The sequence below is a fragment of the Coturnix japonica genome, chromosome 1 (assembly GCF_001577835.2).
Source record: "Coturnix japonica isolate 7356 chromosome 1, Coturnix japonica 2.1, whole genome shotgun sequence".
NCBI lineage: Eukaryota > Metazoa > Chordata > Aves > Galliformes > Phasianidae > Coturnix > Coturnix japonica.
Window position 1 is genome coordinate 121647805 of NC_029516.1, and position 64848 is coordinate 121712652.

At 41.4% G+C, this 64848-nt stretch overlaps 3 long non-coding RNA genes across 5 annotated transcripts in view; 1 reads left to right on the plus strand and 2 right to left on the minus strand.

The window, feature by feature from the left end:
• LOC107306672 overlaps window positions 1–4390 on the plus strand; it is a 154477-nt gene extending 150087 nt beyond the window's left edge. The window contains exons 5-6 of one of the 2 annotated variants that reach the window (XR_004305856.1): window positions 1–2261; window positions 2743–4390. The exon at window positions 1–2261 is cut by the window's left edge and continues 431 nt beyond it. This is a non-coding gene — a long non-coding RNA (uncharacterized LOC107306672). Of the gene's footprint in view, window positions 2570–2742 lie in introns of those variants that run through there. The other variant, XR_001552233.2, reaches the window with a different exon arrangement.
• LOC116652712 lies at window positions 2299–7464 on the minus strand. Its single transcript, XR_004305858.1, has 2 exons — window positions 5374–7464; window positions 2299–4914 (listed from the first exon to the last, which is right to left on the minus strand). It is a non-coding gene; the product is annotated as an uncharacterized LOC116652712 (long non-coding RNA).
• Window positions 7465–27745: 20281 nt separating this feature from the next.
• Window positions 27746–58696, minus strand: LOC107306657. 2 transcript variants are annotated; one of them, XR_001552226.2, is made up of 4 exons: window positions 58388–58696; window positions 41621–41696; window positions 32986–33108; window positions 27746–32906 (listed from the first exon to the last, which is right to left on the minus strand). It is a non-coding gene; the product is annotated as an uncharacterized LOC107306657 (long non-coding RNA). The 2 variants fall into 2 exon arrangements; XR_001552225.2 differs by lacking the exon at window positions 58388–58696 and having other exon boundaries at window positions 41621–43612.
• Window positions 58697–64848: the final 6152 nt, after the last annotated feature.

Here is a 64848-nt window from a genome sequence, read left to right on the forward strand (position 1 = left end):
AGATATAAGAAAGTATGGCAATCAGTTCTCAGTTTAGTGAGGGTAGTCTTTTTTAAATAATCCTTAGTTAATCCTTAGACTAAAAGTTGTAGGGTTAACCCTTGTGTAGGATTTTTTCAATTAACTGTGACTAGGTCATTAATTTTCATGAAGTATGAATCACTTTCCACTGCACTACCAAGTCAAGATAAGTATCAAACATCAAATCACTGTCTTTAGTGGATCATTGCTTGGAATGTGAAATTCATCTTGCACCTCAGTCCCAGCTCTGCTTGAAGAAGATTAAAGTTCTCCCATCCCACTAGAAAACTGGACCTCCAGCATGTTTCCCTTCTGCATCAAGATGAAGCAGTGATATCTAGAAGTTTTAAAATAAAAGAGGTAATTATAGGAAAAGCTTTTTCTCTCAAAGTGTGGTCAAGCACTGGAATGGCCACCTCCCAAGGAGGTGGTGGAGTCACCTGGCAGTGTTCATGAGGCGTCTGGATGAGGAGCTACAAGAGACGTTTTAGTAGCGTAGTGGTAGTAGTGAATGGACACCTGGACTAGATGATCTTACAGGTCCCTTCCAACCTTGTGATTCTATGAATCTATGACTATGTGATGATTGAGGTGCTGCCCTTAAGTACGTTGAAACTCTCACTTCCTGCCAATCAACCTTGTATGCTACAGGTGTGAAGTCTCACCCAGAAGAGTTTAGAGTACTTTCCTTCTTTGGAGAGCTCTCAATTTCTAAAAAATAGGTAAAACAGCAAAGAGGGACTTGCATCCACACGCCTTACACCCTTTGTAAAAGTCCAGCCTGTCTTTCTTCCTTTGTTTCAAAAAGGGGCTATTTAAAGAGAGACTAACACCCTGGAATTCTCTTCTCAGCATGAAGTTGACAATATTTGATCAAAAGAAATTAATAATCCAGTTCTTATGTTTTGCAGTCATAGAAGTTACGCTCTAAAATGTAACAACCTCAGATATGAGGATGCTATGAGGACACACCAAGTCAGTTCTCTTTCCCACTCCAGGACATACAGCCTTAATATCACTGCCACCTTGCAGGGATGCCCTTTAACCACACCGTCTGAATACTCTCTCTCAAATAAAGACACGCCACAGTTTCAGAAACAATTTAAAGATTTAACATCAGGAGAAAACAAAAAGGGAATTCAAACATCCTTCAAGCCAAGATATATTATTGTTAATACAATTTAATCAGTTTAAAATTAGTATAGATAGTGCAAACAGTCTGATCTTTATAGCTTTGTGCACTTCTAGATCAATGGCTTCTACACATTTTCCAAACATTTCTGTAGAAAGACAAGACTACAGTAGAAACACAAAGCTCTGTGGGATGGTTGCTTCCCAAAGTTGTGTCCTCCTCACACCCCTGCAATGAATCTCCAGCAGAGTTGATTGCTGGGAGTTAGACCCCTGAGGTACACGAGCGCTATCCTTTCTGGATTAAAGTTACCATGTAAAGGACACAGTCAGGAGATCTGTTTCTCAATACTGTGCCTACTTAAGGCTCCTGAAGGTGGGATTAATTATGTGTGATTAATTAAATCATGAGTCATGACCTCCTTTTTTTTCCTGCCACATTACTTATAAACAGGACAATCAGTGAAGTTAAGTGGTATAGGAAGTAGATTTAGAGGCAATAAAAAGAAATGGGTTGCGTTGCATATGGTCAGTCTACAAAATTTGCTGGCACAGATGAAGATCTGACAAATAGAGCTGTTTGGAGCAGTAGCTGCTAATGCTGTTACAATAACTGATGGGACCAGTCCTGTATTACTGGGATTTCTGGGTGCAGTGGGAATGCAGAATTGAGACTTGCTTGGCTAATAAATTAAGAACAAGCGCTCCATGTGCTGGCAAGTCAGACATGAATGCTCTCCATGGACAACATCACTGTACTATTAGCTTGATCTATGACTTGCCATTTCATGGTTTGGTTATTTGTTTATTTCTCTGCCTTTTTAATTCCTCTGGAAAATACAGTATTTGCTCTCACTGTTGACTGAATGACCAGACTTGAGCAAAAGATATAGCATTCTTCTTCTCTGACCTTTATATCAAAATTGATTAACAATAACTCTTTTGCAGAAAAGGACTGAAAATAAGAGGTGGATTTTCATCTTCAATGAACTCTAGTTACCAAAGTGAAAACCAGCTAATTTTGATGGGGCAACTGACCACCTTCTCAGCAATATCTGAGTATACACTCCCTGTTGAAATGGCAAAGTGTTGCTGCATTCATAGATAAGGTGAACAACCACCTCTGGGTCTAGCTGTCTTTTTTTCTTCTCGCCTGTCATTGATTTCTCGGGACTTTTCTCATTATTGGCAGTAGCAGGATGTGCATGTTGGTATTTATGCAGTCAGAAAAGGCATACCTTAGAATTAGAGCCTGTATAATCCTTTCAAGTACTCACAGTCATTATGTTTATGTATTTTAATCTTTGTAAAGTGCGGAGTCCACTCATAATCTAATTGTTTTGTTTATTATCATGTTTGCCATTTTACGAAATAGCTTACTGGAAGGTGCCTACTTTATATTGTTCTCACTTCCTAATAAAAGATCTTATTTAAAAGAATCTTTATTTTCAATTATTCATATTCAATTATACTTTCTTGATGTCATTAAGCCTGAAAAAGATGAAGTGTTATTTTTTCTCTTTATTTATGACAATACAAATTAAACACACCTATGGTGAACTAATTACTATGTTCATGTTCTTTATACAGAGCAAGCCTCTTAGCTGTGAATGTGAAGAGATGAAGCAGGCAAAAATGAAGAAAACTGAAGAGAAGCATGAATAGCTTTGCTGCCACTATAGTTTATGACACTGCATTGGGTCCCAATTAAGGATCAGTGAGTGAATAGGTGTGTAAGACAGAAACATCTTTATTCAACGATGAACAAATGTTTCAGAGGAAATAATTCTTTTTAAAGCATGCAAAATACTTTCTCAAACATCGCCTAATGACAGTACTAGAGTAGGAGCTTAATTTCATCTTCTGATTTCAGACCTTTACATTGGAACAGTACTATGGACAGATCCAAATAATAATGTTCTTCATCTTATCAAGTGCTGCCTCAGTATTAGTACTGGCATTTTTCTGTTAAAGTTACTCACATGAGAGGAATCACTGAGTTACAAAGGATCATCTTCTATTCCTTCCTTCTGTACTTAAACCAGACTTGGATATTTGAATGTTCATGCAAATTTTGGCATCTTTCATAGTTGTGCACTTTGCACTAAAAGCCACTTTGCTAATTGTAGAGGTAAAAGATATCATCACCTTTGTTTAACCATGAAAGTGCTGATTTTCAAATTACTTGAAGTTTTAATTATTGTGATTATAATTCAGTGCTGCTTCTGTGACATTTCACATTCAGAAGTTACTTCAGTGTAAACCGTTTGAGATAACAGGCAGAAATAAATAGCTTTGTCTCTATATTCAAAGTATCTGGATGATATATTGAAAATTGAGAGACCAGGAACATCCTTTGCTGTGGTTTCCTTCCATGGATGTCCACGCTACATTTCCATTCTCCTCTACATTGCAAAGCACAGGCACCACTTCCTTCACAAGCTGGGATACAGAGGCCTTAGTTAAAAGGCATACATTTCTGCCTAATTTGTGGTGCACTTCGTAGAAAATGTGAGGGCACGTCTGAAATAGCTGCTTTGTCTTCCAGTCCTTTGTTTACGCAGGGCAAGGAGATGTCCTTGATCTAGCAGCCAGTAACACAACTTACCTTCCTTCACATCTGGCCCTGGTGGATGAATGTAGACATAAGCTGGATCATTCAATCAGCCATCAACACAAAATGACTTTTCTCAGCATTAAGTTTTGGTATTAATGCCAGATACAGGAGAGGATTGAAAAGTGATTAGAAAAAAAAAATACTAAATGAATTCACACTTCACAGAACTTTCAATTTCTTTCTGAAAAAGAAGAGAACGGAATGGACTAGAAGAGGTAGGAGGAGAAGTGAACACAGTGGAAAAATAGTGGCAAAAATCTAACATTAAATATTTCCTTTAATTGAAGTCAGAGGTATACATTATATTCAACCAAACATCCAAATCTTCCACCACAGGTCAGGACTAAGGCCCAGATGACTTCATTTTTCATTTCATTTATCTCCATAGAAATGAACCAGCCCATTATTCCCAGTTTATTAAATAATGTATTAACACTGCTAATATAGTAGGCAAACAACATTGGTTTGTCTGAACACTGTAATATTTTGCTGTAAACATATAAATACAGTATTCATTTACCCTGTACATGTTCCCAATGTACTTTAAAATAAACCAAGTAATTTCACAGGAGAACTTTGACCAAGCCTAACCTAACACAATTGAAACAATGAGCTCAATACTGGCACAAATCCCATCCATTAAAAAAGTCAGTAGCATTACATTTTCCTCTGAAATTTGAAGGACAATGACAGAAATTCAAGAGATGGGCAATAAGGACCATGTGGTCCCTCCTCTTCAAAGGTTTCATCCAGAGCATATTAAGTTAACGTACACATTTCCTTTTATTTTAATAAGCTTTGCATTACTTAGAAATTACTGAAAATGAATAGCAGAAGAAAAGAATCATTCTGTTTATATAGGTTGGGTTTTATCCATAATAAATTTGCAAAAAAATAGAAACAGTTGAAAACATTAAGAAAGATTTAAATACTATTTTTATGTAGGAATTCAAGATGACCTCATTTCCAGCTCCAGTGTAAGTACATGATGTCATGAACATCCAAAGAATGGTCTCAAGATTTTTACTGAAATTCCTTTTTCTATTATTACGTACTTCATATTTCCTCGTTCTTGCAGGTGTTCTTTCTAAAGACATCTATCTTTTGGCAAGAAATTAGGGATAATGTATGGAATGCACCACCACCTGGAACATCAAAGAAGGATTAAAGATTTTTCTCACAGGAACTGCTAGGTGAAAAGTGCTGGTGGATCAGGAAAATGCTCAGTCACAGCAGAGTACTCAGGAATGATCCAGAGGCCAAACATCACTCTTGTAAACAATCATTTCTACACCAACCTAGATTTTCCATCTCTACTTTAAGCAGATAAATAGATTTTATTCTTACAGTCTATAAGATTAGATCCTAACTCCCTTAGTGTAAGTTTTAGAAGTTGTGAGAGAGAGATGAAAAGACGGTATCACCAAGTGATAACACCACTCTTGGAACAGATAAGCTCACTGATTCTTTTATTTCTCTTAAAATCTTACGTTATAAATACCCACACAAAAATTCACATTGAAATTGGGAGGAACCAGTTCAGAGAAATGAGGGATAAGGATTAGTACACGGCAGTCTATCCATATGGTCATATAACCACTTACCTTTGGGTAGCCAGCTTTCCCAACAGAGTAGTGGATTTATTTTCCAGATGCCACAGGATTTCCATTTCACCAAAAGAGAATGGAGGAAAAGAAAGATGAAGTGATTTGCCTGGGCTAATGGAAGCTTAGAAGGAACCAGATCTCCTTGGCTCTTGTGTAGGGGCTGCCCTTTTCCTGCCTGTGATGTGGAAGAAATATAAACATTATCAAGCACCTGCAAGAGACTTTCACCTGTTTTTGTTCTGAGTGACAGAGCCCAGAGGATGGTGTGTGAGTTTCCCACTGGTGTGCAAGGATGTAGCTGATCCAATGCCTGGCTCCAGCACACCTGCAAGGTCTCATTGATCGTCTGCTCAGGTCTCTGACAACTCAGAAATCTATTATCAGTGTGAGCATGTGCTTATTGATCAGATTACCTGCTCCCACTCCTTGTGTGTATTTAATTGTACCAGTACATACACCACATAAGCATGCACACACATATGCATATATATATTGCCATATCATATATATTAGCATACATGCACAGGGGTGCGTGTGCTAAAGGCATTACATATTTTTTCTGCTTTACAAAACCGTACGCAAATAAAAAGAATGGACCTTCTCTGTGAAACGTGAGCACAGAAACACTCGCAAGTGGCCAAGAGCTGCTAAATAATTAATCAATAGAGCAGTGTGGCAGTTTGAAATGTAAATGTGATGGATGAAGGTGTGATGCTTGTCATCAAGCAGAAAATGATGTGACTGGAATGGATAACCCGCGGTACCTGCTGACTGGCAAAAGCTTGGACACAAAGATAAAGTAAAGCCATCAGAAAGCAGCCCCAGCAACCCCTAATTCTTGACTTTGACCCACAATTCACTTTCATGTCCCTGTCCCAGAAGAGATGTTTAAAAAAATGATGAAGAGAGATCTTGGGGTGGGAAAGGGGAGAAAAAAAACATCTGAAGATATGCTACCTGACAAGGCTGCGGGCTACATTCTTGAGAACACCTTTCTTTTCTTTATGTTCTCCTTCTTCTGTTAAATAAAAATGCAGCTCCTTTTTTCCCTCTCCTTTCTTCCAAAACTCTCCCGAGCCGTTCCTGCAAGTGGTTCTGTGACTCGGAAGCTGACAACAGCCACATGCAAAGGAACAAAGCACGATAGTGACAATTCAGAGTGCAAGCAGGTGAGAAAGATACCTTTTACTTATCAAACTAGGCTGTAAAAAATGCTCTTTTTACTCAGCGAGCTAGAAATAGAGGTGATCTAACAAGGCACCGATCCAAATTCTTTATTTGTGTGGAGTTGTAATGCTAACAGGATTTGTAGGTTGACTAGTAGTCTGTGGCCCCTCCAGTCAAGTAAGGAAGCATTCCTCTGATTTGGAAAAAGGAGAATCCATATAATTACCCTGCATTATATGACAGGAAAATGTATGCTGTGATGACAAAGGCTGACAGAAAATGTCCGTTAAGAACTGGGTTTCCAGGGGCTTCCCACACTACGCTTTGCATTTTCACCATGGTGAGACTCAACATGATGAGTTTCAGCTCATTTCTTTGAAACTGAAGGAAATTAACTTTTGTGAAAAAATTAAGGGTTTTTTGTTTGTTTGATTGACTGATTTTAGAAATGCAAACTTTCAAGTAGGATTTGAAAGTTTGATGTCTCTCTCTCCCTGGAACAGAGAACCCTATTTCTCAGTAAGTACCATTTAGCAAGTTGTCTTTTTAACTTCTTTTGTTATCAAAAGCCCATTCTTTCCAGGAGGTAAAAAATACCACAATTTAACATTAGATTTCCAAACTCTCCTGAAATATACATTAGCAGATAACATCTGCTGAAAGTGAAAGCTGAATATGGGTATGTAACAGTGCATTGGCATGCAAAATAGATGTTTTTTTCATTCTTTAGGCATAAAATATACAGATAAATATTCTCTTATAATCTTCAGTTATTTTTTTAAGACCACTGAACACTTTTACCTGTGAAGTGCTATAAGGAAGCAGCATATCTCCAGAAAGTGAATTGGCCAGTGTTCCCATATTTCTTTGACTGATTATTTTTGTTAGAGTTTTTTGTTTGTTTGTTTGTGGTCTTGGTTTTTGTTTTGGTGGTTTTTTTTTCCATTCGTTTTTTAAAATCATTACACTGCCACTAGATAAAAAGCAACAGCGAAAATGCAAAAAAAAAAATTATACAAAAGTAAAAGTGGCCAACTGAATTGTAAAAGTCAGGAATTAGAGCTTATGCCTAAATTGCATATTTGAAGCCCTCCTTGGCACAGCTCCACAGTATATACTTTGCTATGGGACAGGTTACTGCTGTTGAAGGGATACCCTTCCTGACATCTGCCTACCTGCATGAGATTTATACAGGGGACCACCTCTCTATGTATGTAGGGAATCACCACATACCACAGAAATACTTCCTGGTTAGAATAACAGACCTGTAGGCTGGTAAGTACTCACATTCTACTCATTTTCTGGAGCATTTTTAAATTGTGTTTTCAGATTTATGCTTCGGGGTCTTTCTTCTAGCTCATGCTAAAGGCACTCAGTTCTATATCTTTACAGTTATGGAAGGTACATGAGTTTTAATTTTCCTTCCTTTTGTATCGTTTCAGGAATTCAGTCTCATTGTAAGTATGAATTAGACCCTAGAATCTGAAGTCCAGAAAACAATTTTTGTCTGGCATTAATGAAGCGATATTTATCACTGCATGGACTTCTACATCCCCCATAAACTGCTGCAGGAGTGGCAAAGCTCCATCCCAAGACTATGTTGTCACTAAACTAACTCGTAGAAGTCCACTTCTCTTTATTCAGACCACGTCTCAGCTATACAAGGACTAGCAATATAGAAATGTTAGAACAGGCTCTGAGTGCACAGCAGTCATCCCCGACCTTTGGGCAGGAGATCCACCTACTTTCTCAGGCCAGAGAAAGATGTTCTGGACCCTTTCTTGTGACTCATTTGGATAACTGGTTTGCTAGGTCTGAGATATACCACCACATGAGCCATGCCTGTTACTGTGTAGCTGCCCACACAGAAAGTAGAGGAGACTGCTATAGAAGCACACTGTAGAAGCAGTGGTTCACTGTGCTGGGGATCACATAGATACACTAGCAAAGATCACATAGATACACTGGCCACAAAGTTTTAATAGAAATACAGAAGAGCCAACATGACCACATCCTTCCTTCCCGCTATAAATTTTCTGTATCATAAGTATCATAAAAAATGGCAAGAAAAAGGCAGATTTGAGAATCTGTGTCTTAATCCCAAAAGTGGTTAAAATTAATCCCACAGCTGGCTAAAAAAGAGAAGGAGAGGAAGGAAACCTTATAGCAGGTCACTCTCCAAGCCCCAGCATTTTTCAGCTCCAGGACTTCCTCAGTTAGTAAAGCTGAGTAAAGCTAGTACAGCTTTGATGTAATCACAGTGGGTAAAATATGCAGCAGTGACTCTCCCATGCCACCAGGCTTTGTTTCACCCCAAATGTTATGCCAAACTAGTTGTATATCATCATGAAGAATAACTGCATTTCCCCAGAGTCGATTTCCTATGGCACATTTTACTTAGATACTTTCTCAACACCCTCGCAAATAAGCCATAGATCTAAAGCACAATCCCCTTTTCAAAATGAATGGGTCTGATTACAGGCGTATTCATTTTGTAAAAGGTACAAAAGGATACAAATGTGCCTTTCCATCTCATATAATGTCAAAGTAAGACCCTCTTGCCCTTTTATTTCAATCCCGACAATTTGAAAATAAAAAAAAATGACTTGATGATATGTTTTTTTACCTTTAAGTGTATAATTGCTTTTGTGTTTTGACATTTAATTCCTCTTACCAAAATACATGGTAGGAATTAAAAGTCAAATCTTTCATGTTTTTGATGTACAGATCCTTCCATGTATTTCAATGAGAGAAATAGAACTGTGAAACCTTAAAGCAGGTATAGCAATGCCATCTAAAAATGTACTCACTTTTCAAACTGGAAATCTGACCGTGGACCCAGTTCTGCCCTCTCTTATCTAGGTCAAAGCCTTTCTGAAATCTTTGGAAGGTCTGAATGAGTCAAAACTGACTAAAACCTTCAGGACTTGACCTTTAAGATAGATCTGGGATTATACTGTGCCCTGAGGGTAGATTTCAAGATAGTGGTCCAGTTTGAAAATTACTTTTGAAAGCCAGAAGGTGGGAGCTCGCCAGGAACTCAAGTGCACTGGCCTGGTGTGGGACGGTAACAGCAGGAAGACAGAATCTGAGAGGGGAGGGGCTGAGGGGGGGAGGAGTTGGCATCATCCAGGGCAGTACCAAGGTGTCCCCAAGAGCTCTGGTTTTTAGAGAGAATTAGCTCTACAAGCCAGTGAAATGATGTGGATGTGTGCCAAGGGCAGCTGAATATTCCTTATGGGTATTTCCTGGTTCCTCTCTTCCCCTGTTCTTTTGTCTCTCTTTCACTATCCATGCCCTTTATTTGAGTTCACTCTGACTTTTTTCTTTCCTTTATGTCATGCTTTGTTCTTCATCTTTACCTTTATTCCTGTTTGTATTCATGTATAACCTACACATTGAGATTTCTTCTGGTTGTGGTTTCTCCCACTGGTCATTACACTGTGATTTCTCCCTACCCAGTTAAGGCCTTCTTGATTTGATTTGATTGTGCATCTCATAATTCAGGTTTATCTGAAGGAGGCTCATGCTCTCTGAAAGTTTTCTGGATGTCAGGAAACAGGTGCTGGCAAGGAACTTGTATAAAGCTTAGTACAGGCTGATAACTAGATAATCTCCAGAGGTCCCTTCCAACCCCTACAGTTCTGTGGTCCTATGATCCTACTGCTGATAGGACTGTGAGCATGAAGTACTTTCCAGGTATTTTCCAAGGTGTGTTTATAAACGCATACACACATACATATACAGAGAGTTGCAGCTTTTTCCACCATTGCTTGCACATACAAAAATTTCAAAATAAAAAGTAAGAAGGAATGGAAAGTGCATGATAAGATCTATAACTGGTCCCAGCCCATACCCTTAAACAAGGTCTAAAGTAGAACTCACAACAAATAAATTGATCTAATGTTATTTATGCTAAATGAGTGATTGCAAGTAATACATGCAGTAGCCAATCATCTTAGAAATCTCTTAATATTGAAGCTTAAAATCAGATATTCAGTCTATCTTTTGTTTATTCCTGCAAGTAACTGTTTTAAACACAAGGTGGGTGTCATTTGAAATTCTGTCTTTGCTCAAGGGCTCTTTTTTCCACTTTCAGTATAGCAGTCCTGAAAACTATCAAGTAATCCTGAAAGGAGAACTTGCAAAATATTGCTTTCTTCCAGCTCAGTTGTGGCCAGAGTCTTCAGTAGGTCATTTTGGATCTTGCAGTCCTTCAGAATACACTTGAATATAGATAAAAGTGTTAATTAATGCTACTGCTATGGTGTTTTTCTGCTCACACAGATTACTTAATGACTTTGGGATCATTCCAGTTGCTCTTCTAAATATTTCCTTATGGCAGTAGTGTCAAACAACTGTAAAATTTACCTAGCCTAACCTGGAAGAAAACTGTCTTTCAGAATGTGAAACTTGGGGGAGATATTTTCACTCAGCTGGAAACTTTATGGGGTAGATTTCATCCATGGTCCAGAAGTAAATGTCAGCTCCCTTGAGATTTCAGAACTTGATTTGTGTTCAGCCCCAGGAGCCAGGTGATGAACCAGAACTTCAAACTCACAAACCAAGCACCTTGTGTTTTTGCGAGGTTGGATTTGTTTTATTTATCTTTCCTTCTTTCTTTTTTTTTTTTCTTTTGTTTTTGCTTTTTTCTTTAATTTTGATGGATGATGTTTTGTTCTGCAGTGAGTTCTAATGCATGTCGCTGTGAAACAATTTCAATTGTCGAAAACAACAACAACAAAAAGCAGTATTTCAATATTTCTCAAGAAAAGGCTTCAAAGGTTTCAGATCTTTTTAAAATGTTTCTGCTTTATTTTGACGTGGCATAAAAGTTTTGTATGCATTCTCGCATCTGCTATTGTGACAGCTGTATTTAATGAGTGCAAAATGATCAGAAAAACATCCTTTACTGCGGGTTGCCATTGCCAGCAGATGACAGGAAAGAGGCAGTGCTGTAATAAGAGAAGTGATGAAGTAGTTCATACTGCCTCTGATGAGGTATTTCTAACTCAAATGCCTAGGTGTGCCTTTTGAAAATAATGCATTGGTCACATTACCTGATAGTTTCATCAGATTATGTTTCTGAGAGCATTTTGAAATAAAATTGTGCATCTGTAGCCTCAGGTCACAAAGTGGTTGGTTGTCACGTATTATTTGTGGATAACGTAGTCGGTTTCCCTAAGATGAAGAAGAAAAGGTCCCGATCTTGTCTATAAATATGGGCCTTTCCATCAAACTGATGCTGAATAGATGCACGGATATGTTAGAAAGGAAACATTACACAATATGCCTGCTGTCTATTACATATGCATATTCAATATCAGAGTATTTTAGTCCAAATTGGAGAGAGTATAAAAATAAATCTAAATGGATTTGAAAGGCAGGGTATTTCTTTTTTCAAAGCTTTGTCGTTCCTGACTTCCTCTGGTGACTGTTAGCTTATCGTGCCTTTGTACAGGAGATCTAAGTATTTCTTTCTCTCTTGTGTCTCCATATGGTACCATTTCCCAGATAGTCTTTCTTTGGTCACAAGATGACAGTGAGAATGGATTGTCAAACTGGACCACTATGACAATTTACTCTGAGGGAGAAAATCCTGTGGGTGTTCAGAAGCTTTACTGTATGTTATATTTGATTAACTTATCCTTCTACTGACAAATAATTAGGTCAGCAATTAATTTCAAAATGCAAATGTGTTACAGGCCTTCACGTTTTAAGAAATTCCCTTTGTCTTTAGTTTTTCTTTGTGTTAAAGTCTTAATGGATTTAGCTGGGTGAAGGAACAAAATTATGTTTTCTAATGCTTTATTTACTAGGTTGAGTTGGAATTTTTTCGCAAATATTGACAGCAAGTGTTTGTTCAGATATGATCATGTGTGATGGATTTTAATGGAATGAGAAAACATCAGAGTAATGATGAACTACTTATTTAAAAATATATAAATTTTCATACTTCTGCTGCAAAAAATTTATCTACCGTTGTGGAGTAGAACCAGAGAGACAAATCAGAGGGCCAGGAACAGACCATGGTAGCAAAGTCATTAGTACCTGCTTAGATAGTCTAAGAAATAGGGTATATTGGAAAGAAAATATGCTTAATATTGCCACAAGCGTGGCTCAAATCCTGTCTACCAGCCTATCTCGAGGACTTTATTATTAAACAAACACAGATTAAAGGCTCATCCCTTCACAAGAGAAGCTCATGGGAGTTTTCTGTTGACTTGAAGGGAGGAAGGCCTTTAAGTCTTAAGTTTTCTGTGATTAAAATCAAGAAAATTTTTGAAAATATTCCAAATATGCAGTTGTAAACAAACCCAACCTGATATGTAATCTTTTATGTAGGTGGCAGACATGTATTAGAATTTGCTAATGCTTTGTTTAATTGATTCAGTTCAAAAAGAAGAGCAACCACTGTGGAACTGGGTGAGATTTCTTCTTACAAGATTTTTGCTGACTTTAAAATGAAGTCTTAAAATGATCCTGACAACCCACATTTTTTTTCTGCTTAAATAATTTTTAAAAGGTGGAACTTCATTATTGATATATAATTTTTGAAGTTTCTTTGTACGCAGAATGGCATTTTTACATCACTTTTGCTTGAATTACTAACATTGATAATGACATAAAAAAAATAAGAATAAAAAATCTAAATATTATATTTTTTAGAAGATTTTTCACATTGGAAAGAAAGATAAAAGGAAAACTTGATGAGATAAAAATTATCTGTCTCTCTCATTCAGACAAAGTTTGGTTTCCGATCTCCACCAAAAGATTAAGCCCATGACCCTTTCCATCTTAAGCAGAGTCTGAGGAATTTATTAGAGCTCTCAGGTGAAAGAGGACAGTATGAGGCAGAAGTCTCACTGTGAATGAGAGACAATCTCTTTCTTTCTCCCCAGAGCTCTGGTAGACAAATCAGAAATGTAACTGGATAGGAGAGAGAAATCTGTTGGGAGCTCTGCGGAGGAAAGTTTCCTTATAAGACGCAGACAGTGTTCATTCTACTCAGCTGAGCACTGCTACAGGCCCAGTTAAAGCAATGCATTTCAAGAAAGATGCATGTGACAGACACCATACACAAGAGTGAAGTGAGGATGATCAGAACCCTGGGAAGTGCAGCTTGCAAGAAAATTTGGACTGGGATGATTTCATCTCAAGAAGAGGAGAAAGAGAATGGACATAAGCAAAGACTTTAAATTTGAAAAATCACTGCAGAGGGGTAGGAAAGAGTTCACATTTCAAGTCTATGGTGCAACAGCAGAAGGTAACAAATATACACTGTAACCAGGGAAATTCAGGTCAGACAGTAGTAAATTCTTCCAAATAGCAAAGAAGCTGTGGAAGGAGTTGTTTGTCTGGAATCCTCCCCACATAAGACCTTTGAGAACAGTTTAAACAAACGACTGCTCAAAACAATATGAATGTAGTTTCTAAAAGCAAGATTGCTGAATGCAAGCCCTCATCAGTCACTGCTTTGATATTTTAATTGACTTGTAGATGATGATGGGACCCTTACTTGTGTCCAAGTATAAAATAAAATTCCAAATTAATCTGGGGCAAGGAACGTACTATGAATGCCCAGCAGAGCTGCCATTATCTGCAGGACATCTCAACAACTGAGAGACAGAATGGTCCTTATGCCCAAATGTTAATTTATTAAAAATAAAATTAAAATTAAAATTAAAATTAAAAATTAAAAAAAACAAATCTAGGAATGATTAATAAACACTTTAAGTGATTAGCAAGTAGAAGACAATCAGTCTCAAACTCTGGCCCAACACTGATGCAACGGTGATTCAATAAGGATACAGATAATGCAACTAGAAAAATGCAAGCTTGAATGTGAAAGATTATTTCTTCCAGGTAGTAGCTGTTAATTTACACGAAAAATAAATGAAATACACAGAAATAGAACAATTCCCTTTTAAATTAAAAAATAAAATAAAATAAAATAAAATAAAATAAAATAAAATAAAATAAAATAAAATAAAATAAAACACCACCCTAGTAAATTTATCATGGGCCATATTGTTTAAAACATAAATCTTCCAAATCTGAATGATCCCTGGAGGAGTCTACAAAAGTCTTAAAATATATAGTAAGATACATGAGATTTTAACATATTATCACACGCTACAATTAGGACATTACAAGATATTTTATTAAAGCATTTGTATTTATTTACACTGGAGTGAAACCACTACAAATTCTAGCTGCTTTACAAAAGCTTCCTGCTAGTTTCTCTCCCCTTGGTTGCTTGTGTGCTGCAGTTCTCTCTTTGTCTAAAACATGGTGTGACACATCCTGCCTCATGCGGGCTGTCTTTTTCTTTCTCACTTTCTGTCACCCTTGGGAACCAAGGGATTTTCCTTATCCTGCAAAATGGTGACAGAGGATTGCCTGGTGGGGATCAGGAGGGCATTTCCCTTAGGACTGCCAGGCAATGGCATAGGCTTGGAGAGTGTTTGTTCTTCCCGTCATCCATTTTGAAGGGCATAATCCCAAGGAAATCAGTGGGGAGTTTGAATATGGACTTTGAAGGCCAGATATGCCTAAGAATAAAAAGGTGGCTAAAAAATTATTCTACTGAAACTCTCCTGGCAATTTGGGCCTTTTCTTTGAACAAGAAACTAAAATAAAGAAAAACCCTCACTTGTTTTTTCAGAAATGTCAAATGATAAATCTTAGCTTTTTCTTATGGCCCAAACTACATTTAAGACAGAACTGCAAATGGTTGTTTCAAGGTTCATGTAACATTCTTATGCTAAATCTTTTCTACTGGTGTCATTTGGTTCCCAAGTGTTGCTTTGAAGTTGGTCCAGTTCTTTTCATGTGCGGCTTCAACTCCAGTAACACCCGAATCTGCATACATAAACAGTAGTAGGACAGCTACTACTAAAAATAATTGGAATTTACAAACTTTGCATAAAAGTTTGAGTTAACAAACTAAGGGGGAGAAAAAAAAATCTTTAACACTCCGCTTTGTTTTCTCTTTAGCAATGTAGAAGGCCTTTGTTTTGTATTATACAACAGAGGCAGATTCTACAGACTGTCCAGTGTAGTCTCAGAGCATGTGTCTTGTCCACACCATGCAGCAGCCCCACAAGCTTTCTCTGGATGTCCACTAAGAGTCAGGCACTTGGCACTTGGCTTTCCTTTGTATCAGTCTCCAAATATCCAAAACACTGAGGAAGCACAGACTCCCAAAGACCCACATCCTTCAGAACATGCTCTTTTCAAAACGAGTAGCAAAAGAGAGAATTAGTTTTAAAAAGCCCCTTCAGCTGTCCAAAATCCCCACAACTTGCTGACATCACTATCACCTTCATGTGTGCCACTGAATATGTTGACAGGTAACAGGGAAAAGAAAGATGCCTAAAATCGAATGGGATGCTTTGCACTGTTAAGGAGCCATGCAACCACAAACAAGAGCCAACCGGAACAGAGACAAGAACAGGAAAACAGAGGAAAATATATATTACTTGAAGGAGAATTCATTATCTGGGAATCAGGCTCACACTTTTGGGGTGAGGTGAGTAGCTCCCTCTCCCCCCAAAAAATTAAAATCAAATATTGTATCATTTTCATTCTTACAGCAAACAGATATGAAAACTTGAGAGCTATTACCTCGGTGCTGCTCCCTACTTTATTGCCCAAGACAGCCACCAATGGCAGCTGAGACAATGAGAAACCTAGAATGGAGGGAGGGAGGAAAGCAGGCAGGAAGGAAGGAAGGGAGGGAGGAAGGGAAAGAAGGGAAAGAAGGGAAAGAAAGGAAAGGAAGAGAAGGGAAAGAAGGGCAAGAAAGGAAAGAAAGAGAAAGGAAGATGAGAAAGAAGAGAAAGAAGATGAGAAAGAAAGAGAAGACAAAAGAGAAAAAAAATCCCACATTCCCCAGCTGCAGGCATCGTGGAAAAGTGCCTCAGGCCCCACACATGTGACTTCACAGCAAAACCTACAGCCAGCCCTGAGGGGTCTAGCACAAAGAGCAAAGTAATGCGACTCTGATTACAACATGTGGAAATTAGAAGCCCTCTTGTTTTATGAAGGTAGGTTATCTACTGAGCCTGTTCTATGCTTCTTTCAACTATAATGTAGTGAACAAAGGCTGCCTGCAGAAGATGCTTTATTTTTCTACCAAGTCGATGTCACTTAGAGCTCTTTATGCTAGACTAGTTTAAAAAACCTCAATTTAAACCAACATGAAAGGTCCTTAAACAGTAAATAGCATATTATATCAAAAACAAATAGATTAAAAAGTGAACATCCTTAGCCAGTATATTTCTTTCCAGAATAGTTTCGTTTTTCACACTAACGAAAACCGTAAGACTGGCAGATCTGGGCCAGAGGTTTGTAATGGGCCTTTTGCTTTTTTTTTTTTCTTCTCTCTCCAGTGATAAATAATCAGTTTTAGAGAATTGATAAAAAGAGACAAGAATGAAAAGTGAGTGTGACACATTTATGAGACGGATTTTTCATCTGTTTCTTAAATACAGCACCTTTATTTCAGATCATATTAAAAAAGAGATGGGAGAGCCACCCAATTTATGTTGTGCTGCAGCAGTGAATACATGTGAATATATGGAGCACAGCCTAGGAGAGCAAGAAAATTCACCAAAAAAAATCCTGACACGTTGAAAAAGTTATGTTATCATTCAAGAGCCATTTGTTTAAAAGAGAAAAATAAAAAACAGGCCACACGACTAGAAGCAGCAGGGGATAAAAACACATTGTTTCCAGACAAACCCTCCATCAGAGACATATGACTGAGGATTCTGACTTCAGAATATCTTCATATTTTAACTTTCCACAAGCACTTTCAAGAAAAGTTGCAGTTTTGCTATATGATTTGCTTCACGCTTTGCACTGCTGATTGGTTACAAGTAGCATTAGCAGTATTTTTCCCCCACCATTCCTCTGAAGCTAATGGAGTCAAGGATTTGTTACTTGATCTAATGGCAATAGCTTTCCAATAGACATGCACAGAATCATTGATTAGTTTGTCCTCTCCTTGTTTGCGTTGGAACACTGTTCAATTTACACCAATTAAAGAATGCTTGGTTTGTGTATTGAAGAATAATTAAGGGATGGAATTCCCTATAGGCTACTAAAAATGACATCTGACTGGAATGGTGATTACAGCATGAAGGCAGCATTAGTATTTAAATAGTTTGATTGCTATATAAAATCATTACAGCATCTCACCATGAAAAAGAGCATTAGTTAATTTTGCCTATAACAAAATTAGTTGTATGTATTTGCCTGGTCACTTTAAGCAAATTTGACAAGGCTAATCTTAAAGCAAGAGTTACAGGTTTGTTAGAAAGAACAGATAGAGCTCTGTCTAAAGTAGCCATTGTGGTAGATATTTATAAAATCTTCAAACCAATGTACAAATACGCAACAAATAAAGAGCAGAGCTTTGTCAGAGACTGTCAAATCAGATTTAAACACAAAAACATATTGGTTGCTGCAACTGAAAATCCAAGGGTAACAGGCATGTTAAATGTAAAATAATCAAGGCTTCGCGATATGCAAACATAGAAGAAATTCTTATTTGTTCAGCATTGTGGTTCTCCAACACTTAACAGACTTTTCAACACTGCACGGTATGACACATCATGGGAGGCAAATAGACATGGTGGAAGGAGTAATCCTTGCAAGTAGGTCTACCCTATGAAATAGTCCAAAGAATTTAAAAAGATTGATGTAACCCAGCACATCCATGCAATGCTTTCTCAGACAAGCTTTTATTTTTCTTAAAGATTGTAAGGTGAAGGAGAGTTTCATTCCTGAATATAAAGTTGAGGAAAGAAGGCTTCTTAACCTCAATTTAACTTTCTCATGTGTATATTAAATTCTATCTCCTAACCTTAGATTATTGCATCTACAGTAATGATCTATCCAAAATGTGACAGTAGCATTACTGTAACATAAATTGCTTGGGGCCATTCCTGGAGCATATTTACCTTTCCATAGCCTATTTAAATATTGTGTATTTGTTTTACTAAACTTAGATACTATAGTATATTTTATAAGGTCATCCGCCTGCTTCAAGACCTCACATTGCAGCTACTATCCTTCCTATGAGAATTTATGTAGTTCCTCTTGAGGGTTGTCAACACCCTCTTTAATTCATTAAAGGTTTCTCTGTGAACGAACATGAGACTATTCCATTTAAGACTCTGAGAATAGTGAGACTTATTAGCATGTCTACATTGTGCAATGCGCAACTGTGTTAAAGATGCCCAAGATCATATTCCAAAAGAGGTGACACATCTGCACAGCACAATATATTCTCATTTGTGCGACCAAGAATGTGGTCAGTCTATAGCACAGATCAAACTAGCCTGCACTTCAAGCAGTTTTCCTGACCATGCCCAGTTCTACAGGTGGTATACAAATATCTTCATGCTATATTTCACTAGTTGGATGAGCCCTAACTCTAGGTTTGGGACAGCACATTTTATCCGAGAGTACAGCCACTGACTTTGCTCAAGTTTTGTTTCAACATTTAATAAGTCTTCTGTTCTGACTTTTTTTTTTGATTCTGCACAAGCTGTTCTCTTTTTTGTGCTAAACCTTTGGATGGGATCTCCCACTATAATCTGCCTGAGTAGACCTTGAGTGTCCAGGAGTTAGGCTAACGCTTTCTTTCAGTGAATAATCTTCCCTTGCAGCAAGACTGATATTAGGGTGTATTCGTCCCTCCACCCACAGGAAGAATGTCCATTAATTTCAATAGAAACTCTCCAAGCAGAAAAGGGAGAACTGTGCCCTGGGGAACATTCATGGAAGATTAATGGTGAGGAGAGGAAAGTGATACAGTACAAGCAGAACAAAATCAGAACCACCACACAAATAAAACTGGACAAGGGTTCATTTTTTAAAAGTCAGTCAAAACGGCAGGAAGGCTTTGAAAAAAAAATCAGGGCTGTTTCAGTGCACTTTTGCATACATTGGCTTTCAAGAAGACATGAATAGAAACCTAACAGCAACTCTTTTTTTCATACCTCCTTTCACAGGTCTCACTGGCAAAGAAGGATTTAGCACTTAATTCCTGCATTTTTATGTGGCAAATTAGGAATTTGTACCTTAAAAGGAAATTGCTTTTCAAACTCCCATAAATTCTGGATTTTATTTTTTTTAATGGTGGAAAACATTCCCTACCTTCATCCCAACATATAATAAATAGTACTTTCCAATACTTCTCCTCAGAAAGATCTAGGAAAGTAGACCTGGCCAAGGAGAGGTGTTTATCATTCGTTCTGAGGAGAGGTTAAGGATCTACAGCATGTCCTTAACCATTTCATCTCAGCTCTTTCCAGTTTAAACTCACATATTGCTTTATTATTCAAAACTCAGTGTTTGTTGAGGAAAATGTTTACCTTAAGGCCTAGACATCTGATGAAGTAGGATCTGCTGGAGCTGAATAGCCTAGACAAAAAACTAGAATATGAATGGAGTTGGAATATGTTTTATTTCTCAGCTTAACATGAACTGACAGTAAAATCCCTACACTATCTCCACGATTTCAGATAGCGACTGGCTGGTACATGATGGCATGACACAGAAGACATGGCGGACTAAGATAACATAACAGCATGCAACAGACCAGTCATTGTCTCTCTGGAAAGAAGCACTGAAGGTATGGCCGGTTCTGCTGACAGCAACACAACATTCATTTTCAGGGGTGAAGCGGTTGGTGTCCATTGGAGTGGGACAAATGGAATAATTAGGGTATCCCTGAAGGGCTTTTCTTCATAAAGACTGTCAGACAAGAAGGTGCAATAATATCCAGTGAAGAAGTATATTCACAATGTGGCACTGCCCTGGCAACCACGGCTGTCAGCAAAATGCCCCCTCTTCAGACTGTCAACACCCAAGGAAAGATAAGCTTAAAAAAAGGTTAGCACACATCCTGAGCTGATTTATTTTTGGCCCCATTTCTTCCTTTCTGCACGTCTAAGTACAACAAAAGGCCAGAGGCAGGTGTCTAGATGGCACTCAGTTTTCTCCTTTAATATGTGAGGCACCATCAAAAAACAATCAGTGATCATGGAGCACGCTCTGGATTTGTCTAAGCATAAGTGACTCAAATACTAACATGTGAATTCAGTGAAGTTAGAGTGTGTGGAGTGGAGATAAATTACAGCAGCAATTGAAGTTGAATGTGATATAGAAATCCAACCAACAGAAGACAATCTGGAAACAATTATTCAGAAAGCTGCTGACCCTCTACTTCTTTAAAGAGTTAAACATTTGGATTGGTTAACTGGCAGCCGCAATAACAGGCATATGCTCTAATCTTTGATCCGTAGCTGAATTTGCAACTCTTTGAATGAAAAGCAGATCACAGATCACATACATTCACATATATTTAAGGATCTATAGGGAGAAAAAGAACAAAAATTGTTTTTCCAAGATCACATCTCGACATCACACAGAGTGTCTTGGGTCCCCCAAAGTACGCAAATATTCAGAGCCAGTTGCTAAACTCCTATTTTATAAATGGCCCTGTACTGTGACATTCTCACCCAAATTTCAATCCGAATTCTTCCTAGAACAAAGAATTGCAAGCCAAGAGTTTGCTTCATAGCTAACTCCTTACAGAGGTATGTGTGTCTGTCATTAAGATCTCATTTCTTAATCCAAACTTGTGTCAGAACATTCCTAAAACCTGAATGAGCCCAGGGTTAATAGATTAACAAGAAGATTCTTTGTGACTGATTGAGAAACTGTTGTCTACTCTCAAATGTATATGCAAATAACAGATTTCTGCCAAGGTCTTGACATATCATAGTTTTGGTATATTTTTTTGCTGTTGATAAAAATTCTGCAACACAAGAAAACCATGAATCATTCCACTGGTAGCATGAATGCTAACCAAACATAATTTTATTTGTGTTCAAGTCTCATTTCTTGCACATTTCTGTTTCCAACGCTCTCTTTACCAACCGAAGCATATTTACTTAGCACGCATCAACAGCATGCACCAACAGTAGTGTCTATGTCACAGGAGATTTCTCCCACTTGGTAGTATTCCTCCAGAAAGTAGCTCCCATTGACTGAAGTGATAAGTATATTGAGTATTGTGAAGTGATGAGGTAATCATCCCTGCAAATGTTATCAATTGTGAGATATTTCAACAGAGTCCTTAGTCTATTTGAAAGAATCTCCATCACTTTACAGTATATGCTTTCTGTCTTGATTCCCCTACAAAATACTGTCTGATATCTGCAAAGAATATGGTGATTTCTGTTACCTGTTATTGGCTTATGGATACTTCCTATAAATCTCTAACAAAAAATATGGATCACTACATGGGATTCCAGGATGTGTGCAAAGAAGGCACATTCCAAGAAACATTCTGTCTAGCTCTCTTACAGTTCCATGCAATAAGCCTTACGGAGGCATCAGGAATGGTAGAGAAAGGTATAAGATTGAATAAAGCAGTGCTTCCAGGCACAATTTGCCTCATCCAGTGGGCTGACAAAGCACTGTAAAATCCCAGCAAAAATCTCACAAAGTAGGTGGTGCAGACAGTAAGTGGTAGGTGCAGGAAGAAGGAGACATGACACAGTGGTATTATTTTGGGGGTGACTAAACTGTCAGTAGGTGAACCAGAACCCAAGCCAGTAACTAAGTAAATATAAATATTAAACAAATTGGAATAGCACAAAATTGATGAAAGATGGCAATAAACTGCAACACCGGTAACAGGTAATATCATCTTGGTTGTTTAGTCCAAGGCAATCACCTACACTCATTCTGTAGCTCAGAGGTTCCGCCAGTAATAGAGAACTATTTTACTACAGAGATATAAGATACTACCATAAAGTGGCCAGTCAAACGGGTTGAATGGAGGAATATCTGGAGATGCCATTTGAAAAGGACAGAGAAAGAAAAAGTCACCTAGACTAGATGCCTAATTCTAAGACAGATTTTACCTAAGAAGATTTTACAAGTCCTGCTCCGTATGTGAATTCTCAAACTTTAAGAAATTAAGAACTCAAATTAATTTCTAAGGCTTTTTGCTTTATTTTACCAGATATATTAGGGATAAGCATGCTTGTTGGTATCTTGATATGGATTTTTTTGACAGGACTTTGATTGACAGTTCTAGAACTGTGGATCTTGAAACATATTTAAGATCAACATTAAAAGGTCAGGAAGTTCAGAGTCTTACCTACTCACAAAAGCCAATTAAAACGTGGAGCTCTTTTGTTTCAGACTTTTTTCCTCTCCTTCACTTGAAATAAGAAATGAGTGAAATAAGAATAACCCCAATCACAGCAGAAATACATTTGTCATTTGACAGATGAAGTCAAGGAATCATTTTCAGTTTCCATACTTGTGCCTCAGGCCTGATGTCCATTCTATATCCATCTCATACCAAAGGGCAACATTGTTTGTCATATATCTCAAATCAAGTATATATATATGGAGTTTAAGCCAGCCTACAGTGACCAGAGGACATAGAGAATATTTTTGTACCATTTCTAATGTTCTAGTTCTGTCCTTCATAATCACTGAAGATTGGCTAGGCCGTATGGCAGCTTCTATCTTTCTTAAAACAGAAAAGGAGTGGGAAGAAAGGAGAGTGGCTGCAGTAATGTGCAGAAATATCCTTCGGTGGAACAGCAAGAGAACACCAGGTGAGAGCTGAGCCTCACCTGTAAGAGAATATAAATCTTACATTGGGTTGTGCACCAAAACACCCCAGAGATCCTCACAAATCCATATAAAGTGGGTCAGGAGATAAGTGCAACAAGCTAACTGAGAAGTTAAATAAATCCCTTGCATCATGTCTGCTGCAGAGAGTCGCACAGAAATTCCTGTGCCAAAGGCACTTTGCAAAGAAAATCAGAGTGTGGCCTTTATACAGATTGAAGTCTCTGAGGAGGAAGTTGTAGCGTAACTTGAGAAACTCAAATGCAGTAAATCACCACAACCGGATGGTGTTCATCTGGGAGTTCTGAGGGGAAATAAAGTGAGAAAAAGCCAAGATACTGACAAGGGGATGCCTTCTTCCCTTGAAAAATGCAGCAGCACTAGAAGGCTGGGAAGCCCTATTATGTTGCCTGTCTTCTAAAGGAGATGAGGAAAATCCTGGGAATTGCAGAGCTTTGAAGTTTACCACAGTTTTAGGAAGCCCAAGAAACCGGTTCTGAACAGTAGCTAAAGAGAGTATGTTGGACAGAAGAAACCCGCAAGGGTGTCCCTCAGTCTGTCAAATGGCTTTAGGTTGGCGCTAAGAGACAAGTCCCTCTGTTTTACAGGAGTGCCTGAAGGAGTCAACAGAGCAGCCTTCAGAGGGAGTGACAGGAGGGTAACAGGGACTTGTCAGAGGAGGGTGGCCATGTGCAAACGATCCAATTAGTTATAAGCAATTGCTAAAAAGGATGGTAACAAACCAAACTGAGAAAAAATATCCTGAAGACAGTGTGATTCTGCAATGAATTGTAAATTAGACCAGAAGAAGTAAATATGTGAGCATTTCTCTTCATGGTGAGGGGGAAGTTGAGCACCCAGCAGTGGGTATTAGAACTAATTTCATTACAAACCAGACTGGATCCCAAATCCTAGTGCACTTAAGTTAACGTATCCAGAGCCTACCTTAGATCTGGATCAAGTTGCACATGTGGTTCCTATCTTTAAAAAAGGACAAATCAGTTCCTGGAGTCAAACTTGAAGAGTTCTGAGGTTTGAATACACCCTATCCAAGAACTAAAGCTCAAGCCTACTTGATATACATGTATGAAATATGGAATGCAGGCATATGTGTGCATAAAACACGAAGGAAGCAATTAGACGTAAAACACAAAACAGTTTAAAAAGGAATCATGGCACAAAGTGCCCTGATACAGAGACTGAATGCATGAGTATTTGCTCTCAACGTTAATTTACCACAGCTAGTTGAAAGGATAGAAGTCACAAGCAAAAGGACAGTGGGAATTTTGCTAGGTTTTGTGAGCTTGCTTACCATCAAACATTGTAAGTTATTTGGACTGATGTGGCTTCATACCCAGTTCATTTCTTTCCTATTTTTTTTCTTTTTTCTTTTTTTTTTTTTTTTTTTTCAGTTCCTACAGGCCCTGTGCACCAAAGGCAAAGCTACTTCACTTTTAATTCACTCTGTCTCTTTTGAATTCATTAGATTTCAAAGGAAGTCAGAGGTAGGAATTAAACAAAATATAGAAAGTGGGACATTTCTGACTGGCTTGTACGCTTTCAGTGTCTAAAAAGAAAGCTTTCTTTTAAAGCAAACTGTAGGAGGGCTTGTAAAAATAGATATTTACATTTACATACTGGGATGGATCCTTAGCTGCCATCAAACAGTATTGTTCCATCATCTTTAACAGAGAAAAACCTAACCATTACAGCTGAGAAGCTGGCTCACACACATTACACATGTGTTTGAAGCATGTTTAAGATCCTGTGTTTTACTGAATGCGTGTAGGACGCTGCTCCTTCCAGGTGCTTTTGCATTTACACTAAGATATGGAAGTTAAAACTCTGCTGTATTTGCCTGAGAGTAATAGGTTCAGGGAGGCAGCGTGGCAAGGAAGGGTGAAGGGCAAGAGGAAAATAGACACATGCAACAAGGACTGGCATGATCAGGCCCTCCCGGAAAAGACAGCTGGGGAGAGGAACAGGAAATGAAGTGATGCCCATTGAAGCCATGATAAAGTCTAAGGTCATCACTTCTTGACAGCAGCTGCGCACCAAGCAATATCTACCTTCAAAGCAAAAGGGACTTAAGCTGAGGCTGAGCAGCAACCATGACTTTTGGCAAACTCCTTGAGTGTTTCCTGTTCAATAGCATGAATTGCAGGAGAGCTGCTATTGATAGCAAGGTTGAGAAAAGCAGTTCTGCACTCAGCTGCACTATCATCAGAGTCATGTAACACAGGACAGAGAGTACGTGTCACATCAGATAGTGCTAATAGGTGCCAACAGCCACCTTTGCTCCCTCCCCCTCAGTCTATCCCTGCATGAGAGCCGGGTGAGTATACATATGGAACCACGGCGTATTGCTGTGTGTTTCTGCTCACTCAGTAGGACCCTGGTACTAACTCAGACAGTACTGGACTCTGGACACATAATGTACACTGAATATCCATCATAAATAATAATTACCACAGTAGGGGGCAGCAGCCAGCTGTGGAGGAGAAGTAGGGCCAGCTGCTGGAAGAGAAGTAGGCACTGGCTGAGCATGCCGGCTGGGCACTGGGGAGGGTGAGCAGGCCGTGGCTGGCAGCCAGTGGCAGCTCACTGCCAAGAGAAGGGAGATAAAAGCACAAAAGAGGTTCACCAGAGGGAGCTGCTCCTGGCCACCCCTTAGCAATCAGCAGCAGCCTCGATCCAGGAGGGAAGGCTGGTGTCAAACAGGAGCATCGCCAGCCACAGTGCGTACCCATGCTGCTCGTGTACCACTGGAGCTGGCAAGCTGAGCATCAGTAAGCCCAGCGGGCCTGCTGTGAGGAAGCAGCCCTGCTCATGCCTCTGGCTTGCAGAAGAGCCCTACCTCCTCCAGAAATGAGCACAGCCTCATCCCATTCACCTCAGTGCCTCCCCAGTGACACCTCCAGCTGAAGCAGGGTCAATACTCTAGGAATGCAGTGGAGCTGCCCGAGAGATTGATCAGTGCTTTTCTGAAGAGCCCTGATACCTGGATCTCCTTGATTGCATTAGGAGGGATGTATCTGGGCAGCACTGAAGATCCCCAGGCAGCAGAACATTTAGCTGTCTGAATTCCTCTGAAGATCTGACACTTCGGGCTCAGGGTCCCCAGGTGATACGGTAAATGGTAAACTGCACACACTTAGTATTCCTGTGCTGCAGCTATAATTCATCATAGTTTTTAAATATTATTCTATCCACTCTGAAGTAATTTCTGAGTCCAAGCTGGTTCACCAGCCTCATTTTCACAAGGCTGTTGATGGCATGCTCCCCACACACTGGCTGCTCAGCAAAGTCAACAGCATCCCTGTGTAAGCTCCCCTACCTGCCTCACATATAATGCATACCTATTTCACCAGCATAATAGAACGATGAATTAGCTCATGTTTTGCGTAGCAATTATAACAGCACGGCAGAATTTAGCTTGCTGAAATTTAGCTCTACTTATACTCGCGTCTTATCTTCAAGCTTGCTTTTTGAGCCTGGTTATTTTTCACTGAGTTCAAATGCAAATAGATAAACCCTGTTTGCGTTTCCTTCCAAAGGAGGAGTGTGTTTATTTCCAGACTCTATATGCATCTACTGGGAAAAGTCACACAGGATAAACTAAGTATTTTTTATTCTCTGTCCCTAATTGGCTGAGCAGTGCGTGTGATGTGGGTGATGTTATAGAGAAACCATTTTGCTTCTATTTCTCAACAGAGGGGCTGTGCTTTTTTTTTTTTTTTTCTTTTTTTTCAGTGAATACAAGAAGCTTGTGTATGGCTCTCATTTTACGTAACCCACAAAAGAAAGGAGAATTTGATAGAGGACAATCTCAAGCAAACAGAGCATGGTATTGGGGAGAAACATCCATCGTTTTTTCAGGTAATAGGCAAGCACTACTCACGTGTGAACTCGGACACAAATTCATGAAGAGCCTAGATGCTACACTTGAACATATACACAGCCCAAAAACAAAGAATCAGATTCATTTCAAGCAACTTTTATCTGAACATCTGACCTTCAGAGCCAGACTCAGCTAAGTGCTGCTGGCAAACACCAGGATTTGGAAGGAAGTAAGGGGTGTTGCACTATTTTGAAAGCTCTGTTTTGAACCAGCTGTCATGGCGAATGTCTGCTGGTACCCTGTCTTAGCATACAGCCTGTCACTGTTAAGCAGAATGGTAACGAGCCAATGGAGTATATTGAGCTTTACTTTCATGTGTGTCTTTGTGGCTTGGAATTCCCCCTTCACAAAGCCATAACAGGTGAGCTTTGAATCTACTTATGCCATGTCCCAATTGATTGCATTTAATTTGTGTGTGTATCAATCTTTGAGTGCTTGAATTTACATGTATACTTATTTATATGCACATATGTACATTTGGACATCAGCATTAAATGTAACTGTGCATATTGTCACAGCTTATTGCTATGTTCATCACAGATTCTTGGAGTAGTTGGCTTTATTATACAATAAAACAACCACAGAAAGATAATGCCTTCTTTAGAATAAATAAGGAACACAGGACTCATTATACCATATAAATTTAATGGTTTGAACATCTCAGTGCCCACATGAAAACAAGAAAACATATATTGCAATAAGCAGCATAATAATTCCAGAAAGGAACATCCATCCTTTACGCCTAGAAATATGACATTCAGCATCATGAGATCCCAGCATTATGTCATCAGCTGCATGAGTTTCACAGCTTATCTGCCTGATTTTAGGTTACAGAAGTAAACTCCAACAAAAATGTATAACACTGCCAACTTAACAGCACATTTATGCTAATAGTAGCTGAAATGTTTTCAAGAAGGTGAATAGGATCACTGTTTCTCTATGTATGTGTGCACTTACGCATATATATGTATACATACACATGCACATATGTGTGTGAGCTATGTACATAAACTGTCTGTAGAGACATCATTATGTTAAAAGGTTGATTCCAAGTACATTAAACATGAAAACAATGTTCTGTACAGTTGACCAATTTAAAAAAGCCCCTGCTGGTGCACGGAAGAATGCACTAGCTTATATCATTAAACATCATCAGATGAGGCTGTAGGTAGCTGAAGCGTTCCTTAATGAAAATTTAAAGAGAGCAGATTAAAATGATATTCCTCCAATCCAGCAGAACACAAAGGTAAAGACATTCAATTACAGCCAAGATTTCATTTAGCACTAAAGGAGTGTTGTTTGTTGATCAGAATTTATTGCCTGATGTGAACAGCTAGGCTTGTGCCTACATATATAATTACTTTCCACAGTGTACTCCAGTGGCACCCAAATATAGTTACAAGACAATGTCTTCCATAATTTTAGATTGTAATGTCCATGACTAAGAGTTTGGAAATATCGACAACAAATAGTGACCCATATTTCGTTTTTGAATCACCAGGCTAAATGTTTTAACATTTTTTGTTATTGTTGATCAGTAAAACAGGTGGTATCAAGGAAATGGTTTGAACAGGATGCTCTGCCTGCTTGTCTGCTCGGAGTGTTAGTGGCTTTCCCTTGAGCACATCAGGAGTGGTTTCCAGTGAGAAGATATTGACAGTGCTCAAGTCGATGCCAGACCTGAAGTTAGTTCAGATAAGTGCACCACATCTTTAAAATCTTAAAACTAAAAAAGATACTGACAGACAGGAGTGGGACAAGAGGAGATGAGAAAATAACCAGGAGACTGAAAGGACTGGTTTATCAGAAAAAATTAAATGATCTAACTAGGTATGAACTGACTTAACGTTAACTAAATGGAACATCACATTAGTCTGAAGACACTGGAGAAAAATAGCACCCAGAAGGGAAATAAGGAGGTTTGCGAAGAAATGTAACTGGGAGAAATATGATAATGTTAAGAAAGGAAAAAAAACTTCTAACAGGATATACTAGGCAGCACAATCTCTCCTTAAGTACATGGCATTATTTAGGACATTTAATCCAGGCATCCAAAGCAACCAAAAATATACCATAGGAGACAATCTCAATGTGCCAGCAAGCTGTACTGGATGACCTTAAAGGTACATTACTAATTTGTGTGTATCTGTTATCTATGATTTTCCTTGCTTGTATGGCCAACTCATTGCAACTTGTGTGTATTTGGTTTCTCTGGGCCCAGTCCAACTCTTGCTATAGTTAGCAGAAGTTTCCAACAGGAGCAATAAGACCTCAGTGTCTTTTCCATGTCTTTCCTTCAAGAACTCTGCAAGAACTATATCATTTGTATCATGTATGACTGCACAAACAACTAAGCTAGATTGGTCCCTTAGTGTTTCCTGAGTATTTAAAACTGTGTTTATCCATTTAACCTTAGAAATATTCAGAAAAATATGTGTTTTCTTTCATTGCTAGGGAAGAAACTTACAGTTCATCTAAAACCAACTTGTGATGAAAAACTGCTTTGGTCATAAAAGAATTAGGATGATTTTCTATACCAAACCAAAAGATATTACACAAAAATGGCGGAACTCTTTCTACTGTTAAAGCAGTAATGCAGCTAATGAAAGAAGCTGACAATGAATTCTGAAATCAGTACCTGAATGCATACAACCCCATGACACTTCAATTCCAGCTCACTTGCAAGTAAGGAATGACTGTTTTGCAGCAACTCAGTGCTGGCCCCTCGAGAGGCACAAATTTCTGTGTAAGTGGGGCTGAATGATCAGGGGTCAGGGTTGTGTTTCGGTGTTGTCCATACATCCAGCAGCTTGTATTGTAAATCTTAAAAGCAGCATTTTTGAAAATACTAAACAGACATTTTAGTAGCCAGTACTGAGCCTGTGGCTATACTGCTTCAGGCTGTGATCTTGTCAGCTTTTAAAAGATAAGTAGGGTCAGGCAGGGTCAGCATTTGGATTGGTAACTCTAAGACAAGTCAGTAGCTGCGGGAAGTGTCTTAGGCAATAGGATGGATGTAACTGTTTTCCTTGAGCCTTTTCTAATACCCTGATGAAAGCATCATGCCCAGCTGTGACATGAGAGCAAGATTCTCACCCTCTACAGTCACCAACTGCCTCATTTTCAGAGGGGTCTTTCCCTGACCTACTGTGGAAGTACATGGTAAGGTAAACAGGAGACCACAGCATTTGGGTGCCGCTTGCACATATACACGGCACTGGCTGGGTGGCCTGCCAATGCATGGCCCAAGCACACTGCATCAGGAAGAATGATATCTCTGACATCTTTGGGAATGCTTGCAGCTCCAAACTGTCTTTGGCTATGTTTATAATAGGAAAGTAAAGTCTTTTTAGCCAAGACTTTGTCCGCCAACTTTCAGGTTTGCACATTTCTACAGAAAGTACAGAAGGGCTGATAATGAAATCCTTGTCCAGTGGTCTACATTGCCAAGAATTTTAAATTGTAAGTTAACCAATTTCTCCTCTAAAGTTCAAACAATAAATAAAATTCTATGTGAAAAATGGAGCCTTTTATTCCTTTGTCAAAATCTGATCAGAGTAAACTACAGATGTTAAAAGGCACTATAGTTCAAAGAATTAAAAAGAATCTTAAGGGGTTTGTATGAAGAAAAGAGTTTTAGAGAATAATATGGAAAATATTATAATGCCATTATATAAATCAGTGGCACATCCTCACTTTGAATACTGTCTTCAAATTTGGTCACCTCATCCCTGTAAAAAAGGAAGTAGAAATAGAACAAGTCCAGAGAATGGCAATAAGAAATGATAAAAGTCAAAAGGATGGGGAATTTCCTTGAGAAGAGGGAAAGAACACAAACCCCAGCCTATCTGTCAAAGCAGATTGACCCTCACAGGACTGCAAATCTCACATGAACCCTTTCCATAAACTTGGATAACAACTGTTGCCTGAGTTACTGTAGTTGTCCTTGGTCTCTAGGCAAAAGATCTGGGGACTACACATGCAGCAGGCTTTGTTCTTTCACCACTGCACCCTGCTCTCTTAAAGGGAAGACTTTAAGGCCATGAGCTTGTGGAAATCAAAGTAACCTATGGACAGTGGACAAAGGTCCACTGCATATTAGCAACACGATTTTCTTTTCACTGACTATATACCAAACATATTTCTTGGCCTTAGCTTCAGGGACTTTATTTTTCCATGCTTTTCTTTCCTTCAGACTTTGGATTGATTTTTCAGAAATGCATAGGTGATTGAGTAGTATGAATCCATTGACTTGTCTGACATTCGTTTTGGTGAAATCATTTAGCTCTTTTGAAAATATGCCATTTGTCTATTCAAGCAGTCCTGAAGAGATTGTGCAGTCTCCCTCACTTTGTGCAGTGGAATCCCCATGCTTCATCAGAGCTCTCCTTAAACATGACTATAATATAAATAACATTTTGTCCTCATGATCCTCCAACCTAATTAGCAGCAAAGGAATAAAAAACCCTTTCCTATACCGCAAGGTGAAACGAAGAGGTATCGAATTTCAAACGGATAAGAGGTATTGCTTTTCCAAACAATGTACGGTTAATTAATGGAACTTGCTGCTGCACAGATAGTATTCTGTGAAACAGTATCATATTTGTAAGTGATGAGGCATTTTTAGACATAAAAGCAAATCTACACACCGAGTTCAGATTAGGTTAAGTTCAGTAGCATATATTATGCAGAAGATCAGACTGGATGATAATAGTGGTTGTTCCTGGCCTTGAAAAAATCTGTGAGAGTTTTACTAATAAGTATTATGTAATAGTGTCAGTAGTTCTTGGTAAAAGCTAGTCAATAAATAGAGTCAGAAAGGCATCATAGAATCATAGAATTACTCAGGTTGGAAAAGACCTGAAAGAACATCAAGTCCAACTGCAGTCTATCCTTAGTACCCTAACTCTAACAACTCTCTGCAAAATCATATCTCCAAGCATATCATCTTCCATGGTAAACTGTTATGCACTTAAATATGCAGGAAGGAGGGGGAAGTTCCCTTTCATACTGTCTGACATTGGCTTCTGGCAAAGACAAGTTGTGTTATGGTTGACCAGTGCCAGCAACTGCTCAGAAAGATTCAGGAGAAAGTTTCTTTATTCTTGAAGCAACTGCAGAACACCACTGAACATTTGTGTCTACGAAATGAGATGCTGTCTGATCTACTAATGGATAATCAGGATAAGTGAGGTGGGCCTTTTGAGGTCTACGGAAGGCTAGGAGGCATTTCAAACCTGTAGCTGTTCACCTCTTTTACTAGAGCTGTGCAAAACTTTCTCCCATAGTCCAGCATGGAGTAAGTGGCCATATTCATTGTAGTATGGTATGCCTTGTAGCCCTATCTGCAGATAAGGAAAAAGCAGACTGAGACAAATAAATTATTGGGAAAACAGGTTAGGAGGAAGGTGAGAAAACCAGAGGCTCAATGGATGCAACTAGACTTATCTTTTGATCTGCAACAGAATGCTTTGGAGTCCCAGTCCCCATCACCCAGATCAGCATCCCTTCAGACTGTTACCAGCCTCTGTCTAAACCCTTACCCACTTCACCCACTCACAGGAACCTATGGGTATATAACGTCCATCCTCATCTGGCCATGGCCATGTTGTAGAGCTGAAACTTGAGGCAGAACAACATTCCCCATGGGTATCTGTAGTCTGTGGTGCCTCTGCTTCTCTTTTCTACTCCAGTTATATCCTCCAATGGAGACAGAGGTCAGGAGATGTCTCACTGGTCCTTCTGAGAAACATTCCTCTGTTCTGGTATCTCGTTTGTCTCTGAACTGTCAAAAAGGTGATAGAGACTTCATTCTAACAGAGCACTATAAGAATAGAGGCCCTCTTCTCCATGTTTACACTCACCTGCAACTTCAGCAATCCAACAGGCACCACAAGAAATCAGGGAGGATGTCTTCTAGTGAGTAGATGTTCTGGAGCCATTTGAATCACAGAAAGTGTTTCAGCTTTGTGGGCTGAAAAAGTTATCTGCCAGGGACAAAAAGAAGAATCACATCAAAAGGGAGCAAAACAGATCCTTCAAGAAGAAGATTTACACTGTACATTCACATAAAGACACAGAAACTAAGCACAAAATCCCAGAGCCATTGTGATTCCAGTATGCTTGCAATGACAACTTAGATCTTAAATTTCTTCTTTTGGGGGCAGGAAGTGCCATGAAAAAAAAAAAAAGGATATTATTCACAAAAAGGATTGTCCTGTATACTCGTAAACCTCTGCAATTTATTCTGTAACAGCTTTTTACATCAAAGAAATCACTAGCTAATGACATCTGAAACTTAAAAAAATCCACTTATTCACAACCCTGTCCCTGAGGGAATTCCCGTGTGTTATCAGAAATTTTTCCAAAGATCATTAACAGATATTACAAACCAATTGAAACTGAGTATTTTCTTTGCAAATTACTTTTAACTTCAGAGCTATTGAAAAAAGACGTTGAGTGATTTAATTTACTTAATCTGTCTACAGATTGCAGCTATGTGCATATTGTGTGATTGCATTTCCAACAAAAAGCATATATAACTATCCCTAATAGAGATATTTTTCTAAATTATCGTACAAGATCAGTAAGATCGCTGAAGATATTAATGTTTACTTTTTCATTTAGAAAATTGCACTCAAGAAAGAAATGGGACCTTTATTCTGTTGTTATCTCTGAAATAATAACACACCATAATACTTATTTTACCTGCTATTTTAATTAAAACTCCAATAATCACTACATCTGCGTATCCTTAGAGGGTATGTTCTACTGATTTTTCTGAAAAATCACTGTATTTTCATTAGGCTGCAAAGCCAATATTTTTGAAACCCCTTACACAGCAGTGAGCATACTGAACAAAATTCTCTATCTTGTGCCAATCCAAAACAGCTAAGTGCAGAACAAGCTAAGTCAGCACAGGGGTGGAAAACGTATCCTATTCTCCACCTTATTGCTTTAAACTCCTCCCTGAGAACCACACGCACATGAGCACCCCTACTGCAAGAAGTATAGAAAATATCTTGCCCCTTGAATACTCGTAGCTTCCTAACCAGAGTTCCTGCTCTCTTTGCAGATAAGAGATAAGGACTTGAAATCCCCAAAGCTCAGGTGAGCACTGAAGATATTTACTTTGAAGCAAAGTGAAGACAGCTGCTGTGTGTTATGCGCTGTCCAGTCCTTACTGTGTGTTACACGTGCTTTGCCAGGATGCTTTTTGAAGAGGTTTTGCTGAAGTTCAGCCCAGTTAAGCTGGTGACTGACTGGCCAACAAGCATAGGCATGACAAAGGTGTTAGATGTCTTAGAATCTTTATTAGCAAAAATACAGGTGATAAACGTTGCAGATGTGTGGGCTGGAATTGCTGGCCTTAATATCTATATCCTGCCTGAGCCTCAGTCATCTCATTTTGTGGCTTTGGACCCAAAGGTGTCTATTCAGAGAAGGACCCAGATGTGTCTTGGCTAAAGAAGTTAAGAGGAAGGTGAGAAAAACCAAAGGCTCAATGCCTGCAACTGGACTTATCTTTTGTTATCTTGTTGGAAATTGTGGAAGGAATTTGCAGAAGTACTGATGGATATTTTGCAGGTGACAATTACCACTGCATGTTACTATTCTGTATCTTCCCATTGTCTAGGTCAGTCTTCTGTGCTCCTGCTACTACTGAACTCCCACTCTTCTTTCCATTTCCAGGGTTACAGCAAAAATGTCTTGGAGCAAGAAGACGATGTTTTCAAGTGCATTAAAAAGTATGAGGTCTGTGAACTTGAGCCGGTTTGTAAAGAGTATGTGTAGCTGGTAAAGGCTGAGGATATTACTCCCTGAGCAATGTGAGGACCAAGTTTGTTCTGTGGCCTTTGGGTATCTGTATTTTCAGCAGCATCTCCCTCACCTTTCTGTCATGCATGTGCAGCTAGCGCTAGTGTTAGCTCAGTTGGTGCACACATACCACCAGAAAACCAGAGTCAGTTGTTTCACTTAGAACTAGCAGAGCAGTCTCATGCACACTGAGCTCTGGGGTGACTCATTCCAGCACTACACCTTCCTTTTCCCTCCTCCCCAATTTTTAGTAGCTGCCTTGCATTGCTTGGGTTCTAATATGACTAGCTGTGCCCAGCTGTGGGGTCCTTCTCACGAAGGCTAGTGGCATGGCAATGCCACACAGCAGTAGAAGCCACCAAGGTGTCTGTAGGGAGGACCTGGATCTCCCACCTGCCTGTACCGACATGGTGTTGACCTGTCGTCACTCAACCCAGGGCATCTCAGTGGAGTCTGATAACACATCTACTAATTAATGCCAGTTGTGATCCTTGGTCAGATCTTCAACTGGGATAAATTGACACGGCTCCATTTAAGCCTGAGACAGTTAGCAGCAGCTTAGAGTTGACCTGGTGGTTTTCTTTATAATGTGCATATACTCTTGTTGGAAGTAAATAAAACCCATCAACTAATTGCACATGAACCACCAAACAGTCGGAAAATGAAATGATTATCAGTAACTCCCTGCTCAAGCCAAATTACAGTGGTGACAAAGAAGTGATAGCCTCAGATCTGTTAACAGCCCTCTAAGCTATCCAATTCCCTTATAATAATAACAATTAATAATAATAGACATGCTGCTGGATACGTTCACCTTTCTGTAAGGAAAGCCTAATGAGTATCTTTTTAAAAAAATAAAAAGGGACTTGGGAAATTCACAAGTGATTCTATTAACTTGTAAGCATGGCATTTTACCTTTGAACAACTGAACTGATCAAATTTATTCTGAAATTCTCTTTTTGAATGAAAAGGAACAGTCAAGGAACTTTCTCAAGTTTCTATTTCGGCCATTTGTTCAAGTTTCATTTCGATCAGTACTTCTACCCTGTTAAGCTGTATCACCCATCCTCTCAACCGTAGTAAGCAGAGCACTAGTACGTATAAATCTTAACTAGAGGCAAGGAAGGCACTCCCTAAAATCAAGCAAAAAAATTGATAGGTTATGTCAAAAGGAACTGCTGTTATTATTATAATTTATTATTTGTTAAGTACTGACAATGTGCTCAGTTCTGCTGATTAAGTTCTTCTGAGCAAGTTCTACTGATTAGCTTCTGAGGACAACACACTGTACTACGAAGAAGATATTTGACAGCTATCAAGACTTTTGCTTTCAAGGCTCACTTAGCAAAACAATTACATGCCAGTTATGCAAGTTTCATGAAAAAAAAAAAAGAGAGAGAGAGAAAATGCATAAACTGAGTAAATATCATGACTTTTGTGTTCACTAATATTCCTACTCTAGATCTCTCACTTCAGTACCATCTGACAACCTCAAAGTTACAATGAGATTTGAGTAAGATCTAAAGCCTCATCTCTGTTTATATTCAGTTTTAAGCATTGTGCTACATTAAAGGCAAGCATATAGGCTTTATTGTTATGCTCCATCTTTGCTTTGGCACTTGTTCCCCTTCGGGAGGCAGAGATGGGCTGAATGGGGCTAGTCCAAGACAGACAAAACTTGAGCAGATTCAAACTGTTGCACACCTTCCCTTCTCAGCACAAGGCAGATTGAGCTCAGATGATGCTATGCTCACGAGTGATGATCTGACCAGAAAAATACTTCTGGGGGTGCAGGCTCTAAAAGGAATATCTTTCCCATCCCACTTGGTTGTTCCTCCAGCAGACCCATCTTTAAGTCTCTACACTCTGAGATGTAAAGCATATTTTTTGCAGGGTACCTAGGAGTTGGGATGATTGCTTTGGACTGGTCTGGAGCCACTGCAGCAGTGTTATTCCTGAGAGTCCAGGTAAGCTTGGTCTCTCTTTAGCAGGTAAAGGAGTCACAGAGTTTCTTCCTCCACCCTTACTCTCCTCATTGGCGTTCAGCCTACTGGCAGGGTCGAAAATCCCCAAAAAGTAGTCACTGAATGGAAAAACTGTGCATAAGGGTACAAGCAGGGAACAGTGCTCTGACAAGTGCTGGCCAAATTTGTGTGTCAGGAGGGTGCCAAGCAGACACCGTGCCTTGCCCCAGCCAGGTAACAGCTCAATATTTTGACAGCACCACTGCCAGGGCTCCAGCTGTGAGGATGTTCTTAGAAGAAAAACTCTCTTTTGTCTGCAGCTATCCTCAAGCTTGCACACTTCCCTAAATCCCGCCAGCATGCTTTTTTTTCATAACCGACAGAGAGAAGTGAGTTCTTATATAAATCCTTTGTGTGAAGATCAAACTGCGTGCATGTAGAACTATGGGTTTTTTTAGGGGAAAATCTGCCCTAAAATAATCATTCCATGTTATCCCCGTGGAGTGCCTGCTCTGCCTGTTAAAACGCATCCGAGGCCACCCTCAAGACCTGAATCAACACTCCCAGGCAGCAGCCGGCTCAGCTGAAGTCCCCGTGCTTGCAGGGAGGGCAGAGCGTGGGCAGCCCAGGGCAGGAGCAGGGTCAGGGGTAGCGCAGCTGGAGGGGGCCGTAATCTGAGTTGCTCCTTGCAGACAATGTCAGCCATTGTATGGAGCAAGAGAAACTCGGGGAGCAACACAGGAGCCCAGCTGGGGCCATTCGGAAAGGGTGTCTTTGCCCGGCTGGCTGGAACTCCTTCTGCATCCATAGGACTACACAGGTATGGAAAGAGCCTGTATTTTCAGTCAAATCTGTAAGTTAATCTTAATTTATTGATAGATCAAGGAGTGGAAGATTTGGTTGAGAAAACAGAGCCTCCCTCTCACAAACTCGGACACATTTGTAATGGAGAGAGGAGAATCAGCAAAAAATGAGTGACTGATTACAGTACTACTGAGAAATTCTTTAGAAAATGACAAGTAAAGAAGAAAGCCCCCAAATGGCAATAGCACTGCAGTTTTAGGATCAAGTTCAGTGCAGCTTGGTGTTTGGTTATTAAGCAATTCAGTTATCATCCAGAAAATGCCCAAGCATTAGGCATAGCAAAGCCTGTGATACCAAAGCATAACACATCTCATATACTTGGAAAAACCTCTCCTTCCTTCTATCACCGTCTCTGTTCCTCCCCTCGTGTGCTCCTGGTTTGCTTGAATACAATACAATCAGGGCTTTTATAGCCAGCCCTACCTTTCCCAGAAGGTACATCTCTTAAAAAGAAGCACAGATTCTCTCTGAGGACCATAAAAATGGACTCACACTTCAGTGCCATCATCTAAAAGATGGATGAACCAATTCCGTTCAAATAAAAACATTCTAACTGTGCCCATCCTCCAGCAAAATTTCAGCCAAAGGTGGAACTAAACCCAAATCTAGCCATTATTAAAGTGGAGAAAAATCAGATTCCTTTTATTCCCCTATTCATTCTCTGCCATAGTGATTTTCTGAATTTCTGACAAGACCATGACAGAGAGCTGAAGGGCCGAAAGGGGCTGGATGTGCCGTATCACTGGCCCAAGTAGAAGCAGGAAATACTAAACATCTTGAATGGAAGCCTGTTCTCATCAGGTTTATAGCCCAGCTTTTTCCATCAAAAGCAATGAGGATGGTACAGACAGGGTGCAGAAAAGCATCCAAGCATATGGGAGTAGATTTACACTAATCCTCCTTTTGAGCTTCATCCAGCACTAAATCAGAGCCACACCATAAAGAAGAACAATACAATAACTTGTGGGGGGGGGAAAAAGCAAAAACATGCCTCCTCTTTGTGAGGACAGGGAAAACTAAGCAACATGACTCGCTTTTCTTAGAAACTGTTGGAGGAATGTAACAATGTATAGCATTGCAGAGACTGGAAAAGAACAAAAATCAGGTATCACCTTAGCTTCGCTGCCCAGTGTCTGCATGCCCAGTGCAGGGTAGCAGCACGGAAGGGCCAGCCTTGAAAGAAAGCAGAATAACAGCCAGCTGTGTGCCACGGTTGTGTGGACAACAAATCTCACCTGGGAGGCTGTGAAAATGTCTTTTTGCAGGGCTAGGCTGTGCTGAGGCTGTCCAGCTACTCATGCCATCCATCCCCAAGGCACCCCCTGAAAAACACTGCAGTTGAACTTAAGGTAAAGGGTGTTATGGCCTTGTTCCCCCAGCAAGAACACAGGGTGGCCTGTGTGGAGCAGGAAAATAGCTTTCTTAGCACAAGGCAGTACAAGAGGGCCCTATGGTTGCAGCGAGTTTCCACAGGTGTACTGTGTATGAGCAAGCAGAGCAGGCTTATACAAGGAGCACCAAAGGCTTCCCAGGCTCATCCTCATCACATTAATCTCCCAGCCATAATCCTTGGCTTCACCTACTGAAAGCAAAAGGGAAAGAGCTGCTGCTAGAACATATGCACCAAGTGCTCTAACAGCAGTAACACATACTGGCTGGGACCCTAGCCCTTGATCACTTCTTCCCTGTGTCTGAAGCAAAAAAAAAACAACAGTTTTTTAACACTTGGAGTCATGCTCCACAGCATCAAAACAAAGCTGTCTGGATCTTGAACCAGGGACCTAAAGAAATAATTTCAACAGAGAGCTTGCTGCAAGAGATCTAATGCGTTCAGGGGATTAAAAAGAGATGTCAAAATGAAGTGGGTTGTTAAGGGTAAAAGTTGGGAGAGGATTTGGCTAAGTAAACAGGAATGGGAAACAATACATGCAGCTCAACACACACATAAACATTCATAGACAAGCAGCACAGACCTACAACTTAGGCAAAGCAGCCTATTGTTTCCACACATAAAAATCTTCAAATTGGAATTTTCTTATTCATGTATACTGCCTTTTCCTGATTAAAACTGGAAGAAATTGTACTTATCTTTTTACTTATAGAAAGAAATCAATACATGGATCCACAGAAAACTCCCCAAAAAACTCCAGTTCCTAAAAATTACTGACAGGTTTTGGCTGGTGTCAATCATCAGAGCTGAGTTGACTTGCAGAGGGTAGATCATCTTTACCCCAGCTTAAGATCTGCCCCCATACACTGTTTCCTTAGAACAACTCGTCTTCTCTTTTTCTCAAAATATGCATCTGGTTTAAGGTGACTTTTCCTCTCCCAGCATATGGAGCTGAATGATTATGACGATTTACATTTATTTTAAATCACAGCCTATTAAAAGGAAAAATAAATGCTAATATGTTGATATGTTTTACTTCTGAATGAATTATTGATATGAATGAGTAGTTGCAGCTATCATAATTACTGTTTATTAAATAAATATATTTTGAATTAGAGACCCTTGATTAAGAAATCACATTTTTGTCTGAAAATTATTTCCCTGCTGTTATTATAAGCAATACCTCACATTACTCTAAATAAAAAATAAGAAAAAATAGTGAAATGATTCTCCTTTTTATCTTATCCTTTGCTCTGTGAACTTGGCAGCGCTTTGTGCATATTCCCTTTCACTGCTTCTCTCCTCTAATCAGTTAAGTGAGGCTCTTTCCCCTCTGTTGTTTGTGTGGATCTGTCACATAGCACCTAGAGACACAAAAAACATTTTAAACAGGAAAATGTGAAACAGAAAAACTAAAGGATTGAGGATCAGATACCTGAAACTCCTCTCAACATTCTCTTTTAAGCTGAGCACGTTTCATATTAATGGTGTCTCTTTAACATAAATAATGATCTAATGAAATAAATATGAAATCGAAAGAATCATAAAAAGAATTTTACATTTAAGAATGCCATCTGTGTAACACTTAGTCTAACAATGAAATCGTTTCAGCGCCAGAACAGCTCACTCCGCTTCCAGCACAAGTTATAGAGCGGCGCAATGGTTCTGATGAACGGCACAAAATCAAAGTTCAGCTGAAGAATGACACCTGGGTTCAAATCCATATTAGTCTATGGATATCACATGGGACTTTCGAAGTAGGTCCTGCTAATGTTTCCCACCTCAAGTCATCAGTAATCTTTCACGCAGTTGCCAATGTTCATCAAAAGAAGATTTAGATATCAGAGTAGATTTTGCAGGTCAGCATACTGCTACAACTACTGCACTAATTCTCTGCTTTTTCACAGCATCAAAGCATTCTGGAACTCAGGGCTATTTGGGTTTGGCTGAGAAGCCCAAGCCTCAGAGGTGAGACCATGTGTAAACACACTGGTAGTATGGAAAGGTCTACCTATAAAGCACTTGTGACAGCGCCAAACTTGAGTATGGCTTTTAGGACCAGTGCCTTAATTCATGGGACTGCAGATGATGATGTGGAGTCAGAGGCTGTGTTTCTAATTCCTGGGAAGCAAAACTCTGGTCTTACACACGGCAGCACAGCAGAGGCCCGCCAAGCACAATGGAGATTGTTTGTTTACACCAGCTGAAGAGAAGGGAACATATTTGTTTTGAGCGAGCTGTGTTAGAATACATATTGTTTTATATGCCCGGGCCTCATTACGCAGTGCTTGTCTTCAACATGGATCAGATCCTAAAGCTGCTCCACATACTGAAATAAATGTGAGCTCTACCCACAGAACATCTCCAGACTTAGGCCTCACGTCTATCAATGTCATCTTAAAAAAACAAATGCTTAAAAAGAAAAACAACAAAAGTATCTTAGAGACTGTGGAGGATGCTCACATGCAGTAGATGCCATTCAAGGGGATGCTGAGGAGAGACAGAAACCCATGTAACGAGGCTGGAGAACAGAGTGGGCCTGAAAGAAAATGAGAGATAATTAAAGTTTGCTGAAAGAAATATGAGTTGCACCAGTCAGTTTTGTATTTCAGAAGTTTTCTTAAAACTGAGAGGGAATTCTCCCCTCACATCAGCAGCAGGGCTGTGCTAACACTCCCCCCAGGCAGAGGTGGCCGCAGACTCTGCTTTGCTCAAAGGCACAAGAGCATTCACGGGGGAAGAGTTAAAGTGCTGCTCAGTAAACAACCTGAAGAGCTGCACGCTGTATTCATGTACGGGGAGGTAGGAGCCAACGGAGAGAGACGTTCAGAGGCAATCAAAGAGGATCTGAGCCTCCCTGAGCTCTCACATGACAGTTGGGATCATTTCGGATCCCTTCCAATGAAGATAAAATGGCATCAAAAGCAGGGAGGCTTTTTTTCTTTCTTTTAAGGATGAAAACACAACATCATTAGTCAAATTTACTCTGAACTTCCGCCTCCTCATGTTGATTTGTACTCAGGTTGAGTAAACATATCTTTCCATCAAGGTAAATAAACGTAAAAGCCTATCAGTAACTTAATTGCTTAACGAATGATGCAGTGTGGGGTGTAACACTGTTTTTGACTATGCTGCTGGAGTTAACGACCTCTCAAAAACACCTATTATACATCTTGGCAGTAAAAAAATCTTCACATACTTGAAAATTTGCTTGTAAAAATTCAACCATTTTCCAGTCATTTTTCTCTGTTTTGAGGAGGGGGTAGACACCTCACAGGGCAATTTACTCTGTGCACCTGTGTCAAAATGAGTACACTGGTGCAAGATGCTGTCTTTTGCAGGTCTGCATGCCACAGAGAAATTCAGTTTGAGAAAAGATGAGGTTCCAGAGCAAGGGCAGAAGTTACCAGGTGGTTGGGAAACGTATCTCCAAGTATAAATGGCTGTGTTTCACCAAGGTGGGGAGGCTCAGACTGCAGGAGCCTGATCTTGGGTACGTGGCACACACCTGGGTACATCTGGGAACACACACTCCTCTGTGCTTGTGGAGCTGATGCCCTGGGCTGAGAGGACCCCTGAGAGAAAGCAGTTCTGCCAGTTACATGAAATCCATTAAATAGAAGTGCAGGCAAAATGAGCTCTCTGGTGAGGTGACAGTGAGGGAGGAGGGCATGCCACGTGTTGGAGGCTGAAATCTGGCTGGTGGTGGGCAGCAGGCAGTGCGCAGAGACGCAGATGCCAGGCTAACATGATGGATCAGAAAAGCTACCAAGGAACTGTGAGAGTCCAGGAGGCTGAAGTAAAGGGAAACGTGAAAAGGTAACAGGTCAGCCCATCTATACAGTCTATCAATTAAACAACTGTCTGCTTCCAAAAGCGTGTTATGTCCTGAGCAGTGGATATCTCAGCACGTGATCGCTGCCGTGATGGAGCGACAGGCTGACAAACAGGAATTAACAATAATAATTACTAGGCATGTTAATAATTTTGGATAGGCTGTTCTATAGCGAGCCCCTCCAAGGAAATAACATGGTTGGGTATTTTGGCTTAATTATACAGTCTCATATCGGCTTTACTCAGCCCACCGCAAAACAAAGGTGTGTTCAAATTTGTCCATTATGTGGGAGGGTTTTGCCAGAATCTCACCCTGCTTCGGACAGCTAGCGGGGGTGAGAGTGGCACACAGTTAGCTTCAGCTGCTTTCTCCAAAGCCCTGAAGCTTTCAGAAACATTCATTTCTGTTGGCATCACTCAACAGCTCATTGTTAGGGTTTGTTCTCATTGGCATGCATGAACTAAGACTGATGTATCGGGCGATCCAGAGTGACAGCCTTCAGCCCAAAAAGCGAATACCTGCTTCCCTTAGAGTCCGGGGACTCACACTTGACACAGAGGATATATGCAAAAATTATCTTTTCTCTTTCATTTGCCTGTGTTAAGCCTAAGAGCATTCATCCAAATTAGCAATCAGGCAAACTGTGCATGCAAAAATCTGCGCTTGTACAAACTGTGCATTTTCTTTTTTTTTTTTTTTTTTTTTTTTTTTTTTTTTTTTTTTTTGGTAATGCTGTAAGATTAAATATCTTGACAAAAGATGAAAACCCTTTAGCAAATCTTCCCCTAGAGAAAAGTAACATTTTTTTTTATTCCATTTACTGTCAAATGACATAAAGAAAGTATAGCTGAACACAATCCTATAGGTTGATTTGTTGCTTTAAATAATGTCACCAACATCCAGATATCAATGTGATGGTGAAAAAAAAAAAGAAGTTCACATTGAGCTAGATTCAATTACAGACCTAGAAACTGAAATTAAGTCTGATGCTACATGCCTAATTCATGTTTGTGTGACTGAAAGAGTATCTGGTTTACCTTGAATTTCCTGCCTTAGTGTGGTGAAAACATGACCCATCACGTTAATTAAAAAATAACTTTCAAACGTGGCTTAAGTCACATTGCACTGGCAGGAGGAGGTGAACTCTTTTTTGTCCTCAACGTGTTAAACGATATAAAGGAAAATGTTCAATGTTTTTTTTCCTTGATTTCTGGGTATATATTACAATTCTCACTGAAGAATTAAAAATTAATAAATAAGTAAAAAGATTATCTCTATCAATTAGAAGTCAATGATTCTTCTTTTATTTAAAAAAAAAAAAAAAAAAAAAGAGTCCTTATAAACCCTTAATCATCTTCTGACCACACTGGTTGAAGCAGGTGCATACTGGCAATTGTCAGACACATTATCAAGGCCTGTACTTTGCTCTGTATTACCCCATTCACACATTACACCCAGCATGGTATGTTCATGTTTAATACCCCAAGATACCATACCATATCAGTGGAATTTAAACCAGCACACATTTGACTACTGATTTCACATATGGGTCTGGGACTAACTTTTCTCCTAATATGGTGATGGCACAGGCACTATTTAAATGATTCCTGAGCCTTGTAAATATACACCAGATGTATCTTTTGTAAATGTTACATTTTTCAACATCTCAGCATTTGTGAATAGTTGAAAGCTATGCCAGCCATGCTTTAATGGGGCACAGAAGCGTACTGCACTCAAAGAAATGGCACAGCATTGCAATAGTCAAAATTACAAGTGCTGTCAAAAGCTACATTTTCACTTTATTGATTAGCACCAGGTAATAGAGCGCTCTGCATCACACGCTCATATGGGCCATTCTCAGCTGACACTTGTGTGGGGGTGCACACAGTGGGACGTGGATCTGGATACTCAGAGGAAGGAGGAGAGCAGAGCCATGGGGAGAGCAAAACCCTTGGGACACAGCCATGCCCCCATGGTCACAACAGACAGCCTAAGGTGAGCTGGGAAGGGCAGCAGGGGCTGCAGAGCCCAGCGTCACCAGCACATCTTTCCCACTAGCAGTAATGTGGTATAAGGCTGCATTCCTGCTGCTTGGGCCTCCCTCATTGCAGGGGTACCCCAGTATAGGAAGAGTCATCACCCATTGGAGAAGGAGCATGGATTGCATTCATTTGGCTGCCACTTCAAGGGCTTTTCTAGATCTGCACTTTTCTGTGCTGCTGCAGAAATTCAGTTGGAGATCCAGGGGCAGGTATGTGGCTGGTCACGGGAAATGCCCCTTCCTCAATTCCCACTTCCCAACACTTGCCCTACCTGCCACCACTATTAGTGATGACCTGTCTGATAGTGCCAGCTAAAAGGAGCCATCAGAAAAGAAACCAGAACGTTTGCCCAAAACCACACTTCTCTCCTTTGCAAGATTTGCACCCCAGCTGTACCACAGAGTGGGAAGGCATTTATAATGCCACATGGTTAGTATTATTCAAAAGGCAGAGTGTTTTTTCCCCAGAGAATTTTAGACTGGAGTTGCACCACTCGCTTCAGCCCAGCAAATCCGCTAAAAATCAGAGCTAGGTGATACATGACAATAAACTTAGAGAGAACAGACTAGCTGTAATGCCCCACTACAAGTATTATTTCCAAGTTCACAGGCTTGCAAATTAAAATGTCCCTGGATCACTGCCATAAAAAAAGAACATTAAAAATCAGGGGAAGAGGTCTGGGCATCTGTTAGAAGCATCTAATATATACCAAATGTGTATGCTGAGCTTCTTAGATATATGCATTGCTGAAATGTAGCCTACAACTAGTGCAAAAGCAGAAATATTTTAATTGTATTTTTCCATTTGATATTCAAATGAAAAAAATATATCTTATTAAACACAACTCTTGGCTTCGCTATTTTAATAAAAAATAAGTTGTTGAGGAAAAGAAAAGCAAAACTACTGATTCCTTCCCTTATGATGATCAAATGAGCCTTTCATGTTTGTATCTTATACTTCACTTTTTAGCATTTTGAGGCAAATAGCAGATATCAAAACTTAGTAAATAATCAAAGACATATTCAGTTTTTCCAAACTGTCATGCTGCTTATCTTGTAATAGCTGATCTCTTAGGTAGCATAAGCTATTTAATTGCTACTGAAGATTATTTGAATGAAAAAAAAAAAAAAAAAAAGAGGCGACATTCTCCCCTACCCCTCAAAAAGACAAAACTATATTCTTCAAAAAGACACATGCCAGCAGATAGATTCTGATCTCTCATATGCACGCACAAGAGCGGCAGCTAATTTTACAAGATTTGATATGAGCCGTGGATCTGAGATTACACCCTGTCCTCCTGGCTGCACATTCCACACAGAAAATGGCTTAATTTGGAAATAAATTTTGTAGCTGATAAATCTGGACTCTGTGGTCCTTCGGTACCAGAATAGCCCAACTTACTAAAGCAGCTGAGTACGCACAGCAATTGTGTTTTAAAGGGACTTTTCACAGTGTTGCCAAAGTGTGTATTCATGTATCCCCTCTGACATGATAGATTGTAATGGCTCCGGTCTGTCATGTCAACCATCTGCATATTAAACAGTCCCTAAGTACACATTGACACAGCAGACCCTAATAGCTCTGAAGCCGTAACAATCTATTGAGTCAATAATATGCATGTTAAAGAGCATCTCATGTACTTCCATCAATATCTTTTATCTTTTACTTAATTTGTATCTTCTTTTCACACGTACAGCCAGAGTTAAGGTTTTAGGAACCTTTATCCTTAACGTGCTGCCGCAGATGTGAAACATGTGGCACAGAGAGGCAGATGCAGTAGCAAAATCCTTCCCTAGGATCTGGGCCAGATCTTAAAATGACGACTGTAATATTTTTACACTGGCAGCATGCATTCTTCCCTCTGTTCCAGATAAGGTGGAAATATCCCCTCTTTTCTACAGGGCCTGATCCAGTGCTCGTGAAAACCATGGGAAAGATTCCCGGTGATTTCACAGTCTTTGGATGGAGCCCAGTGTGATGCTACTCATTTCCTATTACACATTTCCTTCTAATTAAATGAAATAGGTCACAAGGGGAAAATGAAACAAAAGACAAATGTATTTACTTACAGTAATATCAACCCCAAAAAAGACAATCAGAAACAAGAGAAAAGATAACACAAAATACAGTCTCTTCATTAACTTGAAATTACATCTGGTACCGTAGGCTTAATTCATTCCTGTGTGATCCTGAGATCTTTTGTGCCACAGAAGAGGAAGACTGTTATTTAAGAACAAGAGAATGGTAACTTAATTTCTTTTGTCTAAAAAACTGAAAAGAAAAAGCTTAATTTGCTTTTCCTTGACTTTATGTCCTTGTAGTATGGCACATTCCCCTCACACTCCAATCACACAACTTTCCCACTTCCTTCCACTCCTCCATCACTACTTGGCTCACACTCTTAAAAGTTAATCCAAGGTGCAGTCTGTGTTTCCAAAAGGCAGAACAGGGGCCAGGGAGGCCACTTGACCCTATCGACAGATCTTAGTGGTCTGAATTCCCCACTCCTTTCTACTAATTTGACACTGATGTGTCTTTGAAGCACATATGGATTTATTCCAGCATATTCTTGACTCTCACACCAATGAGGGCAGAAAGGTGGTACACTTTCTATTGTATTTCAGAAGCATGCAATTCATCCTCTCTCCCTCCTCCCTCCCTCTCTCCCTTCCTCCCTCCCTCTACCTTACACCTTTTTGGGTCCCTGCCTATACCAGACCAGGTCACCTAGGTGTGTGCCTCACTTCAGGACAGCATCCCCTGCTGCTTGGCCTGCTATTCACCAATATGCCAAGAGCTGATGGTATCTATCTGTCTTCTACCAGTTCCTCAGCAGCTTTCCTGCTGTTCCCAGAAGACTTTTTTTTCCCAACACAATAGCAGGAAAAGCAACTGGACATCCATATTGCATGTCCAGTGATCTGCCTTACCAAGGGTCTAGAGCCCAGATCATGGGAGTGGTGCATGTGCTTGATCTTACATACAACAGTGCATTATCAGGATGGGAGTTTGCAAACTGTGGATAGCTTTATTTATTATTTGAGCTTATTAACTGAGCATCTAACAAGCAGATTTAGATTTAGGCAGGACGGGTTTTCCCTAACAGGAATAAAAAGCTACTGGAAAATAAATAAATAAATAGATAGATAGATAGATAGATAGATAGATAGATAGATAGATAAATAATCAAAGCAAATGAAGGATGTCTTAAAAAAAAAAAAAAAGATAAAAGCCAAAGTCACCAAAAGTCCTTCTAGCTACACTGCCAGTACTTCATTTAGCAAAGGGAGTCAACATAAGCAGGACTCTGGAAGAGCTTATTCCTGAGGGAAACTGTTCATTGTCAGCAAGGACGCAAGTCAACACCAAAACACAGATGAAATGCATCCTTCCATTTGCAGCACTGCAGGTAAAACCTTGTCCTTTTAAGGAAATTGTGTCCTCCCTGACCTTGCTGCAGGGGCTCTCTTTTGCTTTTCTCGCTAGTCAACCTTGGTACTTGCTGTGTAAACATGAGGAAAGGGGTCAAAGTCTTCTAGCAGACCAACAACCAGGACCAGTCCAGCTCTGATGAAAGTAAGAATGTCACACAGCAATAACAGAGCAGCTCTGAATCACATACATGGCACCTGCCTGCACATCTGGCTCTTCTGCTTGCACTTAAGTAGACACAGGCTCACTAGAGTTATCAGGTAGTGGAAAAGGTCTGGAGAAAGAGGACTGCTGGCCATGCCTTCTGGTCATGCTGCCAGAAGTAGTTCTTTAATGCAGATCCTCAGCAGTGAAGATTACTGAGTTGGGTAATGTTCACTCGAAGGCTGCAAACACTTCCAGGAATTGTTCCACTGATTTATGAAGAGAGGTCATGCAGTCCAGCTGCATATTAGGGAAACCTATGTCTGCCACAGGGCTAAAGAAGATGCACTGACTTCTGTCAGTAAATGAGCCTGATGTCTAGGGGCATTGAATAGAGAGGGACTGAAAGAAATGAGGTACCATATGCGGGGTACACCATGTCACCCAAGAAACCATCCTGTAAATGCTGCAAAGTACAAGGTGAGTTCTCCAAGAGGGATGGCTTTTTGTATTTGGAAGGTAAGAAAGGTCTTGCTTCCTCTTGTACCACATCCAGCTGCTGCTGAACCTACCCAGGCCTGGCCTGGTCCTGAGCCCACCAAAGCCAATGGAAAGATGCCCAATGACTTCAGTCAAGACAGCTCTGTATCCTCAGGCAAACGTGGGAGAGAGAAATTTGGGTAGGGCTATGATTTCACTGTCTGTGTTCATAGGATGTCTCCTTTCCCACACGGAGGAACATTGGCCACTCTTCCCACTTTTTTGGTTCTCAGTGTTCAACACTGCACCTGGAGTTATCTCCCATTTACCAGTGAGCTGATTTAAGTGTCTGACTCAGTCACATATGTTTGGCTCACTTATCCAGAGTAAGATTTGGCCTACTAGCTGCGAAAACAGCTTATATCACATGTGCTGCAAAGCCTAGCCAGAACAGGCTGAATAAAGGATGAAGTTTAATCATGGAAATGTTGACCTACAAATAGAGAACAAAATGTTAAACCACATGGTATAGGGTGCTGCACGCCCCAAATATCAAGGAGAGGAAAGAAGAATTGAACACATTTGGAAAGTAAAGCTTACTGTTTTGGGTTTTTTTTTTTCTCCTGTTTTTTTTTTTTCCTTTCAGCAGGATCGAAGAGTCAGACCCACACTGTTCCTGCTCGCGATGACACCCTGGCATCTGAAGAACAACATAACACCCACCACAAAATGCTGCTGTTGGCTGGCGCTGTCTAAAACGGTGAGGTTTCGTGAGGGAGGTGAGACTGCCAAAGGAAGGCAAGTGGGGGTGTCACAGCAATGGGACCAGGCCACCAGTGTGACTCTAGTCTGTGAGACTTGTAAAAACTCCAGAGGTAAACGTGGTGAAGAACATCCTTTTTATCCCGTGTCCTTGAGAACGATCTGTGGGTTACCTCTAATAGCTGGAGGGTGGCTTTGTAATTATTTTCACTCCACCTTTTATCTGGAATTTTCTCACCTTTGTGGGTTTCACACAAGGAAAGGTGGCTTTTTTAATCGCAACCATCACACAAACAGTCTGTTTCACAGAATGTGAAAACTTTCTCATAGGCTTATTTAACATTACACCGTGGGTTGAAAAAGACAAAAGAAGGATTTTTTAAATCAACAATCGTGGTGTTTTCAATCCTTCCCATTCTTAGTCTTTAGGTACACTGCTTTTTAGACAAATGCAGTTAACAACAGCCAGCCAGACCTTACTGACTGACAACTGTTTCTTTACAGGATCTCTATGTGCCAAGGAGCTGGACAGTAATATCCATTTGGTATTCATGGAAAGTACTTGCAGAACAATAATGACAATAATTGCTTCTGATTCTTGTGTTTACAACACTGCCAAAGTATCATTAGAGCCTTATTTATAGATAATAATGCTTATTAATCACACATATTTGAATTCTGGAATGTATTAGATTAATATTCTTTTGTAACTTGGTTCTGCACTAATGCTATGAATGCACTTTCTGAATGCAGCCCATTGGGAGCACTTTCCTTCAAAATGTAAAATCATCCAGACCATCTGCAGGTATGGACAAAGGGCACACCTTTTCCTTAGCAATCAAACACCGGGACTGTAAATGTAATTCCCAAAAGTAGCTCCTTCAGACTAAAACTGGGGACAGACTCCTGAAATAAAAATGCTCTGAAAGGTGTAATAGTAGTGTTACACTTGAGTTCGCTTTTTGATGCCCTATGAAACAGTGTGCTTTAAAAAGAAACCAGTTTCTTTCTTCTTACCCAGCCTACCCCTTACCTCTGGGCAAGTTTCGGATACGTGATCCCGGACCTTAGGATTCATGATCAGTCGAGGGGCTGGTAACGAGAAATACGGTACAAAAACCACTCCTAATTTTGGTTATTAAATAATTCCAGCTTTTATATATCAACGTCTGCTGTGATACAATAATGTGATAGGATGAAAATGGATTTTTAAAAATGACAGTTGCAACAAGCAAAAATGTCACCCAAATCTCGGTATCAACTGCCATATATTCATATTCTCCTTTGTCTCCCTGTAGCCCATTACAATGCTGAAAAATACACCAAAACAACTGCAGTACCAAACTCTCCAATTTTTGGTGTGTGGCCAGCTCCATAAATTTGCATTTAAACAAATAAAATCCAGAACAGTGCAGCGTATCTTTTCTTTTTTTCCTACTTTTTCTTTTCCCTGAGATGGTTCTTCAAGCACATTTAAAGAGGTTCTGTCAGTTAAGAGATCCCATTTCTGCCTGCTTTTTTTTTCTTCCTTTTTACCCGTCCCTGACGTAACATCACCACTACAAATGCAACAAATTAGAGAAGCTGTTCTTTTCTCTTTCTGCGTGTTATTCTGTGCCTGTTTTGTGCCTTTTAGGGCTCTCTGTGCAGCGTCAGTGCAACCTGTCCCTCAGTGTCACGGTCCTCATTGTCTCCAGAGATCTTTTACACAGCCACAGTGGCAGAAAAAGAAATAATAATTAAAATGCAGAAGACTTACACTGCAAAGAACACTTGTGGCTTGATGAAACTCCCCTAAACTGCTCTCGGCTGACATATTTTACCAGACTAAATTACCAAGTAGCAGTACCCCTTTAAAATGCCTTTTACCTATTAATATGCTGGTGTGCTTTGCTTACTGTGTTTATAAAATGGGCATTGAGGTTTCCCAGGGACCGCAAGCCTATCAAGGCAGTTGGTGCTGAGCAGAGCACAATCATTTCTAAATGAAGCAAAGATTTTTTAGGGGAAAAAAATAAAATAAAATAGAAAAAGAAAATAGAAAAACTCATAAGCGTGGTTAAGGATGAAACCAAAGAGCAAAGTTCGGGCTGTGGTCTCTAAGCATGCCCAGACAAGAGAGGTATATCCTGCAAAGCCTCTGCCATGAAGTAGGACAGAGCGGCACAACTCATGTTTAGGGGACATGATTTTATGGTTTTGACTGATTTTAGGGGGTTCTTTAGGACAGGAGACTCATTTGTGTTGTTGCAGCCCCAACTTGCAGACAAAGCAATGAGTGCCGAGGCCCAAGTGTCAGCTGTGCGCAGAGTGGCCTTTGGATCAGGCCTGCTCACTGCTTCCCGATCGGCACCATCCAGCCTAAACTGACCACATATCTGGCCCTGCTGTATTGAGGGAACTTTCACCGGTATCTGCTCATTTGTCTCAGCTCTTCTCATTCTCGTCTTCTGAACACAACCCCACAAAGTGAGTCAGAGGCTGTCTACTGCATGTCTCCCCAACACACCTTGTCCCCTCTCCCACCGCCATCAGTCCCTCTAAACAGCCAAAATATTTTCCTCAGGTTTCAGCGTGCCACAGTGCAGGAAGCTGTTCCTCAAACAGTCCTTTAGCCTTTGCATGTGATTATTTCCTAACGCCAGTAAGAAATACACGGGAGCATTTAGTACTAATGTCCTAATTTTCAAAAGTCAAAACATCAGCATTTAAAATCATAATCCCCCTATAGATGTTCCAATCTTCTTATTTTCTTAATTAAGTAATGAACAATAATTTATATTATTGATGTCTTTTTTTTTTTTTTTTTCAGGGTAGTTGTGTTTTAATCGTTTCTTCTACCCCTGTGAAGTAAAAGGCAAAGCTAACAGTTACCATATGGTAAAGGTAGGTTAATGATTATATAGCCATAGAGCTGATGCTAAACCTAATAGAAAGAGTAAAAAGGAGATAAAAGAGAAGAGAAGAGAAGAGAAGAGAAGAGAAGAGAAGAGAAGAGAAGAGAAGAGAAGAGAAGAGAAGAGAAGAGAAGAGAAATTTAGATGAATGAGTTTATGAGAAGATGAATGATGTATAAAGTAGAGAAGAGATAAAGAATTGAGGTAAGTATGATAGATGAGATGTTAGTTGTATGAAAATAAGTAAAGGAATAGAATAAAGTAAATGGAAAGACATCATTGAAAATATAAGGTTTAACAATTTGGAAAGGTAATGTAGGAAAGGAATAGGAAAGGAAGGAAGTAGGAAGTTTATAGTGAATAGGTAAAGAAAAGGAAAAAGGAATATGGAAATGTTGTATATAGGATAAGGAATCAGGAATAGGAATAGTTTGAAAGAAATAGGCAATAGGAATGGAAGAGTTGGAATCATTTTGGAAAGTTTGATTTTTTTAATTATGGAAATTGTGAGTATTGAGGAGGAAGATTGATGGAAATGTTTGGTAATTGTATGGTTTTTAATATTTGATTTATTATAGATATATTGGTATATAGAATAGGCCAGGAAGAGGATTATATGCGTATAGGTAAAGGTGTAAAGGTCATAGGAAAGGAAATCAGGAAATAGGAATTAGGTATATTATGTGTTTTTTAATTTAGGATATTTAGTGAATGATATATAGAAAAGAAAGAAAAGAAAAGATAATTAGTAATATAGAAATAAAAATAGTATATAATGGATTAAAGAAATAGAAAGGAGGAAGAAGAAAAGAAATAGAAAAGAAAAGAAAATGAAAAGAAATAAGAAAAGAATGAAAAGAAAAAGTATTAAAGAAAATGAAAGAAAAAGAAAAGAATAAAGAAAAGATAAGAGAAATATGAAAACGAAAAAGAGAGAATGCCAGAGGTAGCATTTTTCCACTTTTTTTTTTCAAACAGAGATGCAGGAAGTCAGACTTCCATATCCACAATCAACTTTCTCAAGAAAAGCAGCCTCTCTTGTTTTGAAAATAGTAAGTTTTAACAATTCTCACTGAAGTCAAAGGAAGATGGAAATGTCCCACACCTCTTGAGAAAAGGGCCCTTCTCCTGTATGTACAAGCTCCTGATTTCAAAAGGCTGATCTTTCTGCACTAAGTCAGTAAATGAGCCAACAGATACTGCTCGCATATCTCAGCAATTTTAAGCCCATGAGTAAGCATATGCAAAAGCAGATCTCCAGCAAGTCCCAAGTGACAAACAGTAAAACCACCTTCCTAACCTTCAGTGGGATTGCTACCGGTTACATTTTTGGATTTGTAGATACAGGATATGAAAACCAAGATGGAAAAGTTTTGACTAACTTGCCCGCTAACAGCGACTGAAAACAGAGCTCAGCAGAGAGAGAGAAAACAAGATAGAGGGTTTCAAAAGCATTGTTTCGTTATATCATTTTATTTGCTATTTTTCTCACTAGAACAATATTATCCTGTTTGTATTTAGTGTTGGTTTTATTATCAAATTGTTATTTTTTCTGCTATCAAATTGCATGATTATTGTGTATTTATCCCTCCAGATACATAACGTGAACATTTCTCTTCCTTATTTTTATATCATTTATAGCCACTAAAATTTAGAATTTGTGATTCTACATGGTCTTCATAGAGCTGTAAGATACAAGCAGGAATAAAAACAAAACATACCTTTTCATCAAGTATTCTGCTAACCAAAAGGAGAAAAATTAATCTCTGTATATTTCTAAATAGTCCTGTAGGAGTCGTACACTTTTACTAGCACTCTGTATACTGTATGGCTCCTTCTGCTGTTATGACACGTCTCATTACTTAAAAAAAAAAAACACTTCCAAAACCACTAAGGCACAAATTTTAGTACGGAGCCCTTTTAGCGTGCTTTTTATTCTGACAAGATTAATAATTATCCTATAAGCGTGACACAGTTTTAAAATGTTGTTTCTAGTATGAGTTAGCATTGTGCATGTGGGTATAGATGTGGAATGAAAAGTTATTTCACAGCAGAGAAACATATATTTAAACAAAGAGTGGTAAAATGATCAAACTGTTTTAAAAAGGGAATATATATATATATATATATATTTTCCCCCATCACCATTATTTTGAATGTAAAATATCTATAGTAAGTTTCAGAAGGGAACTGGGTGTTTATAACAAAAAAAGCAGGAGCTACTGAAACGAGCTGGAAGCAATTTGAGGAGGTATATCATGCGCCCTGGAGCTCTGGGCAAAGTGGTGAGAAAGAGATCTGCCACCTGGAGGGTGACAGGCATGTTCCTTCCCCCCCTGCCACCAACTTTTGCTCTATCCTGTGGCACCTGTGACTGACTCCTGCTGGGAAGCAGGCTACAGACTTCCCAGGTTTTGCTGTCCTTCACCAAGATGGTTCCTAGGTGTTTATAGTCCTCATGACAGCCGTAGCACTTGCCAGAAGGTGTCACTTCCCTCTTTGCTAAGCTCATACACATCCAGTGCTTTCCACTGGTGCAAACACACTTTTTTTTTTCTTTTTTGCCTTAGCTGTTCAAAATGCTCAATCATGTGCACCTTAAGTATCGTATGTATCAACTCATGTTGTTAGTGGCCTGGTTCACTGAAGGGAGGGTATGAACTGCAGGTTAAGAAACATAAGCGCAAAGTTGGTGTGGCCCTCAAAGCGAAGCCCGGCAGAATTCTTGTTTGAGGTCCCAACCATACATCAACAACCTCTTCACTTCTATTAGGGTCCAAAGGAGTCACACCAGGGAGAAGACTGAAGGCCAGACCCTGCTCTTTTCAGTGAGGCCCAACTCCAGGTGTCTTCAGATAACGGGGTAGGCTGAATCTCCTTTGGGTCAGAGCAGGGCAGAGATCTGGTGTTAAGGAGAGGACTAAGGGCTGCGCCATCCTCCAACTAAAGCCAGTGGCAAGGCAGGTAGCAACACCTCCACCTCTGCCGAACAGAAGCACAGGATTCATCCGTGCTGCTCTCTCCCTAACTTCTCTTGCAGGAGTAATTTTGAGGTAACACAATGCCAAGCACCACAGAGCTCACTTCTACAACATCAGGCTGAGCAGTATAAACTCCCATACTACATTTAAAGTGTTACTGCACTCCTTGACTTCATACTTTTTATAAATGTCCCGTTATGGTATGTCTTTGTTACGTATAAAAGCCCAGGTAGGTATTATGGGCTGTATCACTTTGTTTTGTCTCATTAAAGTAGCTGATTAGCTACTTTAAAATATTTCCTTTGCAGTGCAGTAGAAAAGAAAGCAAACATTCTTTTTTTGTTGTTGTTTTTTCAATCATTTCCCAAATTAAATATATATTCCATAATGACTGTATTCCACGTGCAAAACAGCAAAACAGGCTTACATACCTGACCTCCCTTCTTTGGTGAACTGCCTCATTTGTGAAATGGCACATATAAATCTGGAATCTCAAATGAATTACTTGTTTTTTTCTTGCTACGAAACCTTATGTTCACAGCAATTTTAAATACGATACGTTTAAAATATTAATATTTCCCATATATTATTCACTGACTTTCAGGTTTCATCTCAAGTTAGAGGCACTTCGTATTTCAAAGGCAGAACTGCTTCTTCTTTTTTTTTGTTCAGTACTAATGTTCTATTAATTCACTTTGTAATATCACTCCAGTTCAGACAAATAAAATTGCACTAAATTGCTGATGCCAAGAATCGTGCTAAAGTTGTTGGTGCGATAAAAAATTCCACTTTCCATGATTATTTTATAAGATTTTTTTGTAATCTCTGCATCGTCTTTTTAGGTACGATTCAAAGCCCTGTGTAGTGAGTGCTATGAGGACAAATACGCACACACAGTCATCTGCGTGCTGAGATGGGGCCAAGTGTAGGTATATACAGCAAAGTCTGTAACTTCGATGACTTCTATGAGGAGGTAAAGGCAACTAAGTGAACTAAGAACCTCCACAGATGATCCTTTATGAACATTTTGTATTTGGTGTACTTTCCCTTACAGCAGCGTGAGGTATCCCATCACACTCATATATATGTGTGTGTGTGTGTGTGTGTGTGTGTGTGTGTGTGTAGAGACACTGGAAATATCTTATGTGCATATTATACAACATATGCCATTCGTGTAATCACTTTATATATTTAAATAAAATTCGTTTTTATATACGTAAATAAAATATGTGAAGGTATTCCTTAAAGGAGCCATAAAGGCCCACGTGTAGGTGGATTCTTCATCACATCCAAAGAACTGAAAGACTGTGGATATAAAGCGGAATCTTTTTATATGAGCATGTATCTTTTATAATCTCTCCATAAAATCCACGTGGCTGCATAACTGCTTCCAGAGATGTGGATGGAAGTTATACCTGGACAGCCCGAAAGCCTTTAATAAGTAAAGCAGCATATAATCCTATGAAATGCCTTTCAGGAGTGAAATAATTACAAAGCGCTGGAGCAAGAGTAGCAAACAGCAGGAAAATCACCTGTGAATAGATGTGAGAAACTTATCAATATACTCCAGTGTTTGTGTGGTCATCAAAATCAAATGACGAGGAGCTGGAAATCCAACTCCCAGGAATGCAGATTGATACATATATAGTCTGTGCCTCAAACTTTGAGTCTGCAGCGTTGTTAGTGAGGTATCCTCCTTTATAATGCTTAGCATTTGTTCCCTTGGCATTTAAAAAAAAAAAAAAAGAAATGGGTTGTTTTAATTAAAATTTGGCCGAATTCTTTAATGGATAAATAAATAAATAAATGCCTACAAAATGAGTGATGCAAACCCCTGTCACTCGTGAGCACAATGAAATTCTACTGAGCAGAGAGAACACGGGGAGAGGCTCCTGATCAGCTGCAGCAGAGAATGCCCTGCTATACGCAGCCCTCAAACGCCGGGATTCTGAAATACGAATTAGACCTCCAATGCAAATCAACCTCCGAAGCGGGAGAAGAAGAAAAAAAAAAAAAAAGGAATCAAGGAGACATACCGAGTCAAACGCTCCCTTTTCTGCCTATCTCGTCCCCAGTGTTAAAACAGGCAAAACAAAACAAGTGCACATCAAGATAGAGCCAATTAAGGGAAGGCAGCGCGTAGGGCGGGTGGGAGGCAGCCACCTCGCCGAGCACATGGGGAGCGGGAGCGTATCGCCCCACCTCGAGCCGTCCCTGAACCTTCCGTGCTCTCCCAGGAGGACAACGGGGGTAAATCGGAACCGGCTTTGATTCTGTCATCCAGGTTGCACCTGGGATAACGCGGAGAAGCGGGGGGAACGGGTCGGTTTGGCCGGGAGCGGATGGGGAATGGAAAGAGTTCGAGAAGGGAAAAAATACCAAGCGAGGGTGCCTAGCGGTGCGCGAATGAATGGTGATGTTTTTATTAGGATTATTTTTTTTTTTTTTTAGTAAAGGGGTTGGGATAGATAAAGAGGTGGGGCAGCTGTGGGCGCGGGGGAGGGCGGCGGGGAGCCCCATCGGGGCTGGGGGGGCAGGAAGGTGCTATGGGGCGCTATGGGGCGCTGCTTTCCGCCTTCATTCCTCGCCCCCCCCCGGCCCTCACAGCCCCCCCCCACCCCCGCATCACCCCCGTGGACCCCCCGCGGCTGCCTCACCGCTCCCGGCGGCTCTCCCCGCTTGGAAATGGAGAGCGGCGGCTCTCGCCAGGGCTCGCCGGCATCCCGCGGTCCTGAGGAAGGAGTTTGGGGTGGCGGGGGGAGCGGGTGGCTGGTGGGGGGGTGTTGTTTGAGAGTGACGGTGAGGCGAGGAGGAGGAGGAAGGAAGAAGGCTGGGAAGAAGGGGGTGGTGGGAGACGGAGCTCCTGAAACGGAGCCAGCCCAAACGGGAGGCGATGCCGGGGCGGGGGCTGCGTCATTTCGGGGCTGGGAGAGGGCTCGGGCCCCCCCGGCCACATGCGAGGGGACACCCTCCCTCCAGCGGGGCCGACCCCCGACAGCCCCGCGGCCGGGACGGGGCAGGAGGAGCCGACGCACGGGGAGGGACCGCGGTGTGCCCGAAGGTGCGGGGGGGTAAAGAGGCAGCGGAAGGGCCGGGTGTGGGCACAGACACGCGTGGGGGCCCCGATGCGAAGCAGAGCCGGAACGGGAGGGATGGAACAGGAGGAATGCACGGCATTTCTCTGTGCCTTTCTAAGAGGTTCCTCCGGGTGAGTGGAAACGCCTTCTGCCCCTTTCACATTTTGAAGCATAGTCGGTGTTTAAGGGGGAGGAAGGGGGAGAAACGAATGGGTTTTTTTGTTGATTTTTTTTTTTTCCCCTGCCAGATAGTGGGTCTCTTTGAGCCTACTGTAATGTCCAACGGCTGCAATTACAAACTTTCCTTCTCTGAGAGGAAGTAGTTGAGACAAGATGCGGAGCCAAGAGAACTGCCAGTAGCCACCCAGGCCCTGTGACCCTTGCAAAGGGCAGGGATGGTGGTGGTATAGTCATAGGGACCATGTGTAGCAAGCCATGTGTCCCCAGCAAAATGACTGTTCCCTTCTTTCATTCACACCCCCAGTCCAAGGCATTTTCCCTCTAGAACACATCCTCCCAAAGGCTTTTTGAAGCATTCATCTCCATGTGTTTGTATTTGTTTTCCTACCCCAGCATTCAGTCAGGCTACTCTTAGTGGGGATTGCAGGTGCCATCATGGAGGCCCATAGTGAGCACCTGCCACTGAGAAGGGGGCATATACCCATACTGACCACCATCATCATTGCTATGTGCACGCAGCTTACTTGTGCCTGTGCCTGCGTGTGAAACACATGTGTACAAGCACACACATCTGTGGATATGTGCATATCCAATAGCGGCGGCCCTGTTAAACCGAGCGGTGATTTCTCTCCTCCAGATAGATGTATAATACACACACACGGTGATGATACCTAAGGTGTTTGGGGGTGGGGATGCATAATATCTTCTAAATTTGAAGTTTTTATCAGGCAGAGCAGATTACTTTAAGCGTTCCATTTCTCAGCGATCCAATTTTATTAGGATTTACTATCATTTGTGCTGGGCATCCCTGGGGAAATAATGCTTTGATTAATGTAATCCTGGGCTGGGATCCGCCACATGCCCCTCTCCCTGGAGAAGGGCCCTGTTTGACAAACAACAACAGAGCAGCAACTCTTGCAATCCGCGCTCACCTTTAGGAAACACACGGCCACACTCGCACAGAACGCTGCCACCGCCTCCCCCCAGCCCAGGCACAATAGCAGCGCTGCAAAACAATGTGCTCTCATTCATTTGCACACAATGCCCGCGATTCAGAGCGAGCTGTACGGCCCAACCCTCGGCTGCACGGAGCCAGCCCAAAAAGGACACCGCGATGCTCCCCGCTGGGAAGTCGCAGCATCTCGGGGAGCTCAATGCCTCTCTGTATTGCAGCTCTCCGTGGGCTCACAGCACTTCTGTCTCTTTGTTTCCCGCTGCAGGCCTCGCTGCAAACTGATTTCTAGGCTGTGACCCCACACCCCCACCCCAGGCTGGAGGCTCCTCCAGAGAGTGTGGTCCGAACGCATGAGTCCATTTCTCTGCCTTTGGGGTGTTCCAGCCACTGCCACCCACATTTGTCCGTGCCAAAGGCTGGCAGGGGCTCTTAGGTTATTCACGTGGATCTGGGGGAATACATATGCCCAGGGCAAGGGACCAGCACCAGGTGACCCGACGCTCCTCCCTCCTTTCACCCCCAAGCGGTCAAAATGGCAATTTAATGATTGTTTCTACCCCAAACACGCGGGTCCCACTGCACCCAAAGATAGTGACAAAGGCCACGCGTGGGCTACTTTATTTCTAGTGTGAATTGTCACCGGGGGCAGAGGAGGGAGGGGTACCCTGGGGTTCACCGCAGGGCACTGCTCTGTGCTCAAACACCACCACTGACCTCGACGCGGTGACTCAGCGCTGCGGTGGCTGAGCGACCGCACGGGGGGTCCCCCCCTCCTCCCCCCCTCTTTTCTTTCCTGATGAAAAACGATGCAGTTCCGTCTCTGCGTGCTGGTCGGGGAGTCCAGCTAACACGCCTTAAACGCGTTGTCAGGCTGTGGTTAAAGAAGGAAGGATGGGGGGAAGGGGGGAGGGATAAGAGAGAAGGGGGCAAAACCAGGCATACAGTGTTGTGCGTGCCCGGAGTGCGTGTCCCTTTCCCTTCCCTCTCTCTCTCCTCCCACCACGGTCTCCGTCCCCTGTTCCCCACTTCCCTCCACCCCTTCACCCCGCTGCAGCCGGGCAGGGGGGTCCCGTCCTCTGCGGGGTGGGAGGGAGGTGATGAATAACTTTGGGCTGTGGTGGAGCTGAGCTGCGGGGCAAAGTGCCACGAAAGCTTCGAAGCACCCCGCAGCAGAGAGTGGATAGATAAGGGGAGAGGGTGTGAAACGCGCACGCATAAACTCAACGCAGGGCAGTGAAAACCCCAAGCGGGTTAAGTCAATCCAAATAGAAGGAGATGAAGTAAAAAATAAATAAAGCAGAGGGAAAGCGTGGCTGCTGCATTCACGCACGGAGAGAGGAGCCGGCAGCGTGTGCGTGTTTAATGTGCGGTGCCAAAAAGAGCAGCTTCCAGGTCGACCCGCCGCAATCTGCACCGCGCTCCTCACACAATGGCCAAGTTCAGATGGCAAAAATTGTAATAATAAGAGCAGAGCTGCCAAACTGCGCCCGGACTGCTTGCTGGTGCGACACAATTCTTCTCCTCCTTATCCACTACGAGAGTGCCTGTCCCTATGCGCGTAAAAGAAAATCTATGCTGTGCATATGGATCTTTCCTTCACCCCCCTCTTCCCCCCTCCCTTGAAACGCCATTGAGATGGCGAGCACGCAAATGGGAATGCTATCATGTCTCATAAAAGCGGGGCTACGGTTTTCACCGTCTTTTAAGACAGACTCCAACTTGCAAATCCCCTTTTTTATGTTCCTACGTGCAGAATTATTCCTATAAACACAAACGTGCGTGTGCGAGGAGCTGCTGGGTAACAGAGCGGCCCCGCGATTTTAACGTCGGAGGGAACACTGGGTTTCCATCCCGTGCACCGCGGGTCAGAGGAGATTGTTCCCATCCTTGGGCAACTTTCATCGCAGGGTGGGGTGAGCCCGAGCACGGCACCTCGGGAAACTGCGCAGTTACGGAGCTGCGAAGGACGGACCCTCTATGGGTTTGCACGTTTATTGCCCTAAAGTATCACAAAACCAGAAATGCTTTGTGACTTTCTAAACAATAAAGAAGGCGCAGAGCGAAGCCTTCGCAATAAAGGGACGGGTAACCGATCCCATTGTGCTTATCGTTGTCGTCGTGAGTAAACGTGCGTATTTTCCTGTTCCCATAGAGCGGACAGAGCCGTCCATCCTCCCGCAGCCACGGGTAATAAGGACTCGGCACAGGAGAGTTCGGACAGGGTGGCACCGGGCTGCGGGGCACCCCGAGCCGCGTTCCCAGCGCAGTGCCGAGCTCCGCGCAGCTGGGCTTCACGTACAGCGCTGTACGCGGGAGGTGTCTTTACGTTTAACGTTTTAATTTGTACATGCTAATTAGGCTGTGGGTCTCTACGGTTCTATCTATAGCTGATCGCTTCCCTCTGTAAGTAAGTGACTGCTAAATACATTTCCTGTCCCCGATCTTCGTTCCCAGATGCCCGTCTAGAGGAGCCGTCCCGTCGGGCAAAACGGACCTTTACTAATGGAAGGCCAAGGGAGGTTCCTTGCAGCACCGCAACACCTCGGGCACGGCCTCAAAGAGGCCCTGTGCAGCAGAGCCATCGAAATAACTCCGTGCCCAGCGAACTTGTTGATCGTTTTCAGCTCTGCTGCTCACCCCGGCTCGGGCCGGTGCCAGGCACAGGGGTAGAGGCAGCCTGGGGGAGAAGCCGCTGTTCTAGGGATGAAGAACTTTATGGGCTCCAAAGCCGCCCGCTCTGGGGGTTCGCTGACCATCGAGGGGCAGCGGCCGCTCTGCTGCTGGGAACTGCGCCCTGGCCATGTGTTTTCCCTGTGTGGAACATGGCTCGCAAGTACAGGAGATGGAAAGTTTTGTTCACGTCATTATCTCAAAGCCTCCCCCGCACGGTCAGTGCACGTAGAGGCTTCAATCTGTTTTCCAAACGAGAACCCACGGACACTTCACGTGAAAAGTGCATACTGCCTTGGGCCGTGCTTTCGCTTTGCTTACTTTCTTATTTCTTTTCCTTTTTTTATTCTTTCTTTGCTTTATCCCGATAGGATCTCCCTACGTTTACGGGCTGTACGGTTTCCAGGGCTCCAATGGGGTTTTCCTTGATGGAGGCGAGGAACAGAACTTTCCCACTCGCTCGGAAACTGCCGAGGTTCCAGCGTAGGGGGGGTGGAGGGGGAGGGAGAGGCGACAAAGAGCCCCAAATTACCCCCGGGGCTCTGGGACCCTCAGGTGCTGGACCAAAGCTGCAGGGATGTCCCAGAGAGATGCGTGTGTCACTCCCGCCCCCTCTTATGAGCACTATGGGAGTGAAAAGGGGGTGGGAAGCGATTCTTGGGACAGCGACTTGAGCCAACGCACGCTGGTGAAGGGAAACGAGGGGCCGTGCGCGCCGTCGGGCTGAGCCAGGGTTAATGCCTGCGGGCCCAGACACGCTGTGCTCGGGGCGGGGGGAGGACGATGGGGCTCTGCCAGCTGCTCCCGCGGCGTGGGGAGCAGGAGGGGCGGAAAGGAGGGGCCATCAGTTTACGGCATAAAGATAATAAAAGAATAAAAAAATATATAAAAATAAGAAAAAAAAAGACAACTTTCCCAGGTTTAACACAGCCATTCGATATCGAATGTTCTTTAAAAAATAATAATAATAATAAAATAAAAAAGACCATGAGTCGTTTTATTGCATCTCTACAGGCTTAAGCTCTTTATTTGGAGGATAAAACAAATAAATAATAGGGGAAAAAAAAAAAAACAAAAAACCAAAAAAAACAACCCTATGTGTAATTGGTGCCCTCGCTCCCTTGACGGCCTCGGATCCCTCGAAGGTGTCGCCCCCCGATCCCGCAACTCCACCCCCCGCAGTCCCGGTCCGCTCCCGGGGGTGCTCGCACCGCACCAGAACGCACCGGGCTGAGCGGGGCCGGGAGGGGCCCACGGCGCCCCCTGGCGTCCTCCATCCGCCTCGGGAACGCTCGGAAAGTTGGTTTTGTGCAGCAAGCCGTGTCGTATAAAATTAACGAGGACCAATAAAATTAGCTTCCATGTTTCAACTGTAAAAGTCCCCGAGAAAAAGCGAGGTGGTTCGGGGGAAGCGGAGGGGCTCTGGTTTGGCTGAGCTCTCTTTGGCCGAACTGGGGCCCTTTTATCTAAAGCCCAGTGCACAAACATATAGCTTAATGTGACTAGTGTTCTTCCTTTTATTTCTTTCTCTATGGCAACCAATATGTTCTGCTCAGAAATGTTCCCCCATCAAGGAAACAAATGATCGGGAGGGAGCTGCTCTATGCGGCATCTGTTCCGATGGAGCGCACAGAGTTAACCCCGCTCAAAGGAGAGCCGGGCGGCGGCGAGAAGTGGAAAATGAGCGATTCTGCTCCCCCCGCGCGGAAACCGACACCTCCCGGGCCCCCCAGCCCCCATTGATCTGCCCATCGACCGCTGCCAAAGGACTCATGCGAGGGAATTAGGATGATGGCGAGGATCGCGCGTCCAAAAGAGCAGCGGCGGGGGGGATAGGAGGAGGGTGGAGGTCGGGGGGGGAGTTAGGGGGGGGGCAATATATCTATGTATTGAAAATAGAGCGGAAAAATGAAAATAAAGGCAAGTCGCGTCACGGGATATTGAAGCCAGGAGAAGTTTGCAGGCGCGTTACAGGGCCTAGTGCCTTCACCATGCATTATACAGCTCAGTACCGACGGCGCTGACCCCAGCGCTGGGGGTTCTGCTCTGGACACACTGTCCCGGTACCTTCGGGCCCGAGTGCGGCGCTCTGCGTCCCCTATTCACCCCACTCCCACCCCCGAACGGCACGACCCCTCCTCACGGCGTTCACCCCCTGCGCGCCCCCGGGACAGCAGGTGCCGGCCCGACCCGGCCCGCGCCCCCGCGTTGCCCTCCGCACTCACAACGCTGTGCA